The 71,502-nt window shown below is 47.7% G+C and overlaps 1 protein-coding gene across 1 annotated transcript; it reads left to right on the top strand.

Annotated features, from left to right (window-relative positions):
- Positions 1 to 15,414: 15,414 nt before the first annotated feature.
- On the top strand, positions 15,415 to 41,099 carry FAM155B (family with sequence similarity 155 member B). The gene is made up of 3 exons (XM_032393897.1): positions 15,415 to 16,466; positions 39,452 to 39,623; positions 40,010 to 41,099. The coding sequence occupies exons 1-3, from the start codon at positions 15,606 to 15,608 to the stop codon at positions 40,393 to 40,395; spliced, it is 1,419 nt and encodes a 472-aa protein (XP_032249788.1). The 5' UTR covers positions 15,415 to 15,605; the 3' UTR covers positions 40,396 to 41,099.
- The last annotated feature ends 30,403 nt before the right edge of the window (positions 41,100 to 71,502 follow it).

The following is a 71,502-nucleotide window of genomic DNA, read 5'->3' as shown; positions in this document are numbered from 1 at the left end:
AAAAGATTTTATTTACTTATTTGAGAGAGAGAGAGGGAGAGTTTGAGGGAGGAGCAGACTCCCCACAGAGCATGATGTAGGGCTCGACCCCGGGACCCTGGGACCATGACCTGAGCCGAAGGCAGACACCCATCAGACTGAGCCACTCAGGAGCCCCTGAGATAGAGTTCTTATACAAATGAATTTTAACAATACCATCCAGAGGTAGAAAAAATGTAACATACATACATGGATGGACGCACATACACAGACAAGATACAAACAATCTTCGAGCTTCTGTTCTTAGTAATATTTGTGGGAAAGACATTAACAATCTTCTAGCTTTTGCTCTTACTAATATTTGTGGAAAAGACATTAAAAGCCCAATGTCCAAATACCTCCCTTTTTTTGTGAAAAACTTTTCCCTAAAGTTCTCCCTTATTCTTTATTTCAAAGAATTGCTTGGGGCATCTGGGTGGCTAAGTCGGTTAAGTGTCCAACTCTTGATTTCTGCTCAGGTCATGATCTCAGGGTTGTGAAATCGAGCCCAGCATCAGGCTGTATGGAATCTGCTTAAGATTCTTTCTCTCCCTCTCCCTTTGCCCCTCCCACCTCTCTAGCACTCTCTGTCTCTAAAACAAGCAAACAAAACAAAACAAAAGAACGCAAAGAATTGTTCTTAGGTCCTAGAGAAGAAGATGGGGCAGAAAATTTACATCACAAGGCAGAGAGAGAACATTTCCTCCAAAGTGAAAATTTGGTGTATATCTGTCTGTTCTGAGAGGTGCTAGAGTCTGGACGTTCTAGCAGTTTTTCTTTTTCTAGCTCTTTTTCTCTTTTCCTTCTTCAGTTTCAGCCAATTGTAAGCTGTGTTTACATTTAAAGATGTAAGATGTATAATTTCACGGTACAGAAAGAATGCAGAACAATTTTTGTTTGTTTGTTTTCCAGAATTTCAGAGTAATTGTGATTTAAAATTAACCTTCCTTTCTCCTAAGTACAGTACAATTTTGTTACAATAACTTGAGTTTTTACAATATTCACAAACATTTAAGAGGAATAGCGAGGTTTGGGGTTGGTAGATAGGTGGGCCTTGACTTGTTTCTGGAGTTCCATTTCTGGTTTCATAAGATTTGTAAGACAAAGAGTTGTTTTTAATTTCCCAAAGAACTAGATTCCACCCTGAATATTAAGTGATTGGCCTGCCTTTTTAACTAATTTACTTCTTTATATTGGGGAAATTTTTAACTAAAATTAGAATCAAAAGATGTTTGTCTGTATAAAGCATTTTTTAAAAGGCCTTCTAATTCACCCTTGGCTTCTATTAGTCCCTGAATATTGGTCTTTCACAGATCATTTGTAGGAGGGACTAGGAGAAATTTTGGTCCCCTTTTCCTCTGAAAGGAAGGTAGTAAATAAGTCATCAACCTTTTAAATTTGTCTCTGAATTTTGTGGGATCTTTTAAAAGTGGAGGTAAAAGGGCTTATAATTTAAAAGATTTTGCTGCTATACAGGAGACACTAGGAGTCACTAGGCCCAAGGAACTATTTCCACAAATATTTTCTCTTGCTAATCTAAATTCTAAATTCTTTTGCAGTGAGGGATCTCGGATACACCTGCAATGGACATTGCTAATGAATTCCTGGAGCTGGCAGAGCCTGGATTATCAATCCCTGAATGGTAGGAGCAAAGCAAGCCTATTGCCATTCTCAGGCACTTTTGTTAAATTTATTTCCTAGCTTTCAACATTTACGTGAGCAACCTGTATATTTTGAACCTAGAGATTAAGGCTGAGTACTCCTGTAAATCTTATAGGGCAGACGAGGCCAGATTTTAAGCGAGACTTACATTGGATGTGGACATTTATTTCTAAGTCTTAAGCCTAATTTCTGTGATTTTATCTTGTCAAGGGAGTCCCTAAGGTTAGCCATTATACTACTAAGACAACTGAGAGCTCTCTATAAAGAATATTTTCTTTTAAACATAGTCAATTTAAAGGATCCATCGTCTGGCCATTGACAAGTAGGATCTAATAGCGACTCAAACCAATAAGCCTTAGTGGTTTAACCAAAGATGCAAGATGCATTCAAAGAGGGCATAGGTGATACAGCCCCATTATCTAAAAGTTTACTTCCAAAATTAGTCTAACAAAGCAAAGACCTTTATTATACAGATGGTAAGAACGGTGTGGTGGAAACAGTGTTGCCAGTCTCCCACAAAATTGTGAGATGCCTCCAGTCACAGACCCGCTAATCTGTGACACCAGGTAGGCAATACTAGAATGGGACTTTCCAGCACTAATAAGGAACAAAGGTTCCTATGGGTTGGAACCTCTCATGACAAACACCCCTAAGAGCTGGCATGGCTGGACAAAATGAAAGAGAGAAAGGGAGAGAGAGAGAGGGAGAGTCAGAGTCCAATACCCTGTCTGTTTGACCACCAAAGTGCACCCCAGTAAGTGCACCCTCCAATGGTGGAGACCAAAGAGAATATTCTCATTGGTCACAAAGCCAAGCTCTTAGGACACAGAACAAGAATATATGCACATTAAGAGTCCTGGCCAAGCCTTGGGTCTCCTGGAACCACACTGATACCTAAGAGGGATGTGTTGCAGGGTTGGAGATTATGTGTTGTTTTACAGTGTACCTCAATGCACAGAAATTTTCTACAAGTTGGCAGGTGACCTAGTGTCAATCTAACCTGTTCCATGACCAATGTATCCTATCACAGGAGTCTTCTTGAGGTGGCGAGTGCTCTAACAGCTTTTAAGTGCTCAACTCATGCCCACCAATTTTGCGGCTTTGGCTTCCAAGATGTCCCTTAGCAACAGCCTTTACCTCATGTGCACATCACATGACACAGACAAAAGACTACAAAGACCATCTCTGGGAGGAAATGGATCAGTAACCGAAGAGTTCTCTACCAAATTTAATCAAAGAGTCACTAGGCCCAAGGAACTATTTCCACAAATATTTTCTCTTGCTAATCTAAATTTAGAAAGAGAGAAAAGGACTCTCACCATTCTCTCTCTCTCTTTTGGACTTTGCAGATAGAGATTCTGGGAGGCTGACATGGTAAGAAATCTCACCTGCTTCTGGCTATTTGTCAGATGTCCCAAGGATCTCTCAGCTGCAGCAGTGTCCTGGGTGAGCGGTATCCATCAAGTGAAAGGGATCCTGCCAACTATGCCAACTATCAGAGAGGAAGACCTTCCTCTGCTCTATGGTCCTCCTAGCTGGACTTAGAATCAAATTGACAGAAGACAGATTAACAGGAGAAAATCAAATGTCATAAGCGTACATATGGGGAATCCACAAAGATATGAAATTCCCATGAGGAAATAGTTTTAAATTTAAGCAGGAAAGATGAAAATTAGTGGCAAGATTGCCAGTGAATGATGGACCTGAGAGAACTGTGGAAGTGGAAGAACCTCTACCCCTTGGCCATGTTCAATATAGGAAAAATGTTGGGCCTACCAATTACAGACTAAAAGAGAACTTGTTTTAGGAAGGAAGGAAATTAATGAGGTGATTTCAATGGGGCTAGGATCCTACAGTGGTTTCTTCCATGTCTTTTCCGTTTTCCATCCCAGAGGGTATTTGAATCCTCTTTTGCTCAAGCCACCCTATTTATGTACCAAACCCTAAAATCACAAAACCTTGGATGGCAAAAGCTTTAGAGAGAGAAAGAATGGTGAGAGTCCTTTTCTCTCTTTCTAAATTTAGATTAGCAAGAGAAAATATTTGTGGAAATAGTTCCTTGGGCCTAGTGACTCTTTGATTAAATTTGGTAGAGAACTCTTCTAGTCCTCTTGTGGCTATTTATACAGAGGAAGTCATTTAACTTCTACTTAGATACCTGCTTGCAGATTCCTTCACTGAAGGGAATTCACTACCTCTGGAGGCAACTATGAGAGAAAGATCCTCTGTTTCTGCATGTTGTGGTTGTGGTTCATGTTTGGTATTAAAACATAGCTGTGATCTGTTAGACACATGCAGCAGATATGTTAGAGTTAAGGCACCCCCCTGTGACGGGGTGGGGATAGTCTCGCTTGAAATATCTATTTACCCACTCATTCATTTATGCATTCACTCATTCAACAAATCCTGAGTGTTTATATGTTAGTACTATACTTGCTGCTAGAGAAACAGGGAAAAATAAAAACAGATATGGCTTTTGCTCTGACGGAGTTTGGAATGTAGTGGTTGAGACAGTAATAAAACAAAGAATCACACAAATAAGGGTGAAATACAACTGAGATAAATGCTATGAAGAAAGGAAGACAGTTCTATGAGAGATATAACAAAGGAACCTGACCTAGCCTAGAGGGACTGGTCTAGGAAACCTTCCCTGAGGAAGTGATGCTGGAACTGAAGTTAGCCAAATGAAACGGATGAAGGTGGAAAGTGGAGAGAGTGATCTAGGAAGAAGAACAAGCATGTGCAAAGGCCCTGTGGCCAACAAAAAATTGGTATATTTGGAACTGAAAGAAGACCAGTGTGGGTGGACCTTAGAGCATATGGGACAATGTGATGTGAGGCTGGAGATGTAAGTTTGGACGAGACCTTATAGGACCTTGCAGGCCACATTAATGATTCTTTCCTCAAGTGTCATGGGAAATTACTGGAGGGTGTTTATACAAGATGATAACACAATCAGGTTTAACTTTTGAAAACATCACTCTGGTTGCTCTGTAGAAAATCCAGCATGGATGTGTAGAGACCAGTCTGTTGTAATGATAAAATGAGAGATGATAGTAACGTAGACAAAGGTGGTGGCTGACAGTGTCATTGAAAAGATGTGGATGTTACAATGATGTGGATGGAACTGCAGGGTATTATGTTAAGTGAAATAAGTAAATCAGAGAAAAACAATTATCATATGGTTTCACTCATATGTGGAATTTAAGAAACAAAACAGAGGATCATAGGGGAAGGGAGGGAAAAATAAAATAAGATGAAATCAGAGAGGGAGATAAACCATAAGAGACTCTTAACTATAGGATACAAACTGAGGGTTGCTGGAGGAGAGGTGGGTGGAGGGATGGGGTAACTGGGTGATGGGCATTAAGGAGGGCACGTGATGTAATGAGCACAGATGAATAACCGAACTCTACATCTGAAATTAATGATACACTGTATGTTAACTCATTGAATTTAAACAAAATAAGTTAAAAATAAAAAAGAAGAAAAAGAAAAAGAAAGATGCTTCCAACACAGAAAAAAAAGATGTGGATGGACTAAGAAATTTTTGAGAGGTAAAATAGATAGGAGTTAGTGATGGATTAGATATGAGGGAGAAGGGTTGCCAAGAATGACTCCTAGGTCTCTGAACCACATGACTGAATAGCTGGCATGCCATTCGCTGAAAAGAGGAAAACTAGTAGAGGAGGAGATCATAGGTTTGGTCTTGGATGAACTGAATTTGAGTTGTGTTTCAGTCATCTCAGTAGAGACTTAAATATGCAATACATACCATAGGCATGGATGAGATTTCCTAACGAGAGAGTATAGAGTAAGAAGATAAGTCAGCTCTGAGGAACTCAAACATTTAAAAACCAGTGAGGGAGGGTGCCTGGGTGGCTCAGTCGTTAAGCATCTGCCTTCGGCTCAGGTCATGATCCCAGGGTCCTGGGATCGAGCCCCACATCAGGCTCCCTGCTCCACGGGAAGCCTGCTTCTCCCTCCCCCACTCCCCCTGCTTGTGTTCCCTCTCTCGCTGTGTCTCTGTCAAATAAATAAATAAAATCTTTAAAAAAAATAAAAAAATAAAAACCAGTGAGGGAAAATGAGCCCCCAAAAGAAACCAATAAGGAGTTATCAGAAAGGTGGGAGAAAAACAAAGAAAAGAGGCTAATGGAAGAAAGTGTCTCAATAAACAGGAAGCAGTCAACAATGTCAAATGCCACTGAGAAGTCAAGTAAAATTAAGATTGAAAGCACCCTTTGGAGTTAATGGCATTAAGTTCATTGGTGACCTAAATGAAAGCACTTTCAGGGTAATGATGGGGCAGAAGCATGATTGAAGTAGGCCAAGAAGTGAATGCAGATAACTCTTTTGAGAAGTTTATTTGGAAGTCAAGAACAATGAGTGATAACTGGAGGGGAGTGTGGAGTTGAGGGGGGCATTATTTTAAGATGAAAGAGACTGTTTTACTTGCTACTGAGAAGAGTCCAGTTGAGAGAAAGAGGTTGAATACATAGGAGAGAAAAGGGATAATTGATAGTATGAAAAAGTGGGAAGGGATAGGCTACAAAACACCAGTGCAAGGAATGGTCCTCTGAGAAGAAAGGACACCACCTCCACTGTTAGAAGTGGAAAGTCCTACGTAGAATATCATTGAGGTAGTGTAGGAACTGGAGGCCCTGCCTGATGCTTTAATCTTCTTGGTGAAATAAATGATGAGGTGATCTGCTATGACAAAAAGTGAGAGGGTAGACACAGGGGCTGGAGGTTTAAGCAAAGAGCGGAGAAGATTTGAAATAGTCATCCTGAAGAGTCAGAGGTACTAATGAAATTTAGTATGTAGTAGGACTGTGAAGCAGTGTTGAGGGCTCAACTGAGATTGATTATTTATAGTGGAACAGATCCAGTTTGCGACAATGGAGGTAGGTAGCTGAATGGAGTGGAAGAGATGAGGATGTTTAGGAACCAGGAGGTCCAAGTGATGGCTGAATCATCAACATGGGTACTGAAGTCCCCTAGGATAATGGCAGGACTTGCAGTGGGGGGTGGGAAAGCCAGTGAGCGGAAACCAAAGTCTTCATTGAGAAAAAAAAAGGGTGCGTTCATTACTTAGGGCTGCTCTAACAAATTGCCACAAACTGGGTGGCTTAAAGCTACAGAAATTTATTCTCTAATAGTTCTGAAGGCCAGAAGTCCTAAATCAAGGTGTTGGAAGGCTTGGTTCCTTCTAAGGGCTCTGAGGGAGATCTATGCCACACATTTCTCCAAGTTTCTGGTAATTGCTGACAATCCTTGGCATCCCTTGGCTTATCCTGTACCCCTATCACCCCAATCTCTGCCTCTGTCATCACATTGCCATCTTCCCCCTGTGTATGTCTGTGTCCAAATTTCCCTCTTTTTATAAGGACATCAGTCAGGGGCCCACCCTAATCCAGTATTACCGCATCTTAACTTGATTACATCTATAAAGACCTTATTTCCAAATAAAGTCACCTTCACAGGTACTAGTGGTTAAGACTTCAACATATTTTTTTGGGGGGGTCACAATTCAACCCACTACAGAGGATATGACCAGGAGGTCTGTACATGACAGAAATGAGAAGGAGTGAGTTATATATCAAAATGATGTCTGTCTCAAAAAAGCTGTAGTTTTTGCAAGAGGGGAGCAAACAAATGGTCTGGAAGTAAGATCTGGGAGCACGAAAGACACCCACCCCACCTTCTGACCTTAAAATACTGGAAAAGACAACAAGCAGCCTCACATAAGAAGACAGCAGGGGAAATGGAGCCCTCTGGGTAGAACTAGGTTTCTGTTAGGAAAAAGAGGTTGAGAATGATGATTAGGGAGCATCTGGTCAAGAGGGCTCTGGTGGAAGGCTTAGGGAGGTGAAGAAAAACTGGAGGGATGGAGGGAATCAGGAAAAAAGCAAAGCATTATGCGCACCTGGGTGGCTCAGTTGGTTAAGCAACTGCCTTCGGCTCAGGTCATGATCCCAGGGTCCTGGGATCAAGCCCCGCATCTGGCTCCCTGCTCCTTGGGAAGCCTGCTTCTTCCTCTGCCTGCCGCTCCCCCCTGCTTGTGCTCTCTCTCTCTCTCTCTCTCTCTCTCTCTGTGTTAAATAAATAAATAAAATCTTACAAAAAAAGCAGAGCATTATGAGAACCAATGTGAGGGTGGAGGTGAGGCTTACACTTTGGGAGTGGACTTATCACTTTGGGAGATGTGGGGCAGGGTGAATTTAGTCCTGGCATCTTTGAGGAGTTATCAGGCTTTGGGCATGGTGGCCAGAAAACCAGCTCTCTCATCCTGGGTTGCTGCAGCCTCAGGAGCTGTAGACTCTGCATACTATAAGCTTTAGAGTAATGGTGACCCCAGAAGAGGCCATCTCTGTACATTTGAGGCCTAGAGTGGAATGGAGTCTAAGGTGGGATCACTCTGTCAGTTACCCAGGGATGAGGCTGTATTCCTCATACGAGAAATTGGAAATGAGAGGGAAAGCCCAAGGTGGGCTAAGAGGTGGATATTTACTTCTCTTGATCTTGACTGAGAAGGTATTGAAATATCTAAGAGGAATCCCCTGGGTTGTAGGTTTTAAAATAAGGCCCTCTATCTCTCTGCCCTATTTGCCAACTCACCCACTACTGCCAAACAATCAAGCAAGCTGCAAATGCTATCTGGTGCTCAAATCTAGGTGATTACCCAGAATCACTAACGCTCTTCTAAGGTAAGCATGAACTCTTTTGTTCAAATTCTGTGTCAGCCACTTGCTAACTGTGTGACCTTAGACAAGTAACTTAATCAATCTCTCCCTCACTTTCTTCATCTGGAAAATGGAGAAAATAACAGCTCCTACCTCACAGAATTGTTGTCATAGAGGATTAAGTGACTTGATATATGTCAGTGCTTAGAACAGTAGCTGGCACATACTAAGCACTATACAAGCATTTCTATTGTTATTCATTCTCTCTCCCATCCCCCCACTTAATCACTTGACACTACCCTGCTTGCTGTAATCATCTTGACTCTGAACCCTAACTTGAATAACTACTTCTGATCCTTCCCCTATGGGGGTTCTTCCCTGGGTCTCTTTACCTCTAGACCAATTAAGCCTAGGTCCTTCAACTGTTCCTCGTACAATGTGGCTGCTGGTGCACCAGCCTAGTGACCCACTTTTGGACACTTTGTACTTTGTCAATGTATCCCTGTTTAAATGGGTTGTCCAGAATAGAGCACAGTGCTCCAGGTTGGATGTGACAAGTATAGAGAAGGGCAGAACCATCTTTTCTCTTGTTCTAGTTCTATACTTCTATTAATGCAGCCTAAAATCTAATTAGTTCTTTTGGCAGCATCATCACTCTGTTGGCTCATATTGACTTTACAATCAAATCAAGGTCTTTTTCACATGTGCTGTTGTTAAACCAGGCAGGTCTCTTCTATCCTGTGCTAGAGGAACAAACCAGCTGTAGTTGCTGAAAGGAAGTCAAGTCTAGCAATCAGAGCCCAGTGTATGAGGGGTTTAGTATAAAGGAAGGGCAGTCCAGGCAAGCAGCTGGTGGTTGGGGTTCATGGCAGATGCTACCAGTTGCCTACCCAATAAAGATTTCCTTCTTCTTCCTTACTCACAGAATCCCAACTTTGTTCAGAGCAGCAATGTGTCCAGCTAAAAGCAGGGGACTTTCAGGCTTCCTTTGCAGCTGGGAGTGTCCTTATGACACAGTTCTAGTCAAAGAGATGTAGGTAGACGTCACTGGGGAGAGTGTTCCACTCTTAATAAAAAGCCAAATTCTGGGGCAGCTGGGTGGCTCAGTCAGTTAAACGTCTGCCTTTGGCTCAGGTCATGATCTCCAGGTCCTGGGATCGATCCCCAAATCAGTCTCCCCGCTCAGCAGGGAGTCTGCTTCTCCCTCTTCATCTGCCTCTTCCCTGGCTCCGGTGCTCTCTCTGTCTCTCTCTCTCAAATGATGCGGCTGTTTCCCCTTCCTCCTGTCTATTATGAAGACATGAGATCCAGAGCTTTAGCAGGTGTTTTGTGACCAGGAGACAAAAAGCAAACCTACCTTAAGGATGGTAGAGATGAAAAGCCAGTGCCTTGGGACGCCTGGGTGGCTCAGTCGGTTAAGTGTCTGCCTTTGGCTCAGGTCATGATCCCAGGGTCCTGGGATCCCAGGGTCCTGGAATCGAGCCCCACATCGGGCACCTTGCTCAGAGGGGAGCCTGCTTCTCCCTCTACGTGCCACTCCCTCGCTTGTGCTCTCTCATTCTCTCTCTCACAAATAAATAAATAAAATCTTAAAAACAAAACAAAACAAAACAAAAAGCCAGGGCCTTGATGGCATTGTTGAACTGCCATACCAGCCCTGGACCATGTATTCAGGGAATTTTTGGTACACAAGACAAATAATAGCCACTATTGTAGAGCTGTCTATTATTTGCAACCAAAAGCATACCTAAATGACATAGGATTACCATATAGGAAAACTGGGGATCCAAATGGAGAGCTAACACGAGATCAAGAATTTAGACACTTAGAAATACAAGTGGGCAGTTGGGGTCAGAGGAGTCCATCAGTAGGCCATCAGGCCTCAGACACTGGGTGGAGGCTTGGGGTCAGGACTTTCTCCCTAGATGGTGGATGAAAGAACATACTGGGCCTAGGACTTGATAGAGGACTGGTGGTCAGGCAGGGTCTCTGACTGGGGGACTCAGCCACAGGACAAGGAGACAGAAGGCCAGGGATCAAGCTGAGCAATGAGATAGAGGCTCAGTGGAAACCTGAGATAAGACTCAGACTGGTAGCAAAGGGGCTACTTGATGCTGAGTTCCAGTATACAGGATGAGGTTACTTCCATCCTTCCTGTCTTAGGACAGGTGTAGCCTGCAGGAGGGAGGGAAAGTACTCCACCTATATGAAGGGAGGAAGGGGCACAGAGGGTGGGATCCAGGCAGAGCCCGACAAGCTTTAGTTCAAGCTGTGCTTTAGCCATCCTGACACTCTTCTTACAGGTTCTTAGATTCAGCCTTAATTGCAAGCTCTTGTTTCCATCTTTTTCCTATGACCTTTTAAGATCTGAGCTTAACAGAAAGCTCCCTGTTGTAACCATATTGGTCTCTTTAAAAGGCTCCCACTTTTTCTTCTTCCTAATTGTCAGAATTTCACAGTGGAAAACCTTCCCTTCCTCCTTCTACCCCAAGTTGTCTCCCCCCTACCAGGTTTGGGGGCACTCTATCACTCTTGCTGGGCAGTCTGGATCCCATCAGAAGTGACCCACCCTTATCCTCCAGCCTTAGCCTCTGCTAACCTGGAGCAGGTAGAGAAAAAGGGCTGGGAGGAAAGCTGGCCAGGGCCCACCAGTTCTGGGGAGCAGCAGTCCCACTCCCCACCTGGCTATTCTGCTCCAGGGGCCTGATTAGAGGCCAATGCCTTCCTTTCCCCAATCCCAATTTCTTGTGTCCTCTAGAGCGAGAGAATGAGAGCTTGCTCTGACCGCTGGTATGCTACTACTTCTCCTTTGTGTGTGGCAGGTACTGTGTAGGTAAGTTATTATTATATTGTGCTCCTGTGATAAATGGACCTTTGTGAGACACTTTTCGCCCTGTGTGTGCTGGGGGAGGGAGGGAGTCTTGCCTGAGTGACTTCTCACAGAAAGCTCCAGAGGTGCTCAGAGCTGAGAGCCTAGGCCTGGCAGGCTGCTCTTTCATTGGCATTCAAGGGTGTCAATCACTGTGGCCCTGCCAATCAGCTCCGAACCAGGTATCTGTAAGCGATTAGCCTTCTTTGTTAAACAGAACACTGAACCCTCCAAGGGCTAAACAAAGAATGGCTCTGGAAAGACAGTTCCTAGGGAGGCAGGGGCAGTCATGCCAATGTCACTGACTCGAACCCTTTGGTTTCATCTTCCTTCAGGCCCTACTTTATTCCTTGCATCTAGGCCAGCCCTAGGTCCTTTTAATTCTACCTGTCATTTCCCTCCCATGTGTATTTCTTCTCTTTACCCCTACTGCTGCTTTGTTTAGCCCTTAACACCTCTCATATGAACTACTAACCAGTCTCCTAACCAGTTTCCCTGCCTCAAGTCTCCCCCTGCCCCTACCCAATCTCCATCCTGCAGCCAAATGAATCTTCTAAAAATACAAATCTGATTGTGTCACCTCCTGCTGAAAACCTTTCAGCCTCTTCTGTGGCTCTTAGTACCCCTGGGATAAAGTCCAAACTACTTAGCACAACACCCAGGGCCCTTCATGACTAGGCTCCTGCCAAATCCTCAGCCTCATCTTTGGCAGTGCTCCTATTTCACACCTATTCACAATGAACTACTTTGCAGGTTTCTGAACATGCCATTCTTGGCTTTGCTCCTAGGCCGTTACACATGACATTCCCTCTGCCTGGGACATCCTTCACACACCACCTTCTCTCCTATCTGTCTAGCCAATTCTTACTCATCCCTAAGACTTCAACTGAACTCCTTCAGCCCAAGACATATTTTACTCATGCCCATATCTCTGATGCCTAGTACAGCATCTGGAACATAACAGATCTTCAAAAGGTGTTTGCCAAATGAATGAATGAATGCCCCCAACTCATGTGGCTGTGTGCAAAGTTGTCTCTGAGGGAAGCCGACAGAGTTGATCAGTCCTTTCCCTTACGGGAGGAAAACCTCTCCTTCCTCCCACTCATATTTATCCTTATTGCACAGGGTTGCAATTTCTTCTTTAAAATGTCTGCATCCGGGCGCCTGGGTGGCTCAGTCATTAAGCATCTGCCTTCGGCTCAGGTCATGATCCCAGAGTCCTGGGATCGAGCCCCGCATCGGGCTCCCTGCTCGGCGGGAAGCCTGCTTCTCCCTCTCCCACTCCCCCTGCTTGTGTTCCCTCTCTCGCTGTCTCTCTCTCTGTCAAATAAATAAATAAAATCTTAAAAAAATAAATAAATAAAAATAATTTAAAAAAATAATAAAATGTCTGCATCCCAGGGCGCCTGGGTGGCTCAGTCATTAAGCGTCTGCCTTCCGCTCAGGTCATGATCCCAGGGTCCTGGGATCGAGCCCCGCATCGGGCTCCCTGCTCAGTGGGAAGCTTGCTTCTCCCTCTCACGCTCCCCCTGCTTGTGTTCCCTCTCTCGCTGTCTCTCTCTCTGTCAAATAAATAAATAAAATCTTTAAAATGTTTTTAAAAAATTTAAAAAATGTCTGCATCCCTAATTCAACTGTGAGTGTCTCAAGGGTGGAGCCATGCCTACCTAGTCCCCTTCAGTCTCCTACCTAGTCCCCAGCATAGTACTTGGAACATAATGAATGAATAGGCCTCCCAAATGCCTGACAGTTTTGTTCCTTGTCTCATATCCCTCTACTCCCTTCCCCACAAGCTTTCACCACCAATACAGCCAAACTGTCACACTTGTGGCTTCAGAATCACACAGGACTCCTCCTCATCCCTGAAACATTCAACTGCATTCCTCTTAAGTGGAACTCCCTTCCCACCCCCACCCAAATCCTGCTATTTCTTTAAGAACCAGCTCAAATTTTCACTCTTCCAGAAACCGTTCATGCACCCACCCCAGCCCACCCCGAGTAGTGCTAGTGATCCCCACCTATCTCATTTAACCCTTGGTATCCCCTCGTGTTAGGGGAAAACCAAGACTCAGAGGAAGAAAGGACTCTCTCAAGGACACATGCTATGTTCAGTGGTAGAACTATTGCTTGAACCCAAGTCTCCAGCCCATGAATCCTCCCATTAGCCAAATTACCTGCTTTCTTTTCCTCCTGTAGACTACAATTTCCTTTAAGGCAGGACTGTGTCTTCCACTCCTTCATCTTTCCAGGGCTTTCCCGGAGTGTTAAGAGAGCTCTAGAGCCAGACTGCCTGGGTTACTGCCTTGGCTTCATCAGTTACCAGTTCTGTGGCCTTAGGCAACTTCACCACTCTAAACCTCAGCTTCCTCGTATGTAAATGAGGATAACAATAGTGCCTACCTCATAAGATTGTTGTGAAGATTAAATGAAATAATTTCTGTAAGGCACCCAGAGCAGTAACCTAGCACCTAGTATACACTCAGTAAAGGCAATTTTCCTTATTGCTGTTTTTCTTAATATTAACACATTTTTACTGGTGATGGTTGATTAAAAATTTGAATGGGGGAGTTACTGGGAGTGGGAGGGAGTGAGGAAAGGAAGTAGACAACAGGACCACTCTGAGATTTGGTGGAATCCAAACAAGGTTAGTGGCGTGGCAGGAGGTTTGTACGTCTGAGTTCCTAGTGCCATGTGACTCTGTGAGGGCCCCAAGCACATGGTTCCATCCGGGCGGCGCAGCTTCCCTAACTCTCTCTCAGCTATTCTCAGCAGCCTGTAGGGGGAGCCAGGAAGCTAGGAAGGGGGAGAGGCTGCTGTAAATCTTACTAAGGGCAGAAACGACACCCTATCTCTACTACCCATCCGTAGCCCACCGTCTTGCCCCCCCTCCAAGGCGCTCTCCGAGCCCAGTCCTCTGCGGCAGCCGAGCTGGGAGCTGTCCTTCAGCACCAGGGGCCGCCTTGGCCTCGGGCAGGGCAATGAGGGCGGCTGCTGAGTTAGGGACACGGGACTGGTCCGATCCGCAGCCGGCTCCAGCATCGCCTAGTCACGGGGACGGGGGAGGCGACCCAGGGAGGCTGCGAGACGCTAAGGAGAAGCCTCCTGCCTCCTGCCACCAAGAATCACCCTCAGAAGTCCCCTAGCCCTTGGCGGGGGGGAGAGTGAGCGGCCGCCCTGGGGAGGGAGGCGGGCTCCCAGGTGGGCGGGGGAGGGAGAGCGCCGGGGCCTGGGACTCAGCGTGTGGCGTGTGCACGCGGGGAGCGGGCGGATGAACGGAGGCGCTGAAGTGAATGGAGTTGGGGGTGGACTGGAAACATCCCCAAACAGCACAGGCTGCGGCCGGCGGGGGCTGGGGGGGGGGGGGGCGGCGAGTCCTGAGGCGCAGGCGCAGTCGGGGCTCCAGTCCCGCTCCCTCCTCCTCTCAGTGCCTCTTTCTCCGCCCCGCTCCCCCCCAAACACACTCGCACACGGGCTCTCAAGGTGTTCTCCGCACAGCGGAAGATGGCGACAGACTGAGGGGGCATGGCCAGCGGGAGCCACGGGGCCGTGCGGCTCGGCGGCCGCCACAGCGGTGCTAACGGGAGACGGAAGCGAGAGGCGCACTAAGTGAAGCCCCGTGTCGGCGTCCGGCGCCTGTGGCGCCGCCGGGAGCCAGGTGGCCCGCCCGAGCCGGAACTCCGGGAGCAGCAGGCGCGGGGCCGGAGCGGAGCCGGCCCGGGACCGGCCCGGGCGAACGGCCAGAGCGCGAGCGAAGCCCGAAGGGCCGGGCAGCGGGCCGGCCGGCGGGCCTAGGAGGGCGCGAGCGAGGCAGGGAGCGGCGCGGAGCAGGCAGCAGGCGGGCGGGCTGACGGGCGGGCGGGAGCGGCGCGGCGCGGGGCGAGCGAGCGGAGCGCGGTGGCCGGGCCCGCACGGCGGCGCTGAGGGGCGCAGAGGTGCGCCGAGCCGAGACGGCCAGAACAGAGTGCGAGCCGGGCGGCCGCCGGCGCGGAGTGGAGTGGCGCGGAGCCGAGGGCAGCTGAGGGGCCCGACACTATGAGGAGTGCGGCGCCGCCGCCGCAGCCGCCACCGCCCCAGTGCCCCGCACCGCCCCCCGCCGGGACGCCGGGCAGTGCCTAGCGGGCCGGGCGGCGGCGCCCGGGCTGCGAGCGAGGGAGCGCGGGAGGAGCGCGGGGACGGCACGAGAGCACCCCGCGACTCTGGCCTGAGCGGGGCCCCGGGCCGGCCGGCCTGCCTGCCTCACCATGCAGCCCCCGAGGTAGAGCCTGGACGGCGCGGAGGAGCGCGGAGCGGCGCGCAGCCCGCTCGCCCGCCCGTGACGGCCGTCCGGCCTCGCGCCTGCTTGATCCCTCCAGCCCGGACCCCCCTGAAATATGTTCAGGGGCGCTTGGATGTGGCCCGGGAAAGACGCCGCCGCGCTGACTATCTGCTGCTGCTGCTGCTGCTGGGCTCCCAGGCCGAGCGACAAACCTTGCGCTGACTCTGAGCGGGCGCAGCGATGGCGACTGTCCCTGGCGTCCCTGCTCTTCTTCACCGTGCTGCTCGCTGACCATCTGTGGCTGTGCGCGGGGGCCCGGCCCCGGGCCAGGGAGCTGAGCAGCGCCATGCGGCCGCCCTGGGGGACCGGCCGGGAGCGGCAGCCGATGCCTCCTCGCGCGGTGCTGCCCCTGCCGCCGCCGCCGCCCGGCGAGCCCAGCGCGCCCCCGGGCACCTGCGGCCCCCAATACAGCAACCTGACCAAAGCCGCCCCCGCTGCCGGTCCCAGGCCGGATTGCGGTGGCGTCCCAGAGCCCACGGGGCTGGACGCAGCTTGCACCAAATTGCAATCTTTGCAGAGACTTTTTGAACCGACTACCCCAGCCCCCCCACTGCGGCCCCCTGACTCCCCTTCCCGTGCCCCGGCCGAGTTCCCCTCCGCCAAAAAAAACTTGCTCAAAGGCCACTTTCGGAACTTCACTCTCTCCTTTTGCGACACCTACACGGTCTGGGACTTGCTGCTGGGCATGGACCGCCCCGACAGCCTGGACTGCAGCCTGGACACCCTGCTGGGGGACCTGCTGGCCGTGGTGGCCAGCCCGGGCTCCGGGGCCTGGGAGGTGTGTAGCAACTGTATCGAGGCGTACCAGCGGCTCGACCGACATGCTCAGGAAAAATATGACGAGTTCGATCTCGTGCTGCATAAATACTTACAGGCAGAAGAGTACTCAATCCGGTCCTGCACGAAAGGCTGTAAGGTAGGGACTGGCGTCCGCGGGCACAACACCTCCCTCGGCGGCGGCGGGAGCGGTGGCGGTGGGACCCGGAGAGAAAAGAGGTCTGCCTCCCTCTATCCACCTCACCTCCTCCCATCACCCCCACCGTTCACGGTAGGGCACTAGGAGTGCTACCTTGGGACCCTCCCCCAGAGAGGGGTGCCGCAGGGATTCAGGTCAGTTAACCACCCGGCCAACTTCTATTAATCCGGGGTTTGGGCACCTTCGGACTGGGGCTTCCTGGTGCCCCGCCCCCGCATGAGGAGGGAGGGGTCACGGACAAAGGGGTGGAAAGAGGGATCTGGCAACCCCCAAGTCTCCATCCTCAGCCAGCGGTGCCCCCTTCCTTTCCGGAGCCGGCATTGAAAGTCCTGGGACTGACTGGTGCCGGCGGAAGGCCAGAGGGGGAAGGAAAAATATTTGGCAACCTAACCCTCACCCTTTGGCCCCTGCCAGTGGGTGAGAGGAGAGGCATTCCTGCTGATGGGGCACTCGGCTCTATTGACCTTATATGACCTGAGGTGGAGCCCAGGGGTGCCTGTCTTCTTCCAAGGAGGGAAACTGCCAGCCCCTCTTCTCTGATAAAAGGAGTTGGGGGACAGGGCAAAGCGGCTCGTGGGAGGGCCACTGGGGGTTGCTGCATTGCAAAACTCCCAGTGCCTTCCCAGCACACTGGGGTAGCGGTGGAGGGAAAGCTGGCTGTCTGGCTGCCGGGGACAGGCATCCAGAGGAGAGGGGAGGCCACTGCAGAACGGGCCTGCCTAGGGCAGAGCCGGGTATGGAGAAACTTCTTGACCCTCTGCAGGGTCATTCTGGACAATAGGTGCATGGCGGCTGTAAACATTTGGGATGTGGTGCCACTGCTCTGTTTGCTCAGCTTGGCCAGGTGGCCTGCTGTTGGGAGAAAAGAGACTAGCAAGGTCAAAGGGTCAAGTGAGGAGGAGACCAGGTGGGGTGGTGGCCTCCCTCACCCTGGAGCCAGGGGGGCTGAGAGGTGGAGAGGGAGACAGTGACTCCTATCCTAGCTTGTCTCCCTCTGAGGCCTTGGGGAGGGGCAGCAAGTGCCCCTTTCCAACGAACGTGCCCCCTGTGGACTTCTTCAGGGTGCCACGCTCTCGGTGGGCTCCTTAAGGATTTGGGCAGGGGATTGGGGAGGAAAGGGGTAGCTCCTTGCTCCTGACTTCACTTTCTCATTCTCCTTTTTCCTGTTCTCGTAACCTAGCAGTCTCCCTCCCGCCTCCCTCAGCCTCAGCTGACTCACTGCCTCACTCACACTACCAAATGAGATATTCCACTTCTTAAAGGTGTACAGACAGATAGACAAACACACACTGCCATACAGCACCACCACCACCCCAGGCAAAGTCATGCAGAGATAGAGAGAGGTCGTCACACCCACAAACAGTGCCAGTGAGGCAGACACCCTGTCACACACACGCCTATCTCCCTACGATGCCAGAGACACACAGGCAGGCGGAAGAACTGTCACATGAAGAAGGACACATTTTGTCATAGAGAGAGACCCACACACACCCTCGATGTCAGTCACAGATACACACTCAGGGAGAGCAGAGGGGATGTGGTCCACAGCAGAGAGAATAAAGGATGTCTCTTTCTGTGGCCCTCCTTCCAGTCCCGCGGCCCCAGTCATTTTCCTTCCCTTCAGCCACCAGGATGACTGAGAGACCACACCACAACTTGCCCATGGGTTTCTTTTCCCACGTTGTAGTTGGCTCCAAGCTCTGTCTGGTCCCACACTAAATAATAACCCCCCGTATTAATTATTTTCACCAAGTACTTTGATGGAGGAGAAAGACAACTGATGTCTTGAATGCAGGAGGCCTCATCACCTCTACCACTTGTTAGCAGTGTGACCTTGGGCGCGTCACTTCACTTCCCTAAGCTTCCATTTCCTCATTTCTAACACGGGACCCATAATCCTTGCTCTGCCCACATCCTGAGGCTTCTGTGAGACTTCAGTGGGAAGAGATAGCTGATAGCGTTTTGCAGTAATAATATGACACCGGACATTGACGTTATGCTTAGGGTCTTAACCTCTCTCACAGATCTTTCGAGATCACAACTGCCCAGGGAGGATGGCAATACCAGCACCGTTATCCCCATTTTACAGATGAGGAAACTGAGGTGCAGGGAGGGGGATCAAGCCGTTTGCCCTGAGGCCGCTTAGCCGACAAGCAGGAGTGCCAGGCCTCCAGCCTGCATGTTCTGCCGAGGAGCGGAGGCATGCTTTTGTCATAGCCTCCCATCAAGTCCCCCCTGGCCAGGGCCCTCCCTGCTCTCCTTTGTCTCCTTGCCACTGTCGCTGTCGCTCTCTTGCTCTCCCTCTCAAGTCAACTCCGCCTGCTCTCTTGCTGCCCGTGCTGGGAGGAGGCCGGTGCCTGCCTCCTCCTGGGGGGTCTCCCTCTCCTCTCCAGCGCTCACTCCCTCAGCTGAGGCCTAGGCCCACAGGACTCTGGATCCCAGCCGTATTATGGGCACCGAGGGACAAGGCAGCCCTGCTCTGCTCCTACCTGCAGCCCCTCCCCCTTCACCCCACCACTCCACCTCTATCCCAGTCCTTTTTGCCCATTCCCATGCCTGCCCCCAGGCTCCAAGCCCTCTCCTGTCTAGCCTCTCCCCCAGATGGGATCACTTGCAGATGACGCCTCATCCTCAAAGCTTCTCCCGGGTGGAGAGCCCATAGCCCAGGCCAGGATGAGGAGGCTTCCTCTGACTTCTGGAAACCAAGCTTGGAGGCTCTGCTCCAGGCCCAGGTGACCCCCATCCCTGGGGCCCTGTCCTGAGTGTCTCAGTCAGATCGGTCCTGGGCAGCTCCAGAAACCCTGTTCTCTCCCTTGGCAGTGCCGCCCCTGTTTTGGGCCATGCAGGGCCCCACGAATCCTACCTGTCCTCACTGCTGCTTGTGACACCTCCCAATTTAGTACCAGCTGCAACATTTCCTTAATGTGTGACTGACTTCCTCTCACACGGCAGGGGATGTTAACTTAGGCAGGCCCATGCCCATCCCCACCCTGGCCTCTCCCACCCCCAGGCCAGAGCTCCACCCGGGCCCGGGCCCCGACAGCCCCGAAACCCTCACCTCCCCTTCCCCTTGGCCCTCCTTCCCAGCCCTGCCCGACAGCCACCTCACCCTCCCCCCCAACACACACACAGCCCTCCATCCTCCCAGCCCTGCTGTGCCCCTGCCTGGTTCCCATCCCCTCTTCCCCCACCTCTGCCCCTCTTTGACTCAAAATTTAGGACAGTGTGACTACGGGGAGTGGTGGAAATGAAAACAAAACCCTGGCTTCTTCTCTCATAGTTCTGATCCAAGAAGGGCTAGAAGCCCAAGAGAAGGACAGTTCACTCTCTTACCGGCCATAGGGCCACAGAAGTAAAGGTTGGTGCCAAGGAAGGATGTGACAGTTCTACTCTGCTCTGGACAGGCCCGAACCCACCTGGCAGACTGTGCGTTCCATTCTGGCTCTCACACTGAGCAGGTGGGGAGGAGGCTGGAACCCAGGTTCTCCTGGACAGAGCTGAAGGAGCTGTTTCGCCTGGAGAAGAGGAGACTCAGGAGGATGTGGTCTCTGACTTCAAACCCCAGAAGAGTTGTCATGGTGCAGAAGAAGCATGTCCTGCTGAGCCCCATATGGACTTCGTAGTTCGAAAGTCCTGGGGTCAGACCCAGCTCTTTTATCTATTCCGCACCCCCCCCCCATGTGACCTTGAGCTAGAGACTTCAACTCCCTGAGCCTCACTTTTCTCATCTGTAAACTGGAGCTAATTCATCATAACAGCCCTGTGAGGTCATTAATAATGACAAGTCTGCACAGTACCTAGGCCTGGCACATCGGAGTGGCTCAGTTAGCAGCTTTTTTCCTTCCAAAGAGGGAACAGACTACCCTAGGAGGAAGTGAGCTCCCGATCCCGGCCAACGGCTGGCCTGACTCAGGCAGCCCCTTGGAGGAAATGCCGTGGAGACAACTCTAACTACAGGTTATGGGAGGAGTTGGACAGGTGACCTCTGAGGTCTGTTTCAGCGCAGGGTTTAGGCCCGAGAGCCGAGCCTGCTCCCTGAACGGTGGCATTGGATGGGAAGGGCTGGCGGGGGGGCCTGACACCTCCACACAGAGGAGGGGGGACTGCCGGAGCCAGCGCCTCACCTTCCGCCCGTACCCGCTGGGGCCTTGCTCTGCCTCCACTCCGGCTAGCAGCTGTTTCTGCCTCACTGCCTTCCTTTCTCCTCCCACCTGCCACAGCTTTCCTGCCAAGCTGGACTCCTGGGCTAACACTGATGCTGAGAGCAGGGAGCTCAGGTCACTGGGCAGAGGGCACATGCTCTAAGTTGGCAGTGGTGCCTGTTGTCACCCAAGCTCGCAGGCCGGGAGTAGAGGCCCACAGTCGGCCTCCCCGACCCAGGGTTCTCATGGTCAAAGAGGGTGCCCTGGTCCATGCTGGGGCTGGGGCGGGGGTGGGGGTTGGGAGGAAGGGGGAGGCAGTCAAGACGTGGCCTCCTGGGAACCATGGCAAAGTCTCCCCTGGGGAGGAGCCTCTAAATCCACAGAAGCTCATTGCCCAAGAATGTGAGCATTGGGCTTCTGGGAAGAGACGGGGACAGAGAAGAGGCAATGTGTATAGGTCAGCCAAGGATACGGTGGATTAAACGTGGGAGGGGGAAAGTGACCTCATGCTGCCCACACCTCTCCAGACTACCTCACCCCCATCCTGACCCACCCCCACCCCCCATAGTCTTCCCAAATTTTAGCCCACACCCAGCACCCCCATCCACATTCCAGTGGCCCCACAACCTTTGTGATCTCTTAGAAGATCGCCCTAGACCCTTCCCAAACCACACCCCACACCTCACTTGCTAATGCTCACCCCTACACTCCTCCAACCCCCCACTTCTCCCAACAGTTACCTCCAGCCCCTCACCCCATCTCCCATCCCACCCCGCTCCCCTCATCACCCATCTCTACCACACACCCCTCCCAACTTTTACCCCATGCCTTTCCCTTCTTCTGGCCTCCCGCCCAATAACCTCTGTGCCCCCTCACCCCTTGCATCTCTCACACCCCATTCACACTTCACCTCCCTTATCCCCGTGCCTTCTCCTGCCTCCCCTTCCGTCTTCTGGTCCCCTCTTCTGTCCCTTCCCTCCCTCCCTCTCTCCCTTTCGGCTTTTGTGTCCTCCCTGCCTTCTCCCCTCCCTGCTCAGGGTGGACATGTGTATGTGTGCATGCACACACACTTAGACACAGACACACACTCGCATAGACACACAGTCTTCTTCATGGCTACTTCCCATCCTTCCCACATGCTGGTGCCTGACTACTATAGTCACCATAGCAACGGGAACCTCCAGGAAGGATACACTGGTATCTCCTGAAGGTGGGGGTGGGGGGAGCTAGGTGGAGGAAGGGAGCCCAGCAGCCTCCCACCTAGTCTTATGGTCTGGCTGGAAGAGTCTGCTGAACACAGTGGAGGCAGTGTGGGGGCGGGGGGAGGGGTGAGGAAAGGGAAGACAGTGGGCGGGGCTGAGAATAAAGGAGGGTCAGAGATCTCTGAACACCTCCCAAGCCCAAGAGGGCGCTTCTAAGTCCTATGGGTGCGTGTCGCCTCCTCCCCAGGCACTGGTACCTCATGGAAAGGGCACCCCCGCCCCTTCGTGTGTAGGTGGGGATGTAGGAGGACATCTCAGGCTCAAGGGTGGGAGTTTGCCCTAGAAAATCTTCTCCCTTGGGGCAGTTCTTTTGTGTTCCCACCCTCTGAGGCTGTTTACCTGCTATGTGGCCATGCAGACCGGCCATCAAACCTACCCCCCACCACCGCCTTAGCTCATGTCTCAGCCGCGGGCAGATTGCAGCTGCAGGTGTTTGCTGGAAAGCCAGGGGCAGCTTCCGAGGGGTCTAGACAAATACGGGCTTCCAGGAGCACCTTTGTCTGATGCTGACCTGGGAGGTCTCCGGGAAATGGGTATGTTGTGCTCCTGTGGTTACAGGCACTTAGACCAGAGTGTGTGCGGGTGGCCAGGGATGCTGGATCAGACTTTTCTCCCTAGGCATAAGAGGAGGTTCAGAAAAGCCTGAATTTTTGACACCTTGAGCCAGGTAGGTGCTTAGAGGGGAGTGCAAGGGCACAGGCGGGGTGCAGCTGGCCCTGGGGAGGGAAGGAGTTACTACAGAGTGACAGGGGCTGCCAGGACCAAAGCTCCTGCTCAAATGGATCCTGGAGAAGGGAGCTGGAACCTGGGCCACAGGTCTCTGGGCTAGAAGGCTAGGCAGACTGGCGCCCAAGAAGAAAGGGGTGAAAAAGGGAAAGGGGGAAAGAAAACTGCAAGCTTTTGAGTGCCTGCGAGACTACAGGGACTTTCTATGTGTCCATAGACTCATTTAAATCCAATCATCCCAGCAGGCAGGAACTATCATTATCCCCACTTTGCAAATGAGACAGCTGAGGCTCAGTGAGGGCCAGTGACCCACCCATGCCACGTAGCCAAAAGGTGGGGGGACTGGGATACAAAATCAGGTCTGTCTGCTCTCTCCCCAGAGCACACATGCACAAAGGAAATGTTAATGATCTCCTCCAGCTGTCGGAAGCAATGCCCAGCTGGCGACCGAGAGACTGGGCTGCAAGGCCACCCTGACCTCAGAGGAGGTCCAGCAAGGCCTCCTGGCAGCTTGGGGCCCCCTGGAGTGGCTCAGGTGCAAAGTGGGGTGACCCACCAACAGCCTCTTTGTTCAGCACCCCGGTCTCTTGTCCTTGAGACCCAGTGACAGTCACCAGTATCCTCTTGGGACAGTGACAGAGGATGGGTACCAGGAAGGGACATGTTTGCTGCCTCCTTTGTCTGCAGGCTCTACACAAGAGGTGGGAGGAGCCGGGCTCCCCCTGCCTGGAGGGAAAGAACTGTTCTATTTGAGGCCTCATCCGCTGGAAAGACCAACCAGTGCAGGAGGGGAGGAGGTCCTCCTAGGCAGGCCTAGTGCAGGCCTGAGCCCCACCCAGCACCTGCTGGGAGAGCTGGTAGTGGAAACAGTGAGATCTTGTCACCCCAGAGCCTGCTGACGCCTGGGCTGAGCTTTGGACACCCACTTCCCACGCCACTGTTTTGGTGAGCTCTGGCCTGGGATGGCTAGGCTTCTCTTGGGAGTAGAAGGAAGTGCCAACTCACCAAGTTCTGCCTGCCTGCCGAGGGACAGGGCATGGTGGTAGGCGTTACCATTATTTCCTATAAGTTTATTGGATTATTTGGATAGCCTGGCGACCTGGCAGATCTGTGAAAGGCGAACATATCTGCTTAGTGTTCAACTCAACTAGAACTTCCAACCGAGCCAATCCTCCAGAACTGTAGACACAGAATCTTTTTAAAAACACCCTTTTTTCCAATTACAAAAAAAAAAAAAAAATGGTCTTTGAGAAATTCTGGAAAATAGAAGTATAACAGGTAAAAGATCCCAGAGACACTCTTAATGTGTCTTTTTGTGGCATATATAAATATACATCTACATATGTCACAAAAAGGCATATCTTTTTTTTAAATTTTATTTATTTCAGAAGGAGAAAAAGAGAGAGAGTGAGAGTGGGGAAAAGGCAGAGGGAGAGGGAGAGAGAGAATCCCGAGCAGACTCCCTGCTGAGTGTGGAGCCAGACACGGGGCTCCATCCCAGGACCCTGAGACCACGACCTGAGCTGAAATCAAGAGTCGGACACTTAACCGACTGAGCAATCCAGGCGCCCCTATATATATCTTTCTAGTTTTTTCATTATAGTAAAATAAACATAACATGAAATTTGCCATTTTAACAACTTTTCAGTGTATGGTTCAATGGCATGAAATACCCTTGCAATGTTGTATAATCATCACCACCATCCATTTCTAAGAGGTTTTTATTCTCCTAAGCAGAAACTCTGTACCCATTAAACGATAACTCTGCATTCCTCCCTCCCCCGGCCCCTGGTAACTTCTATCCTACATTCTCTCTCTATGAATTTGACTCGTCTAGGAACCTCATCTCCGTGGAATCATGCACTACTTGTCCTTTTGTGTCTGGCTTATTTCATTTAAAGTCATGTTCTCAAGGTTCATCCATGTTGTAGCCTGTATCAACACTTCATTCTTTTTTATGGTCGAATAGTTATTTTATTGTCTGGATATACCATATTTTGTTTATCCATTCATCTCTATGGACACTTGGGTTATTTCCACCTTGGGGCAATTACGAATAAAGCTGCTCTGGACATTCATGGACAAGTTTTTGTGTGGACATATGATTTCATTTCCTTTCACCTTTTGTCTATTGTGAGTGATGTCGTTACGGACTTTGGGATACAAGTATCGGTTTGAATCCTTGCTTTCAATTGTTTGAGGTACATACCTAGATGCGGACTTGCTGGATCACTTGGTAATTCTACGTTTAACTTTTTGAGGAACCACCACGCTGTTTTCCACGGCAGCTGTACCATTCTACATTCTTATCAGCCATGTGCAAGTGTTCTTAGTTTCTCCACATCCTTCCCAACACTTAACTATTTTCCATGTTGATAAGAGCCACCCTAAAAGATATGACTATCTATCTTTACATACTTGAAATCATACAGTTTTTTTTTACCCTGCTCTTTTTCAGTTATTGTTAAAGTTATACCGAGTCTCTTTCCATGTAATTAAATATTCAAAAACATCAGTCTTGAGGAGTGTACAGTATTCTATCACATGAATATTGTGCAATTTATTTAAGTAGTCCCCTATGTGAGATATTTACTTTACTTCCAACTTCTACTATTATAGTTAATGCTGTGATGAATATCTTTGTTCATAAATCTGTCAGATCTATGATTCCTTTTTTTAATAAATGTTATCTCAATCATATTTTTCTTATTTCTCTACTTTGCCGAGTTCCTCAAACCACAAAATAATGCACGCTCATTGCACCAAAATCTAACAATACAGAGGTTTACAAAGAAAACATTAATAATCCTCCCAATGCCACTGCCCTGAGGTCGCTGATGTTAACAATTTGGTGTGCATCCTTCCGCCCCTCTCTCTGAGCTTACATAAACATTTGCACACACAATGACTTTTTCTTTCCTTTGTTTTGCATACAAATGGGAGCATAAACATTAATTCCGCAGGATGAACATTTGGGACTCGTCTAACAGATTCAAAGAGTATTAACCTCTTCAAGGCTCTTGACATACAAATTTCTTTCTTACCAAATTTCTTTCCACAAGGATTATTCTAGTGTATACCTTCACCAAAAGCGTGGGACTAATTTACCACCCTTTCCCAGCATTGAGTACCACATTTTTAAAACTTTTCTAATTTGGGGTTGAAAAATGGTATAGCATTGACTTTTAATTTGCGTTCCTTAGGTCAAAAATTTGTTTTTCTTGTTTATAGGCCCTTTGTATTGCCCGTTTTGTGAATTGTCTGTTTGTGTCTTGTGGTTTTTATTGATTTTTATGTACTCTTTCATAGGTATTAATGACTTTAACCTTTTTCTGATCACATTTGTGGCAGTTATTTTTCTCATTTGTTATTTCAATCTTAGAGCTGAAAGGAAGGAATGAGAAAGAAAAGAACTATCCCAGACCCTCCTTAATTCTTACGTCTGCCTTGTGAAGTGCAAAAAATATTTATCCCCATTTTACATAGGAGAAGAGAGGTTCAGAGAGGTTAAGTAACTAGCTCAGGGTCATTCAGCTAGTAAGAGTTGGAGCTGGGATTTGAATCCAGGTCAAATCCAGGGATTTGATTGCCAGAAGGCAGTGGTACTACCCAATCTATGCCAGTGCAATTGAACTATAGGTAAAGCTTTGTGCTAGTTGCTTTACAGACATAATTTATAGAGAGGTGAGGATAGGTGCCTTTATTATCTCCATTTTGCAGGTGAGGAAAATGGAGATCAGGGAATTTAAGTCACTTGCCTGAGGTCTCATAACTGGTAAGAGCAGACCTGGGATTTGACCACAGGGTGGAGTTTAAAGATGTTTGACCCTGTCACACATGCTGCCTCCCTAGGGACCACCTTCTTGGATCCACATTGAGGCCCAGAGAGGGAGAATCCTCTGCTCCTAGCCACCTAGCAAATTAGTGGCTGAGTCCCCGCCTCCTTACGGGTGACTTGTCCAAGTTCACAAAGCTAGCCTCTGGCAGGGCCAGAATCGGAACCCTGCTCTAGCTGACTCTCCATCTGACTCGAGCAAAGGCTTGGCAACGCAGACATTTCTCGGGCATGCTGGATAGGAGCCGTTAGGTAGAGTGCCCTGAGGCCTTTCTGAAGGAATGGACTCTTGCACTGGAGTCTTCCAGGGCAAGGCATTTCCAGAAGCCCCTAAATGATAGGACCCGGAACAGGAGAGCTAGTGTCCAAAGGCAAGAAAGCCTTTCCACAGGGAGACAACTGCCCTCCCTTCGCCAGTTGCCAAAGATTAAAGCAGAAATAGCGAGTCTTTAGCTCTGGGTAGGAAGCTGGTGGGTTTGGAGGAAACAAAGCTGTAGTTGCCTCTTTTCGACATCTCCATCTCCCAGGGTGTGTGTCTGTGTGTGTGTAGAGGAAAGTGGGAAGGGAGTGCTTTGACGGGAGAGTGGAAATGGTCATGTGTAGTCCCTAATACCCAAAGGTTCTTCTCCCCACATCCCCTTACAAAGAAAACCTTACTCATATAAGAAATGGGCTGAATACACTGATGGTAGAAAACCACTCTCCCATCTAGTCCTAGAAATCTCTCCCCAACTTACCTGAATTGAAAGTCCATCAAAAAGATTTGTTTGAGTAATGAGCTAAATCCTTCAGTGGTAACAGTGAAATGGAGAGACCAGCCAAGGGGCAATACGCGTATAAGAGCTTGGGCACTGAAGTCCAGGTAAATCTGGTTTTGAAATCTGTCTTCTCCATAAAATAGTTGTTGAGACCTTGAACATGTTCTTTCACTCTCTTGGAACCTCACTGTCTTCACATTTGAAATTAAGAAATAGGGTCATTCATTGTGATGCTTAAATGACATACAACATGCTAACCTCTTAAGACTATAGTACCTATGGGGGGAGAAAAAGACTACAGTACCTGTGGGATGGAAATTGCTCACGAAATGGTAGCCGTCATTATTATTACTGGCTCTGTGGCCTTGGGCAAGTTATGTCAACTCTCTGGTCCTTCCTGTTGTCATCCACAAATATGGCTCCACCTCAGGGGGTGGTTACGAGGATTCAATGAGTTAATAAATGTCAGTTGCTTAGAACAGAGGCTGGCATATAGCAAGTACTTAGTAAATGGCAGCCAGTATTCTCACCTTAATTAGATGTGCTTCATCGAAGTGACTGTTGAATACCCAATTGAGATTGACAACACTGGGATGGACTGCTTAGGAGAAGGGAAAGGTAATTTGGGAGCAGGCGGTGAAGTGTCTGGCGTGGGAGTGGGAGGTTGGGAGCCAGAAGGCAACTGGAGAGATTCTAGTGAGTGAGGGCACAAAGACATGCTTAGGTGGGGGAAGAAAGAGGCAGAGATGGAAGGACTCCAAAGCCTTGATTCACCTCATCCCTAGAGACCAAGCACGGCTGACAGATCCTTTTATCAGGTCTCTGTTCTCCCCGGCCTCTCATCTGTCTATCAAGGTACTGCATTTGGGGAAGGAGGTAAGGCAGGGTCAGGGAGCTGGTTTCACAATGATCCCTGTGGAAGGCTAGAGATTGCTTTCTGGGCCTGGGCCCAGGGCTAGCAGTGTGTGGCAGACAGCTGTGTCTGGGAGGGGGCAGTGGAATTTTATGCTGCACATGTCTGAGTGCAGCTCAAAGGAAGCTATGTCTGTCACTGTCATGCTGGCATCATTCCTGTGGTGGCCTGCACAGCCATTGGGCACAGCAGCCCCCAAAGCTCCTGTCCTCTCATGTTAGGTCCTCTCTTTGGCTATAGGACCACTCATTAGTTCTGTTGGCCTGTTAAGCTGACCTGGCCCAAGCCCATGGCCCAGGCAGTGGTGATGGAGTAGATGATCCAGGACTGGGCAGTGCAGGGCCTGGGGCTTTGGGGCTGAGTCTGGTGAGTTTGGTCAGATTAAGTCTTAGACATTCTGTTTTATTGTTTTTGAGGGTCATGGATGCAGGTAAATTTATCTTTTTGTTTCATTTTCATTTTATCAAAGTATTACATATCCATAATTTTAAGAAACCTGTGTAAGCTACATATGTACACTCGCTCTTCAGAATCAAACACTTGAAATTCTCTTATGTTTTTCTTCTGATATTTATCTCCACATTTCTAATGGTATGCCAATACTGCTATTTCTTGACTTGTCTGTTTTAAATATCAGTGTGTGTGTATGTGTGTGAATTATATATATAATACATATATATAATTTAATGGCTTTCAAATGATAAATATAGATCTCAATGCTTATAATTAAAACAGAAGCCTTCTGCTCAACCCCTGAGCCTCACTCTTCAGAGTTAAATATTTCCAAATCTCTTTGCTGTTTCTTCTGATATTTACCCCCGCATTTCAAAATGGCATGCCAATACTACAGTTTCTTGAGTTTTTTGTTTTAAATATCTATTGACTTTATTTTATTAGAGGAGGATTTAGCTCTCTTACTACCAGCAGCACCATATGTGCACACACACTTCCCCTCCCTTCATACATCCAATATTGGCATATCACAATTTCTGATTTTAACAGTATTCCATTTTTACATTCTTAGGACTATAAATATTGTTCACAGCTGAGTCATGTAGAATACTGGATTACATTTCCTTCCTTGGTCAACTTGTTTTCCTGGAGTTAATATTTGCCCCTTTTTTGCTTAGTTCTCTATGACTTTCTGCTAATACATCTCAATTTCCCCATCGGAGCTATAAAATTCATGCAAATACATTGACATTACATAACCCATTACTTCTATCTTTTTCTTGCAGTTCTCCACCTTACTCCAATCTGGGCTAGTTGTTGGAGGCTTCATTTTCAAGTGCTCAGATTTCAAGTACTTAGCGAGCACGTTTTGTGTATACCTAGCTCCATGTGAAACACTAGACACTAAGGCCGGTGCACAGATAAGTAAGATACAATCCCTGTCCTCAGGGAGCCTACAGTCTCAAGGATTTAATTTATACAGATGTCTTACCAGAAGGCTTGGGATCCTTGCAGGGACTTTGATCTAGGCTGTGCCTTTGATCCCACACTCCAGGCAGACCTTATCTCTTTCCATCTCTCTCCGTTGAATTACCAGAAGAATACCACACAGTCCCCAAGAGAGCAAATGTGGTCTTAGGCTGCATTAACAGAAACAGAGCTTCCAGGTCAGGAGGGCTGATACTTCTACTTGACTGTGTTGATCAACTCTGTTTGGGAATTGGGTTCTGTTGCAAGGGACACAGAAAAATAGGAACTCATCTGAATATGAACAACCGGGATACAAGAGAGAACTGGAAACCACATCCTATGAAATAATTGGAAAAAAAAAAAACAAAAACAAAAACTGGGAATGTTTGGCTCCATAGAAGAGTAGCCTACACATTGCTACCTCCATTTTTCTTCTTTAACATTGGCTTTTAAATTGGCTACAGTCTGGTTTCTGCCCCCACTGCTCCACTGAAACCGTTCTCACCATGATGAGACTGCCAGCATGTTTCTAAGTCCTCATTTGCTGACCACTCCTCTTCTTGGAAACTCTCTCCTCCCCCAGTTTAGAGATTGCTACTCTTGTCTGTTCTGCTCTGATCTTTTAGGCCACTCCCTGATCTTCATCAGATTCCCTTCCTCCACCTTTCCCTTAAATGTTAGTGTTTTCCAGGGGTCCACTGTTGGTCCTTTTCTCTTTGTGTTCGCTCTCCCTAGGCAATATCATCCACTTCCTTGGCTTCTGCTCTTGCTTTATCAGTCAGGTGAGCTAGGTTATGCTGCGGCAACACACAACTCCTAATCATCTGAAGCTTAACACAACAAACAGTTAATTTTTGCTCACAAAACATGTCCAAAACAGGTCAGCAGGGAGCATCTGTTCACGATAGTCACCAAGAGACCCAGGCTAGTGGAGGGTCCGTTTCAACACTTCTTCCACAGGCAGCAGCAGAGGGAAGAGAATGTGCCACATCATATACCAACTCTTAAAGCTTCTCCCGAAAAGTGATCCACATCACTTCAATTCACATTTCATTGGCCAAAGTAAGTCATAGGGTCATGCCTAACTTCAAAGGGTAGGGGAAGGTATAGTCCTACCATGTTTCTAATGATTAACCCTTATCCCTTGGTGGGATTTATCTCTGGCCCAGACCTTCCTTCTGAGCTCAGACCATTATGTCCAACTGCCTCCTTGACATTTCTACCTAGCTAACCCACATATACTTTAAAGTCAATATGGTCAAAAACTGAATTCATCTTTTTTGCCCCCAATTCTACTCTTCCTCCTGATTTCCCTTCCTTAATGAACGAAACTACTATTCATCCTGCCACCCAAGCCAGAAACCTGGTAGTCATCCTGGACCCCTCCCTCTCTCTCATTCCCTACCTCCATAAGTTATCCTATTGATTCTACCTCCTTGACGCCTCTTCTCACATCTGCCTCTTCTCTCCATTTCTTAATTGTGCAGCTACTGCCTTAGTTGAGGTCCCCATCATCTCTCACTCAGATTATTGCAATAGTTTCCTAACTAGTCACCCTACCTGCAGTCTTGATGCCTATACTCCATCGTCCACACTTTAAGACATAGCCTGAAAAGTTAGCCACAAAAGTGATAAGTGGTCTTTTAAAAAGCAATTATTTAAAACCCATTAAAGGTTTTCAGTTGCCTATAAGATGAAGCCCACCTCCTCCTCAACATCCCGAGCATATCATAACATGGGTATGGCCTTCCTCTGCAGCCTCACCTCCCATTACACCCCCGTTTGCAACCTCTAACTAAGCTAAACTACCTACAGCGTCTGAACCCAGCACTATTTCACACCTCCAGGCCTTTATACCTGCTGATTCCTTTGCTTGAAGTACACTTACTCCTGCCCTATTCCACCTAGTGAACTTCTACTAATTTTTTTCCAAGTCCCAACTCAAGCCTCCTCCACATGGAGATGTTTTCCTATCCTCAGCCTTCAAAACACAGTTGATCACTCCTCCCTCTATGCTAGCACTGTACCAAGGACATACCATTTAGCACAGTGACTTATAATGATTGATTCACATGGTTGTCCTTCTTCTTGAAGCTAGCGACCTTATCTTACTCATCTTTATCATATGTATCCCCTCATCACAGTGCCAGACACTCAGAAGGTGTTCAGAAAGTGATCACTTCATGAACAAATGAATGGGAAGACCTGACTCAGGGAAGTTTACAAATAACTGCAGGGCTATCCAGGGGGACAGGAAGCTGACTGTAGATCTAGTAGGAGCCATGACTAAAAAGCCACAGAGAGGCATTATCTCACCTCAAAAGAAGGAAGAACTTCTTTAACTGCTAGAGTTGTCTGAAGAGATGGGCTACTCTAGGAGAGAGTAAGTGCCCTGAGACAATAGCGCTTGGCAGTGATGTTGGAGTGGAAATTCCAACAGCAGAAAGGGAAGTGGAGTGATGACTTTCACAGTCCTTTCCATTCTGGAGCGGTCATGAACCTGCCTCCTCTGCTCATCTGATTGATACGGATCATCTATGCTCCTTAAGAGCCACCCCTGCATTAGGAATACCACTTTTCCACTGACCAGACTGCCCCTGGCCAAGCCAGGCCCCCCCAGCCATTGGTCTTTAAGCAGATGGCCTGGGAAGTTTCGAGGTGCGAGGTCCCTCTGGAACTGCACTGGCTTTAAGTTCTTACCCACCTCTCCAGCCATCTCCCCTGCCTTTCCTTCAGGCCAGGCCAGGCCACTTGGACCCATGACTGCTTATTCTCTGAAGCAGGAAAGCTGTTGCTTATTTTTATAGCCACTTAAGCAAAGCCATATCATCCACCTGGATTTGCCCTGTAATGCCCCTAATCCCAGTCTGACTCTGCCAATCCCAATGAACTACGGCTGTCTCCAGAGTTATGTCCATGATCTCCTTTCCCTGAACTGGAGACCGACTTTGACCTTACCCTGTTCTGATCCAATTCTTTGAAAGCCCAGAATCAGGAATAGGAGCATGTGGCTCTTTTCAGACCCTGCCCAAGGAGGTACCTCACAACCTCACAAAATTCTAGGTGTGCTGATGGATGTGGTGCAAAGAGGCATACGTGTTTTAATCCTGGCTTTGTAGCTGAATTCTTGCATGCCTCTGACTTGGCTAAACCAATCCCTTTTTCTGGGCCTCGGTTTCCTCCTAGGTAAAATATGGAGGTGGGGTGGTTACTTGTGTGCTGTGGACAGTGGGTTTCATCCCCAGGTCCAGCCCAGATTGTTGTTCTGCCTCCACAGGCTCTGCAGCTGCAGCTCCTGGCCAAGGGTCCCAGGAGAACACTAAGAAAACAAGCAGCCATAAAGAGAAGGTCTGTAGGGAGGATTTGGATGGGGAAACAGGCCCTAGGGACATTAGCAAGTTGGAATCCGAGAAGGAAACTGCCGACTTTCTGGTTGGCAAGAACAGAAGCTCTCCTCTCTGGATGGTTTTCCAGCTCTTAAACCAAGGAGTCCAGGATGGCCTCCTCTTTCTAAACCCTCTGGCCCTGATTCTTGGCTTTGGGCGCTGTGTGTGTACATACTCACTTGTGTGGATTCACACAGCATCCTGGGGGCCAGGAGAAGTCAGACACTTCTTTCCAAAGGAGTGTAGGGATGAGGATGCCCTGGCCAGGGCTGCAAACCAGGAAGCAGGAAGGTAAGGCTTTCTAAGTTCTCCTGGTCCTCCCTAAACTGGCAGCTGCAGAGCCCAGGAGGGTTTGGGATCCCCCTTATCTTTCCCGCTCCCATTTCAAGAGTAGCTTAGCGGCCCAGTTGGGAGGAGGGGTGGGATAGCCTTCCCAGCTTCCTTTTTGGGTTAATTGGTGTTCCCTCTACTTACTCCCTGCTTCCTTCCCCTCCTAGTTCCCATAGCAACTTGGCTGCAGCAGCCAGAACTTGATTGAACCCAGCGGTAGCCTGACTGAGGTGGGAAAGGGGGTTCTGTAGGAAAAGGAGGCACTGCCAGGTCAAGTCTTCCAACCCCACCCATCCTCTGCCACTACCTGGAGGGTCCAGGATGGTTAAGCTTAGAGGACAGCACATGATGAAGGCTTTTCTGCCAAGGCTGGAGTTTGAAGAGCCTGAAAGCCCAGAGCCAGCCTGGTTCTCAGCTAACCTCCCCTGTGCATGCCTTTGTGTGCCCTGCCCCTGAGTGTGGAATTCAGAGTCATTGGTAGGATTGTCCAGTAAGAAGAACCATGGAGTTGGAGCCAAGAAACCCGGTTTCAGGTTTCTCCCTCTGCCATTATTTTATGTGACTATAGACAAGTCATTCCCCCTTTTCTGGGCCTCATCTATAAAATGCAAGTAGAGGTGCTAAGCTGATAGTTCTCTGCCTATTATAATTACCTAGGGCGTTTTGAAAAACTACGTATGTGTGGGTCCCACCCACAAGGAATCTGACTTTGTTGGTCTGGAGTGCATTTTTTAAAGACTCTCTCAGCAATTCTAATATGCAGCCAGAGTTGAGAGACTAGAGCAAGAGATCTCCAAGGGTCTCCCAATGGACTGTTGTCTGGTTCTGAGACATTTCTTCCTTTTCCTTACATGCCCCACCTCCAGCAAGCCCCACAGCTTCCCTAACCCTGGCTCTCCTGGCTCTTCCCCATCGTTATGGATGAGTATTCAGGCCGCCCCCTGTGACTGCCCAAACAACCCGGTGCCCTCTGGCTCAGTCCTCACACTGATCGGTCGGGGCAAGCTACTTAGGCCGGATAAGGGAGAAGGGCTGCAGAGACTGACAGGCTTGCTGCCCAGATGGTAGCCCTGAGAGACAGACTTTTCACTTGAGAAGGACCCCAGGCCACCGCTGAAGCAGGTGAGCCAGCAGTGGCCTCAGCTGGCCCTCTGTGAGGCCAGGAAATTGGATTACCTCTCACCCCTTTTTCGCTTTTCCTCCATTCCCCTCATTAACTCGTTGCCTGTTCCTGCCTAACCACCCACAGGCCTGGTGTCCTCCTCAGGCAATCTGCTCACCCACTTGTTGTCATGGTGACCCAGGCTAGGGGGTATGGGGCTTGAGGGAGGGTCTTCTACTTAAGGGGAAAGGCCACATTCCTACTGTCAGGCCACCCCTCTCCCAACCCCTGCCTCCCTCTCTCCCTCCCTCTCTCCCAGAGCATACAGATGAGTGCCCAGCCACCATAGGCTGTTATTAGGCCAATCACAGTTGCCTGGGAGGAGGGCTGCAACTCCAATTGGGCCTTCTCTCATAGGAGCAAGAATATTGAACTGGAAGAGCCCAGGGAGAATCCTACAGGGACCTCTGAACCCAGTCGGTGGAAGAGGGAGGGATTCCACACACTTTGGGGTGAGGATTGAGGAGGACCCTGGGTCCAGGCTGCTGAGATTGGAGCAATGGCTGTGGACAGAGCCTCACCTTGGCACTCTGGGTTCCAAAAGATGGAGGGGGTTCTCTGAGGCACTGGGCGCCTTAGCTCTAGGCATCTCCTTTTCTTTCTTGCCTTGCTTTTATTTCTTCTACCTTCCTTCTGTTCTCTTATCCATCATCTCATCCCTGCTTTTTTATATCCTCATCTTCCTCACCCACTTTAATTCCCCTGCTCACTCTTACCCTCATCTTTGTGACTTCCTCTTTCTTGCCCCTCGTCTTCACAAACCCTCTCTTACTCCCTCTGATGTCCCTACCCTTTTATCCCCCAGCTCTTCCTTACTCTTCATCTTCTCTCACCCTCACTGCATCCCTTTACCTCCCTTACCCTCCATCTCTTATTCCTCTGCTCTTTCTCTTCAGGTCTACCGCCATCACCACCATTTCTTACCCTCCAACTCCCTCCTCTTTCTCACTCTCTCTTTCTTACACACTCCTCCCTTGTACACTCTTACCCCACTGCCACTCTCTTCTACCCCTTAGCCCCCCTCTTGCCTGTCCACCTCTCTCTTACCCTGCCTCTTACCTTCACTTGATCTCTTACACCCTCCTTTCATTCTCTTCTCATTCCTTTGCACATACATTTTATCCCAGTAATTTCACTTTTCAGGGCTTGTATAAGTAAAATTTAACACAGGTGTGCAAGAGACATGTGTATGAAGATATTCACCAAAGCATTGTTTATAATAGTGAGAACTTGGAAATAACTTAAATGTCCATCCACAGATTGGTTCTCTTCTAATTCCATTCATACAAAACTCTCTGTTCTTTTAGCACGCCATGAATTTACTTACCTCCACACTTCCACGTAAGCTGTTGCCTCAGCCTGGAATGCCCTTTGGTCTCATCTCTACCCATCCCGTCTAAAATCCTACCTTGAGTTCTAGCTCAACTATTATCTTCTCGCTTAAATCTTCCCCAGCTTTTCTATTTGCTTCCCTTCAATGGCCAGTGGTTTACCTCTCCTACATTATAGATCATACGCCATAGATTCAAATTAGATGCATCTAACTATGAAACTGGCATTTCTTTGAGAGTAGGGACATGTCCTCATTTACTTGTCCTGTTCACTAAATCAGCAGACATTTTTTATGTTATATTGTGCCGAGTACACAATGGTCAATAAGACAAACCATGTCTGCTCTCATGCATCGCACATTTTAGTGAGGTTGACTGAGGATGCAAACAAAGTCATACTTGTGGTGAAGAAACACTTAAGAAAAAGAGGGAGTAATGAGAAGGCATCCTCTAAATGAGAAGGCATCCTCTAACTAGAGGGGTCAGGGAGACCATCTCTGAGGAGGTGACATTTGAACTGAGGCCTGAAAGACGAGAAGGACCTAGCCATGCTAAAAAGTGGGGGGAGAGCATTCCAAGGCAAGAGGACAGTATGAGCCAAGGTCCTGTGGTAGGAAGAAGTAGGGTATGTTCAAGGAAAAGAAAGAAAACCTATGTGTGTACATGTGGAGTATGATGAGCTTGAAGGGAGAGATAGGAAATGAGTTTGGAGAGACAGATGGGAGTCAAGTTATGCAAGGGCTTGAAGTCCGTGGTCAAAAGTTTGGATTTTATTCTAAATGCATTGAAGGGGTTGAAGCAAGGGAGTAATATGATCTGGTGGTGTTTTGAGATCACTCTTACTCCTGTGTGAACAGTGGATTGGAAAGATGAAGAGTAGAGGTGGGGAAGCCAAAGAGGAGACTCTTGTATAGGTGACAGATAATAGTGGCCTGCAGAAAGTTTGGAAGTAGAGGAAGAATTGTCATGCCTCTCTGATGGACTGCATGTGGGGATGCACAGAAAGAGAGGAGTGAAGGCTGACCCCTAGGTTTCTGGCTTAATACTTGGGTAGTTGGCCATGGCACTTCATTGAAATGGTCGAAACTTGGAAGTGAGGGCAGGTTTGGAGTAAAAAAAAAATGAAGAACTTCATTGTAAGATTTAGAGCATGTTAAATGTGAGATTCCAGTGAGATATCAAAGCACCAGGCAACACTTTGTTCTTCAGGGGGTTGATTTGCACTACAACCCACTACCACCCACCAGCACCACCCGTCACCACCCCCTGCTTTGGAAAAGCCTGCTGTGGGGATACATTGTGAAAGTTCTCGTCCACGGTGAAGTTATTCGTAAGAAGCTCTGTCCATGTTGTTCACAGTGTGATTGAAAGGCTTCCAGCAGCACAATGACCAGGGCTCTTGTTCAAAATGCAGATTCCTAAGCCCACCTCAGTCCTCTTGAAGCTGAACTGGAGGGAGCTAATCTGCCTATTTAACAAGCACCCCAGGGGATTCTGAGGCCCATTGAAATCTAAGAACCTTTGCTGTGAGAAGCAACAAGGTGTCCCTGAAGATATGAGGAGGATGTGGGCAGGGCTAACCTCATAGGCGAGAGTTGCCTGGGCATCCTGTTAAAATGCATGCGCTGACACGGCAGGTCTGGGGCAGGGCCTGGGATTCTGCGCTTCTCACAAGCTCCTAGGTGATGCTGATGCTGCTGGTCCAGGTCCACACTTTCAGTAGCAAAGAGCTAGATCAGTGGTTCTCAATGGGGGATGATTCTGACCTCCCCCCAACCCCGGGACATTTGACAATGGCCAGAGACATTTTTTGGTTATCACAAAAATGGGAGGGGGATATGACTGGCAACTACTGGGCAGAGTCAAGAAATGTCACTTAATATCCTATAGTGCACAGGACAGTTCCCACTACAAAGAAGTATCCAGTCCATGGGTATTTACCGAAAGAAAATAAAAACACTAATTCATTCAAAAAGATATATGCACCCCTATGTTTATAGCAGCATTATGTACAATAGCCAAGATATGGAAGCAACCCAAGTGTCTATTGCTAGATAAATGGATAAAGAAGATATGGTGTGTGTGTGTGTGTGTGTGTGTGTGTTTGTGTGTGTGTGTGTAATGGAATATAAAAGAATGAAAATAAAAGTCATAAAAAAATGGGATTGTGCCATTTGAGACAACATGGATGGACCTAGAGGGTATTGTGCAAACTGAAATAAGTCAGACTGAGAAAGACAAATACATATGAGTTCACTTATATGTGGAATCTAAAAAGCAAAACAAATGAATAAGAAACAAAAAGCAAAATCAGACCTAGAAATACAGGGAACAAAGTTGCCAGAGGGGAGGGGATGGAGGGATGGGTAAAATGAGTGAAGGGGACTGGGAAGTACAGGCTTCCAGTCATGGGACGGATAAGTCACAGGAGTAAAAGGCACAACACAGGGATTAAAGTCAATGGTATTATAATAGTGTTGTATGGGGACAGATGGTAGCTATGCTTGTGGGGATTATAGCATAGAGTTGTTGAATCACTATGTTGTACACCTGAAGCCAATGTAACATTGTATGTCAACTATACTTCAATTTAATTAATTAGTTGATTTAAAAAAAATTTAAGGTTTTATTTATTTGAGAGAGAGAGAGAACTCGAGCAGGAAGGAAGGGCAGAGGGAGAGGGAGAAGCAGGCTCTCCGCTGAGCAGGGAGCCAAACATGGGGCTCGATCCCAGGACCCCAGGATCATGACCTGAGCTGCAGGTGGGTGCTTAACCAACTGAGCCACCCAGGCGCCCCTTTAAAAATTAAAAAAAAAGAATTATCCAGTCCAAAATGTCAGCAGTGTTACTGGGGAGAAAGTCTGGGCTTGATGATAGCCAAAGAGTATAGAGCAGGGAACCTCAGCTAGGACCCAGTGCCTGGTAGGAGTGGGCGAGATGAGGAACAGGAAGTATACTGTAAAGTGAAACTGCAAAGGAACATTTCCAAATGAAACGTGCTATCTGCCCCACACCAGGGCTGAAGCCAACAGGACAGAGCTTGGGTTAAATAGAGCTTGAAAACACATGTGGTGCCTGGTAAGGCAGATTCCTGTTTTCATTAAAACTAACCCCTCACATTTGTGTTGCACTTCAGAGTTTACAAAATATTTTCTCATGTGTCTTATTATCTGATCCACATAACACCCTAAGGAGGAAGGGCAAGGATTATTTTTTCCATCGCTTTCTTGAAGTTAGAAATCTTACACCATTGGCTGAAGAAGCATTTGTGGAATTGAACAGAACTGAAATCTACCTCATTATAAGTGACTCCAGGCAAGTCAGGATACCTCCTTGGGCCAACTAAACTAGTAGGGTTGGATGGGATGATCCGTAAGACCCCTTCCAGCTCTGACATAGGAGTAATTTTGTGATTTTACCAATGGGGGAAAAAAATGTAAGTCTTGGAGGACTGCAGATTAGGGGCCTTGGGACTTTGGGCTATGAGATGGGAGATTTTCCAGTAGGATGTAGAGGTCTTGACCCACACACTTCTTCTCCCCCGCCCCCTGGATCCTGGCGTTGGGTGGGTGGGCAAGTACACCCCCTCCTTCACCCCTCTCTTTTGAGGTAGGAAGGGGCTGGTGCCTGGGCTGACGCTCTTTCCTCTCCCCACAGGCGGTCTACAAGGCCTGGCTGTGCTCCGAATACTTCAGCGTGACCCAGCGGGAATGCCAGCGCTGGGTGCCCTGCAAGCAGTACTGCCTGGAGGTGCAGACCCGGTGCCCCTTTATACTCCCTGACAATGAGGAAATGGTGTACGGAGGGCTTCCGGGCTTTATCTGTACAGGTAAAGGCAGAGCACTGCGGAGGAGGGAGGAGGCTGGGGGCCCAGGGCAGGCACCAGCCTGGGGGTGTGGGAGCAGGGAGGACAACAGGGAAGTCAGATTAGAAGCAGGTTAGTGCCTTGAAGAGTGGGCAGCGAGGTCCCCAGTTTGGCACAGGGCCGAGTGGAAGAGGGGCAAAGAGCACAGGGGCCATCTCTATCCGCCACATGCCCAAGAAACTGTCTGGAATCCCTGGGAGAGAAGTATCCAGAAAGGGAAGGCGCTAAGGGGCAGGGGGAAAGGAGACTGGGCCAAGGATACCAGAGCAGCCGCAGCTTTGAAAATCTCCTCTCTAGGAAAGCCATCTGTCCCCTTAGCACCCCACCGCACCTTCCTTATCCATTGGCAGGGTTGCTGGATACTTCGCCAAAGCGACCGGAAACCAAGTGCTGTGACGTGCAGTGGGTCTCCTGTGAGTCGGAGAAGAAGAAGTTCAAGGAGACTGAGGCCCCCAAAACCCACCACCAGCAATTCCACCACTCCTATTTCCACCACTACCACCAACAGTACCACCACTACCACCCCCGCCATGACCCCCCAGGCCACATCAGCCACAAGCCCTCCCTGCTGCCGGTCTCTGGGGGCTCCCGCCTCAGCCCCAGCAGGATCCGGCTCTATGTCCTTGTTCTCATGCTCCTCCATACCATGGTGTCCTTCTCCAGCAGCCAGGGTGGTGGAGGACTGGGGCTGGAGGCACTGCCTGCCCTAGATGAGGGCCTGACTCGGGAAGAGTGACAGCAGGGAGGGAGGACAGACCTCCACCACACACTGACATCAGCTCCAGCCCCCCAGGTGGAGGGGGAGGGGCTCCTCCCGTGGGAGGTATAGGACCAGGTGGGGGGCGGGGGGACATGGGGGGCCACACATCACCCCCAACCTACCCCCACCCCAAAATCAGCTCCAACAGAACGGCCAGAGGGCCCCAGGGAGCTGCAAAACTCATCTGGGACAAAACGGCAGGAGCAGCAGGTGCCCCCCCTCAGGTCCCCATCTATGGGGCTTAGCAAAAAAAAGGGGGGGGAGTGGGGGCTGGAAGTACCCACTCCTGCTGAGAGCCCTGACCCTAGGGAAGGAGGCTGCTCACCCAGCCTTGGCCCTGCAGGGAATGTTGGGGGGCACAGAGGGGAGAAGCTCTTTCCCCCCTCCGCATTCCTTTTGTTGCCACGATCCTTAATTCCCTCCTGCCCATACCCCTACAGGCAATGGCAGACGGTGCAGTTGCCCTCCTCCCACTCAGCACACCTTGCCCCATGTGGGGCCACCACAGGCAAGTGCCAGGCTGGGAGATGAGGAGCGCACAGTCGTGGCTAGGTCGGGGCCCCAGTTAAGCTGTGCCCCACCACCCTAAGCAATGAGGGGGTAGTAATGGGGTACAGAATGAGTGGTGAGAGAGAGTGGAGATAGGGAAGAGGGAGAAGAGAGGAGAGGAGAGGAGAGGAGAGCAGAGGAGAGGAGGAGAGGGGAGGGGAGGGGAGGGGAGGGAAAGGGAGGGGAGTGGAGAGATGTGGGCAGAGAGCTTAGAGAGATGGCTGAATCCTCTATAGTCACCTGGCTTGGGGAGGATGGATGATCAGTGTCAAGGCAGGCTCGAGGACAGCTCCCCAAATCAGAAAGGGTTGCATAAAGAGTCCTGTGGGGAAAGAGCACCGGAACTTGGTTGCTGGGCCTCGAAACAGAAGGCTGATAGCACATGGTCAGACTGCCACTGTCTGAAGGGCCATTATCTTACAGAAGGTGCACATACTCCCAAGGGCCACTCTTGCCCTGGAGATCTTGGCCTTGAGGCCAAAGATGTTTCCATTTCCGATCTCCATGGGGAGGAGGGACTTAAGCCCAGTGGGTCAGGCCTGGCCTGGGTCCCCATACACCCTCATTCTGTCCTAGCCCAGGCCTCCATGAAGGAGAACCTGGTGGCATCACCCCAGGGCTCTCCAGAGATGAGCCTCCCCCGTCCCCATCCTGTCCCCATCCCCAGCCTACCAAAGAGTATTCGTCCTGTCCCATCCCTGACCCTGTGGGTTACTATCTCAATTGTGGAACAATCAGACTCTTCCTCACCCTGTAGCGGGTCCCCTGATCCAGCCACCCCTGCCCCTTCCTGGAGAAGGTCCAGAGACAGGCAAGAGGACCCACTGAATAAAGAGAATGTTCTGGTGTCTCTTGGCTGAGACACTGGAACTGCTTCGTCAGGCCCAAGGGCTAGACAAGAAAAGAGGCCTCGAGAGCCTCTTGGGGGCTGTTAGCCTTGTGCTGATCTCCTGGGAGTGGGAGGCCATGTTGCCTGGGACATCCACAAGCCAATAGGAGCAGACAAGAAAGGCAGCCAGAACTGTGTTCCTGGGGCAGGCCGAGGGGCTTTCGGTGCCAGAAGGGCCTGTGTCCTAGGCTGCGATGCCAGTGAGTAAGGGGATGGGGAGGGGACAGCCGGAAGTGGTTGGCAGGGGAGAGATGGGAGACCTCCCCAGGAGAGAGGGAATCATTCAAGGACCTCCACTGGGTCCCAAATAGGCTCCATGGGACTGGGGAGTCCTTCCCTGCCAGTTTTCTCATTTGTCATGGCCTGTTTCCCTCCCCCGATCCCCGTGCCCTTGCCCACACACTCCCCTGTTTGGCCCACAGCACTTCGGGCCTAGCCACATGCCCCATCCCTAGAGTGCTCTTTTCAGCTGGGGAGGGGAAGAGGTGCTGGCTCCTTTCCAGAGTCACTTCTGTAGATGTGAGAGACCCTAGGTCCTGCCTTCCAACTCCTGCAGCCTCAGGAGGAGAAAAGGGACTGGGGAGTAAAGGGGGACCTTAGGGTCCCAAAGAATGGACCCTTGGAGACTCCCATCCTCTCTTCCCCGTCACCAAGTGCCCAGGAGACCCCTGGCTCAGACCAGCCCAGGGCCTTGCCCAGTGGCAGGGGAAAGGGGCACCTCACTCCACCTCGAAGTCATTTGACTGTCCCTGTCCACCTCACCACCCAGGTCGTCCACCACCCCTCCGGCTGCCCCCTGCACTCCGTCACAAGCAGCAGAGCGGGGCAGCTTTCTTATGCCATTTTCTACACTGTGCTTCATGAGTAGACCTTTCTTGCACTAGTTCCTATGACTGAGTCTCCAAGCTGGATTCCTAGCAGTCCCCCGTCCCTTCTGCCCTCACCTGGCTATGATTCCGTTGTTCCCCTCCCCCCTGCCTCTGTGTTCCGGTGAGAGTCTCTGTATGTGTACTGCTTTCTGTTTTGTTGCATTGTGGGGCAGAGGCCTCTCTGCTCTTGTTTAACCCCATAAAGAAATAAATGGTAAGACTTGATGATAACCCTCCCTTCATGGTTTTGTTCTGTGGCATCAAGCCCTGCGAGAGAAAGGAAAAAGTCTAGGGCTTGTGGAAGGGGCGGGACCAGAGGACACTGACCCTGCGGGAGGGCCCCCCCCCCTTGTTGGCTCAAGTCTCAGAAAAAAAAAAAAAGCAAACTCTGCAGGAGGCCATTCAGACAAGGAGTCACAAAATCAACCTTCTGCAATGATCAGATGGATAAGGGTGAGTGTGCGAGGTGGGCCAGGCTGAGGTGAAGGGCAGACTCCAAGGTCGTGAGTGGTGACAAGTGCAGGGTGCGTACAGTCTGGAGGGGGCAGCTCAAGCCCAGGGTTGTCTTGTGGGAATGTGGGCCCACGGATGCCAGATCTTGGCTTTTTTCTTCGCGAAGCCCCCTCGCTTCTAAATGTTGGCTCAGGTCTGCAGAAAGCAAACCTCTGTGGGGGCTGAACACATCTGCAGTCCCCACAGGGCCTGGGGATCTCCAGATTCCCACAGCTGCTGCAGCCTTGGGTTGTAGTCTACCAGTCTTGTGTGTCTCCCCCGCTGCTTCCCTAGGGGCCCGTGTACCCAGCACAGAAGTGAAAGGCACCCAGGAAGAACTGCCGGAAGGGCGACAGACAGAGCCCTCTGCCACCACCAGCTTTTCACATAAACAGGGCAAGGGAGGGCATGTGTTAGGGGGGAATCTGGTATCCTCACCCAGCTTCTGAATTCCTTTGCCAAGAAAGCACAAGTCCCCCCAACACCCCCCAAAGCAGCAGAACAGGGAGGTTAGGACATCGCCCCTGGAGCCAGAGCGTGTGAGCGCAAAATCTAGCACCGCCGTCTCCTGCTTGTCCGGCTTTGCATGAGTCCCTTGACTTCTTTGAGCCGTGGTGACCTCATCTGTCAAAAGCGTTATGGTGCGAATTACATGGCGAACCTAAAGCACTTTGCACAACAGCTGCCATGGAAGGAGCTGCACAAGTATTGATCATTATTATTATCACTGCTCAGGCTTTTTTCTCTGTCCTTCACCTCCACTTAAAGATTTTATTTCTTTATTAATCTATTTATGTATTTGAGAGAGAGAGAGAGAGAGAATGGCAGGGAGGAGCAGAGGGAGAGGGACAAGCAGACTCCGCTCTGAGCGCAGAGCCCCACATGGCACTCGAGCCTGAGATCACGACCTGAGCCGAAATCAAGAGTCGGAGGCTTAACCGACTGAGCCACCCAGATGCCCCTTCACCCCCTACTTAAAATGGTCACCAAGTTTTGTCAATTCTACCTCTGTCACGTGTCAACTCCTTCCCCTCCTTTCCACCCCCCTCCCACTCCACCACTCACAGGCCTGCAGTAGCTCTCGCCTGAACTACTGCAATGGCCTACCAACTCATCTCAGAAAAAAAGTTGTTCAATCCCTCCAACTCCAGCCCACCCTCCCCCAGCACAGGGCGCTGAGGCACTTAGGAGGCACTCCAGAAATATTTCATGAAAGAACTGTCGCCATGCAGCACACATCTAATCTTCCCAAAGCAAACAGATTACACCTGTGATCCAAACATCAGCTGGCTCCACGTTGCCTGTACAATCAAGAGTAAATTTCTGAGCATGACTTTCAAGGCTCTGCATATTCTGATCCTATCCCACCAGTCTGATCTTCCACCGGAGGCTATCCCACACTCAAGTCCCAACCACATTTCCCTGCTGGCTGTTCACTGAATGAGCTCTGTGCCTTCTCATCTCCTACCCTTTGCTCACGTTGTTTCTCCTTTTTTTTTTTTCTTTTTTCTAAGATTTTATTTATTTGAGAGAGAGAGAGCACGAGAAGGGGGAGGGTCAGAGGGAGAAGCAGACTCCCCACAGAGCAGGGAGCCTGATGCAGCACTCAATCCTGGGACTCCAGGATCATAACCTGAGCCGAAGGCAGACGCCTAACCGACTGAGCCACCCAGGCACCCCTACATTGTTTCTTCTGCCTGGAATGCCTTCTCTCCACCTCTACCTATCACTGCCTCACCCAGTTTTCACAGTCCAGCTCAAATGGCCCCCTTTGCTATGAAGACTTCCACACTCCCCCTCTCCCAAGCCGAGAGTGATCTGTACTTCTAGAACACTTTGCAGGTGTTGCACCTTATTCGTGGTACTTATTACATCCTGCCTCTATTCAACACAGTCATTCATTCACTGAAACATACCTATCGAGCAATGCCTATATATGTCAGGCACTGTGCTCAATGTTGGGACTACAGCAGTAAAAGACCCACACATGATAGATCCACAAGATAACATGATGTTCTGTGTTCGGCAACCGTGATATGCTTACTCTAACATTCGAGTTTTTCTCTCACCACATGTCAACAAGGAGAGCCAGGCTCTCTTGGCATTGGGCATAGGGAAAAAAGGTGAGGGGCTAGAGGAGGCTACACACCCACAGTGCTAAGGGAGTAAAAGACACCATAGCCATGCCAAGGAAGTACGGGCATACTTCAGAGATATTGTGTTGTTCAGTTCCAGACCAGCACAATAAAAGTGAGTCAAATGAATGTTTTGGTTTCCCAGTGTGTATAAAAGTTATGTTTACACTATGCTGTAGTGTATTAAGTGTACCGTAGCATTACATCTAAAAAAATGTATATCCCAGGACGACTGGGTGGTTCAGTCGGTTAAGCGTCTGCCTTCAGCTCAGGTCATGATCCCAGGGTCCTGGGATCGAGCCCCGCATCGCATCGGGCTCCTTGCTCAGCGGGGAGCCTGCTTCTCCCTCTGCCTCTGCCTCTCCCCCTGCTTGTACTCTCTCCCTCTCTGACAAATGAATAAATAAAATCTTTAAAAAATGTACATACCTTAATTTAAAAATACTTTATTGCTAAAAAATTGCTAACCATCCTCTGAGCTTTCAGGGAGTTGTAATTACTGATCACAGATCACCATAACAAATACCGTAATAGTGAAAAAGTTCGAAATCTTGTGAGAATTACCAAATTGTCACATAGAGACATGAAGTGATCAAACGCTGTTGCAAAAACGGCGCCGACAGACTTGTTCCACTCAGGGTTGCCACAAAACTTCTGTTTGTTAAAAGACAAAACAAAACAAAACAACCCCACAGTCTCTGCAAAGCGTGATAAAGTGAAGCGTGATAAAACAAGGTATGTGTGTAGCCTGACCAGCCCCATTTTGCCCTTCGACTCCTGGAGACTGCCCTGTAGCTGCCCCCCTGAGCTACCCCTTTGCCCTGGGCCCAGAGCCTGGTGCTCTCCCTTCAGGCTAACCGCACACAGCCTCAGTCCCTTCTGCCTCAGCATATGCAAGGAGGTGTGCGGGCCGTAGTTCAACAGAATGACCTGGGAAGCTCTTGCTCTGCCCCCTACCCAGCAGAGATTCAGATTTAGTTAGTCTGGGTTGGGGTCCCAGCTTCAGTATTGTTTCACAAACTCCACAAGAGGTTCTAATGCACATGTGCAGCCAGGCTTCCCAATCACGGGATGAAGAGGAGGCGGGGGCTCCATGAAGTCCTTGTCCTTTGAGGATAAGTGGTGCTAGAAAAAGGCCACTTACAATGAACCCACTTGAAGTAGGGACCAACACTTCACAGTAGAGTGGGGGGAAAGGGCAAAAGGGTTTGACTGGGACTTTCTTGAGAAAAAAGATGGAAAATGGGGACAATATTTTTGATTTTTTGAAACGTGTAAATACTTGCAAATATGCACTCCTTCTTAGAATGAACAAAGAATGACTCAAGCATTGAGGGATAACATAATTTCCTGACCAAAGTGCATGGGAACACAATAGTGCCTCTTGCCGCACCATCATAAACAGTTTTGTTTTGTTTTTCCAAAATTAGAGAGCTTCTTCAATTATCCCAAGGACCTCTTATAATCCTTTGAGAGTTGAATCATTTGCTTTGAAGCCTTGATCCTGTCATTATCCAGGTCAATGTTCTCTTCTGCCAGTGGTAACTGGTCTATCTCTGCCAAAGCACCATTTATCAAGGACTTCATATGATATTGGTGATGGTCTTCGACATCACTTTCACTGACTTCAGGAAACCCTGAATCTTCTTCAAGACCTGCAGTTTCACTCTGAAATTTCTATGCATCGTGTAATGCTAGCAATTAACAAGAGGCTGAAAAGACCTTAGCATAATGGGTACAGAGAAACAGAATGAGGGTGTATTTTGAAATGGGGGAAGAAATTTATATAGGACTCAAAATTGTGAATATTTTTTGCCATGACGATTTTGCCTTTCATCAAGTCCCTTTGCTTTTTTGAGTTTTCAATCTGCTTATCTCTAAAACGAAGGAATGGGATTAGATGTTATAAAGATTAAATAAATTCATTTAAGTGAAGTCATATATGTGAAAGTTCCTAGCACAGAGGAGGGATTCATAATTCCTACTTTCCTTCCCTCTCAGAACAGTTTTAGAAGACACTGGGGGACACAGAAGGGAAAAGGGAGAAGTGCATCAGAGGAGCTAGAAAGAAGACCCACCCCAGGCCCAAGTTTCTGTCTCACTGCCATTCTCTGTTGTCACATCCTCTGTGGAGGGTCACAGATCTATTCACTAAGCAGTGAGCACCTCTTAGACCAACTGCTTTACGGGTGTAAGGTGGGAATTCGATGATCACTCAGTCAGGGAATCTGCCCTCAAGAAGCTCCTGGGTTGGTCAGGAGGAAAAAACATGAACAGAAATCGCTCAAATTATGAGATTCTGACCATTTCTCCCACCTCCATTGTCACCACCTGGACCAGGCCACCATCTCTCTCTCTCATCGCTCTCTCCTGGGCCACTGCAGTGGCCTCCTAACTGGTCTCCCTGCTTCCCAATCTTGTCCCCCTGCCACAGTCCACCCAGAGCTATCTTTGAAAAATGCAAATCAGATCTTGCCTCTCCCCTGCTAAAACCCACCCCGTTAGCTTCCCATCTCAGTAGGAATAGAATCCAGACTCCTCATCTTGGCCCAAGGGGCCTTACCTGGCCTGTCATCAATTTCACCCAGTACACTCCTTTCACCATCCTCCAGCAACCCTGCCTTATTTCTTTTCCTCTCATATACAGAGCTTGTTCCTGTCTCGAGAACTTTGTACTTGGCCTTCCTCAGTCTGAACTGTTCTTCCCTCAGAATTTTGCAAGGCTGACTGACTCCTCTTCACTCTCCTTCGGAGATCATCAGATCTCAGCTCACATGGCACTTTCGGACAAAGGCCTTTGCTGACTACTGTAGATACGGTAGTCCCTTCTTGTTCCAGACACTCTCATGCCACCCTGCCTTTTATATGGTCTGGTGCTGATAACTATGTGAAACGATCTTCTTACACATTGGCTTTCTTGTTTATTGCCTCGCTCTTCGTTTGGATGTAACCTCTGAGCTGACAAGCATCTTGTCTTGTCTGTTCCTTGTTCCCCCAGTGCCTTAGTAAAGGTTCACGAAGTCAATGGATGTGGATGCCATGAGTGATTCATTTGGGCGGGAGTGAGTGGTGGTAGGATGTGCGGAGAAGGCAAGAGATGAAGCTTGAAAGACAGCCTGAGGTCAAAAAACATAGAAGACCTGGAAGGTCAAGCTGGGGAATGAGGGCTTTATACTGAGACCCCTTGGGAGCCATGGAAGAGTTTTGATTTCAAGAGGAATATCATCGGCTGACCTAGAGTAAGATTCATCTAGTGCTGCGTGCCAGATGGAATGGTGGGCGAAGTGAATGGAGGGTCTGGCTTAAGAGCCCATCGACTCCTGTGTAACCCACCCTCACACTCGCTTGCCTCCAGGCCCTCCTCTGGGGCCCCGTTCCACTCAGCTGCCCCCTCTCTTTGGGGCCACTCAAGAGCCCTGACTGCCGTTCCCCGCCACCGGCCGCTGGGTGGCGCTGTGGCTCCTCCTACCCGAGCTGGAGGCGCCGGGGAGGCGGAGACGCAGCCGAACCGGGCCTGGCGCGGGGGTCCGTCGGCGCCTGCCGAGCGGGCTCTCCCCAGTCCGCCTCTTTCTCCCACTTCCGCACTTCCCGGGTACAGGCCCGTCGCCGCCCCCGCCCCTGCCCCCCACTCCGGTCCCCCGCCGTTGCCTGGTTTCCTCTGCCTCTGGAGGTCTTTGGCTTTCCGACCCGCCAGGCCAAAGTGGGGCCGAAGCGGGGGGCCAGGGCGGGGTACGGGAGCGGCTGCGGCCGGGTGGCGCCCTCCCTTTGCAGCCCATTCAGACTTCGATCCTCCCTGGCCCCTGGGATGAGACGGAGCTTCCACCACAGCCGCCACCCTTAGCCGCCCCGCCGCCCACCCCAGCCAGGCCTGAACTAAAGGGAGGTCAGGGCTGCTAGGGCAGCCTTTTGATGAAAAGGGGCTACAGTCATTAAGGGGCCAATTTACTGTTTATGTTAATAGCCTTGCCTTTCCTCTCAGCCCCTGGTGCAAGAATGCAGTTCTCTGGGCCTCCTCCTTTGGTCCCTTCCACTCCCCTACTATATGACCCAGATATCCTGTATCTCTGTCTGTGTGTTTGTTCTACATCCTCAACAGATCCCTTCATCCTCATTAACCCCCAAGTGGCCTCCAGCCTCCCAGCCTCTTGCCCTTGCAGCCCAGATTTCCTTGCATTGAGCCAGGAGCCTCCTGGAGCAGTGGCCTGGCATCCTGCCCCTGTAATGGTTCCTGTTGCTTGGAAAATTTGAAAGCTGGCGTTCGAGACCCTCCACACTCTGACCTCACTATTTTGGCCTGGCCTCAACTCAAATCCAGAGTAAAAGGCCTCCCCCTGGTAGGCTGCCCTGAGTAGAAAAGGAGCTAGAACAGAAACTGAGCACAGTGGGAGGCTCTGTGGGACTCTGCACAGGACTGCATAGGCATCTATGTGAATAGTGTTTACTCACCATCACACTGTCACAACACTGGAGAAATACAGAGAACAGAGTGCCTGCGTCCCCTGGAGCAGAGGAACACATCCATGTTTATTCTTTCACCCTCTCCCTTTGTTTCCCCTGTCCCCTAGATCCTTTCTGCTCTCCACCCATCTCCCGGTCTCCCTGTTCCTCTTTCCAGTCATGTTGTCCACTCCCCTGTGGCCCTCCTGCTGGTACATGAGGCTTTTTCTCAACAAGGACACACTGTCCTTTCACAAAGTGGTTGATGACATAAAAACCAGGTTTCTCCCTAATGTTGTCTTGCTTTCAGCCTGGTTTTTTTTTTTTTTTTCCTTGAGGAGCCTAACCTGCACAGGTGTCAAACTATAGGTAGCTCTTTATGAGCAAAGGTTTGAGACTCCTATATTCAATTTAGCCCGTTGAACGCAACACACAAACATGTAAATTACCATGGAAAAGTGGACGAGTGAAGCAGGAAAATTGGCAAAGTTAGATTCATTGGCAAAGAAAGCACACCTGGTAAATTTCAGGCTGCCCGGCACCCTTGGACTCCAGGAACCATGGCCAAAGTTAGGTATGTCTCGTTCATGGTCTTAGAAGCGGCCTGGTGGACGAAAGAGCTTGGGAGCAAAACCATAACCCTGAGGAGGGTGGGGTAAGAAGAGACAACTCATCTTTCTTGACTGCATCTCGGGGTAGCTTCTTCAGGGAAATGACAGCTTCCTATCCCCCAGACAAGCTCTACTGCTAAGAAAATCCTCCTCCATTTGTAGTGCACATGTACACGCAGTGTCATGCTGCTCCTCACAATACTCCTGTGTGGTAGGAATTATTAGTTTGGGTTTACAGATGAAGGAGCTGAGGATCAGAAAGGCCAAACGACACCCTGCCCCCAGCAAAATAAAAACCATTACTAAAAAACGCAGAGCACGGGCACCTGGGTGGCTCAGTTGGTTAAGCGACTGCCTTCGGCTCAGGTCATGATCCTGGAGTCCCCGGATCGAGTCCCGCATCGGGCCCCCTGCTCAGTGCGGAGTCTGCTTCTCCCCCTAACCCTCCCCCCTCTTGTGCTCTCTCTCTCTCAGTCGTTCTCTCAAATAAATAAATAAAATCTTTAAAAAAAAATGCAGAGCAAAAGGCCAAGCCTGGAAGCCAAGAATTCTAACTCCAAAACCAACGCCAGCACCTTTTCACCCCCAGTTCTATGATTTGTAGAGGACCCAAAGCTAGGCCAACTGGCCCTAGCCCCGTACCCTCACTCTGTCCTCAAGAGCAATTGAGAACACAGGCCGTGTGACCGGAGCAGAGAAAATGACTTTCACCCAGCTCCTGGGCTGTGTGGACCCCTGGCCTGGGTCTGAACGATGGCAGGGGGACTCAGTCAGTGTCGAGGTTTGAAAGACCAGGTGAGCAACAGCCAGCCTCGTGCTGGATACCCTCTAAAGCTGAGGTTTCCAACTGGAGACTTCCAGAGACACTTTGGCTTGGTAGTGTTGGTCTGTGCAGTGCTTAAATTTGACTTAGGTTTCCTCAATGAGAGACGGAAGGCGAGTGTTCAATAAAAGTTCAAGAGAATAGTCATTAAGGACATGGCCTAAGTTCACTTCCTGACCCTGCTATTTGTTCTGCGTGACTCTGGGAAAGTGCTCTAAACTCTCTGTGCCTCACTTTGCCCATTTGTAAAATGGAGAGAAACAATAGTACTCGACCTCATAGAGGTACAGTGAATATTGAGTTATGATATCTAAAGCACTTAGACCAGTACCTGCCACACAGTAAGTGCTCTATGGGTGTTTGCAATTACTATTACTATCATTGTATATGAATTGGGATGAATTCACACAAAATCTGTATTTCTAGCTTCTTAAAAATTCAAAAGACATGGGGCGCCTGGGTTGCTCAGTCGGTTAAGCATCTGCCTTCGGCTCAGGTCATGATCTCAGGGTCCTGGGATCAAGGCCCGCATCAGGCTCCCTGCTCGGCTGGGAGCCTGCTTCTCCCTCTCCCTCTGCCCTTCCTTCCCGCTCTTGCTCTCTCTCTCAAATAAATAAATACATTTAAAAAAAATTCAGAAGACCTGACAGTACTGGGCCCTCATTGTCAGCTAGAACTGACTCCGCCCTCTTTAGGTGGAATGTGCTTTCTCCTGGTCAGCCCCACCCCCACGATTCCCCATCTGGTTTATAAGACTGAAGCTAGGTGTCAGTTGCCATTTATTGTTTTACATGCAGCTTGTTTCATGGACTTCCATTGTCTGCCTCGTGTCTAAAACCAGTCTGTCATTTGGCCACTGCTTAAATGGTTCAAGGGGCAAATATCACCAAATAGGAATTGTTAGCCAAGGGGACATTGTTAACCAATGGGGGTTAAACTCCTACCAGGCCTTTGCCCACCTTCTTCTTAATGTCCCAAAATAGTACTTAGTTGCACCAGCTTGAAGGTCAAGGAAAGCAGCAAAGTGGTAAAAGAAGGCAGTTAGGCTTCTAAAGCATTCCAGAGTGTTCCCTCCTGAAGCTTCACAGTTGGGCTTAAAATCTGGCTCAAGGACTCTGTAGTAAGATATGCCCACACCTTGGCCAAATTATGTATGTTCAAGAATAGTTATGGGTGCCTGGATGGCTCAATCGGTTAAGCATCTGCCTTCAGCTCAGGTTATGATCCCAGGGTCCTGGGATCGAGTCCCTCATCGGGCTCCTTGCTCGGCAGGAAGCCTGCTTCTCCCTCTGCTTCTCCCTCTGCCCCTCCCCCTGCTCATGCTCTCTCTCTCTCAAATAAATAAAATCTCAAAAAAATAGTTATTGCAGCATTGTGTATAACAGAAATGATTAGAAGGAACCCAAATGTCATCAATAAAAGATGGGTTAAATAAATTTTGTTTACACATACAATGAAATACTATGCAGTCATTAAAAAGAACATGAAGAGCATTGTGTACAGAATACTTCCATTTCTGTGGGAGGTGAACCGAAAACAGAAACACATACACACATGCACAAACATTATTTGTTGTATTTGTATAGATATCTCTGGAAGGATATATAAATGTAGTACAGGCATAACATATCTGTGGAAGGATATATGTATAAAGAAATTGGTGATCATGGTTGTCTCTGGGAAAAGATATCATGTGACTAGGGAAGGAAAGAGACATACTTTTTTTCCCACTACATACCTTTGTGTTCCTTTGGAACTTTGCACCATGAAACTAATTAAAAATTTTTATTTTAAGAAATTCTGCAGCAGATACAAAAGGAAAAAAATGAACAACAATCAATCAAAACGAACTCCAGAGTCTCTCAAGGGACAACCTAAAATCACCTGCCAGTCAAGGACAACTGCACGGGAAACCGCACGGCACCTGTAGTTCCCAAACCCTTGCTTAGTAAGCTGCTTTGCGAAGTCATTTCCACAGTCAGCATTCCATGTCCAAGTGTACTCAGCTCAGTTTCACTCTGCTCCTTCTTGCCCAGGCCACCTCCTCTACTATGGCCAGCTTGGCTTTGCTCAACCTCTAAAAAATCCTGGTTTGGGCTGCCTCTTTGGCACCCAGAAGTGAAACCTTCCAGAGATTGCACCTGAAGTGAAAAGGAGCTTGGCAGGAGTGATGCACCCAAAGACCAGGACTTAAGCCCTCCTTCTCCAAAAGTGCTCCTCTCAGTCATCTGGGAGGGAGCTCTGAAGAGAGCAGAGCCCTTGTGTCTGAGTAGGGCACCCTCCCAACCAAGGCCCACCTCTGTAACCTGACCAAAGGTCCCCAATTCAATCCAACAGACTTTTTTTGGAAAATTTGTGCAAAGCCCTGGGTCAGGCATCAAGGTTCCAAGGTACTGGGGACACAAGATAAAGGATACAGAGTGTCCACCTTCTAGGGATACACAGTCTAGATTTTGAAAAAGTCTGAGTTGGAAGGAATATGGGGAGATAACTGAGGTGATAGCTTTCACTCAGAGTTCTGTGGGGGCCCTTGGGCTTTACAGAGGAACTTTAGGGGTTCTGCAAACATTGGAGATGCTGGCAGATTTCAGACAGCAACCAAGAGCTGTGACTATTCATTTCAAATGATTTGATCAAAAGAGCCCCATAATTCTCATTGATTTACTTTATAATAAAGTAAAAGACATAAATTTGAACTTAATAAATACATTTCTATTAACAAAGCAATTGCTTTTAACTGCTTTATACAGTAGGGTTCTGTTTAAGATTTTATCAAAAGGCAGAGGGTTCAACAGTTTCAGAAGGTTCTCCTTATTTGACAGAGGAGGAAACAGACCCAGAGAAAGAACAGGACTTGTCCAAGGTCACACAGCCTAATGGAAGTAGAGGCTGGTCCGGAAGCAGGGCCCATTGCCAACCAGTACTAGGCCATGCCCACTCTACCTCTTAAGTATTGATACAAATTCTAAATGAAGAATTGAGTTGGGTTAAGAGCATCCATCCCTGTGGGATCTTAACAGGGCTGGAACAGATATCCCAGGACACTTTGGAGCTCAACCAGCCCAGCAAACCATTATTTTCTCCATCATATGACCCTCTTATAGGGCCTGAGCTTTCAACAGGCTTCAGGTCTAGGCCTTCTTTCTGTCAGAGGCACCACCCTTCTGGTTGCTCTGTTCTCTGGGACTTCCTGGGATTCCCTCAAGCCAGGGCCTGGGCTAGGAAAGCCAGAATTTATTACTTGCTCAACATAGCTTGACTCCCCAAAGCTGGATCTGAGCTCTGAGCCTCTTGCCTGTCCTTCCTGGGGGCTCACCCCCCTTGCCTTGTTCCCACTCATTTCGCCCCCTCCTTCCAGGTGTTCACTTGCTTCAACACTCACTTGCTGGCAGACATTCTTGTGGGCCCTTCCCCTTAGTCACCACTCCCCCTGAAACCACTATTGCTGCCTCAGACCTCCTGCCTTTTATCTTGCCCCAGAAGCTGAGTGAGCCCTCCAGTCCCTTAATTGTTCGGGTTGCTCTTTTCTGAACTCACTCCAATTGAGCCCCATAAATTGAAGATAATTGGACTGTCTCGCTCAGCTTATGAGCCCCTGGGGCAGTGTCTTCTTGGTCTGGCACAGCCCTGCCCAGAAAGGGGGGAGGGAGGAGGGAGAGGGGCACAGAGAAGGCCAGCCTAGGAGTCTGGCTCAGACCCCTGGGGAGAAGGCACAGGGTCACAGTACAGACATTCTTCCACTGGCTAAGTTTTGCAGCCTTGATCCCTGCTGCTTGCCTTAGTGCTCACAGGTCAGCTGTGTGAGGGGCCAATCTTTCTCCACCAACAATGCTGGCAGCAATTATCTGGTATATTTTTTTTCAAATAGTGTCAAGAAAGTTCTAAGATTTTCGATAAAAGACCCTCGTTTGGGGGCACCTCAGTGAGTCACCAGTGAAGAGCTAGAGGCTTATGGGGGGAAACTGAGACTGAGGAGAATCCTAGGTAACTTGTCCCTTGGTGTACATGTTCCATTCCACACAATAACATCTTCCCAAAGAAGTTTATGCTGCCACCCATCTTGGGTACTGCTAAGAAGGTTGAGTTGGCCACATCCTACGTATCCAGAGATATGGGGGATAATTGTTGCTCTAAGGGATGGTTAGAGCAAGGAGTGAGGAGCTCAAGTAATAATATTTTGCTCCAGACTCAGGATTTCCTCTTTGCTCACCATCTTATGATGTCCCATTGCCCTGGTGGTGCAGTGGGCCAGGACACATCCTGGGGCAGTTCTTTGGCCATTCTTCTTGGGCATGGGAGATGCTCTCTCCCCACTACCACTAAGGTCATGCTCCACAGGCTCACCCCCTTCTACTTCCCGATATGTCAAAAGCTCCCATCATTGTCCATCAATACTCCTGAAGGCGTCGGAGCCCACCATCATACCCTCAAGGGCTGGCGTGGAGCCTGGCATAGAGTAAATGAATGAATTAATACATGCAAAAATTATGATCTGAATTCTTCCATGCTTTAGACCTCTATAGAATCTATCCCCTTCCTTCCCTTGTGGGTGTAACATCATAGCATTCCCTCATGGGAAGTGACAAAGGGAGGTCATATTGTCAGTACTCTTGCCTCCAGTTGGGACTGCATTCAAATGTTCCTAAGCAGAAGGTTTTTTAAGATTTCCATGAAATGAGGCTGAAAGGAATGCAGCTGGGCTATAGTTGATTGAAAGAGCATTCAAACTTGGAATCAGAAGACCTGTTGTTAGATCTGCTCTTGCACTCACTAGCTAGAACCTAAACAGCAAGAGAGGAAAGGAGGCTAGAAAATAGACAAAGCTTTGTATGGCACCCCAGAGAGCGTTTGGACATCCGTTCATTCAACAAAACTTTACTGTACCTACTATGTCCCAGGTATTATTCTAAAGGCTTTTCATCACTCTGGCCACTACATGAAGCAATCATGGAGGAGCAAGACTCCAGACAGGGAGACAAGATAGGAGGCAGTAGCATCACTAGACATGGTGAAGGATAAGGACCTGAAAGAAAGCAGTAGCAATGGACAGAAGGAGCCATACTGGAGAGCTATTTAGGAAGTAGAATTGATAGAACTTGATGATGTTCATCTAGATAACTACACTCTAGACAACTACACCCAGGTTTCTGTTGTGACAGATGGAGTGAATAATGATGTAACTAATAAAAGATGAAAATCACTGGGCTCTAGTTTCATAGTTTGATAGAAGAAGATTCAGGAAGATATTGAGCTTGTTTTGGGGCATGCAAAATTTGAGGAGGAGAAGGAGAGATCCAATAGATGGTCTAGAGTTCAGCCAAAAGACTTGATTGGACTGAGAGTTTGGGGAATCCTCAGTATGAAGCTATCTAGGGAGAAGGCATATAGAAAGAAGTGATGAGGGCTAAGGACAGGATTTCCAAATCTGCCAACTTTTACAATACACATAAAAGCCAATGAGAACTGAAAAAAAGCAGTCAGTCAGAGAGGTAAGAGGTGAGCCATGGTAGGGGAGAATCATGAGAGCCAAGGTAAGTTTTCAAAAGGCAGAAGTGGTTAGCACAGATAGTGTAGAAAAGCGTTCTAATAAAAGAAATATCTGGAAATGTCCCTATGGATTTTGTCCTGACTATTGTCCATGTAGTTAATGGAGTGGCAGGAGCCTAGTAACTGGTCTGAGGAATAACTGAGAGGTGAGGAAATGGACAATGAATTAGACCACTTTTCAAGAAGCTTAGCTGAGATCAAACAAATTAAGATGGTACTGAAGGAAAATACAAGCTTGAAAAAATTTTTAGATGAGAGAGACTTGGTGTGTGTGTGTGTGTGTGTGTGTGTATGTGTGTGTGTGTGTAGAAACCAGCAGAGGTTGACAATTGAATAATGAAGGAGGCATGACGATAGGATCCAGAACACATAAAGGAGGGGTTTGAGAATGTAGGGTAGTTTGCTTACTTTCGAGTGCCATTTCAGAAGCATACATTGGAATCAAGGCTACCACACTGCTCAGCTCCCGTGGTACCATTCATATTGGGAATGATGGGGCTGGTGAAGAAGAAAGTTCAGAGAAGTATGGGAGTGAGAGAATAAGGGAATGTGATCATATGAGACTTCTGTGCTCCTCCTCACTCTTCTTGCTTTAGGTTTTCCTTTGGCTTCATGAAGGACTAATTGTTGTGGGTTTTTTTAGTATTTAAAAAATATATTTATTGTACACTTTTTATGACCTGATCATTGTGGTAGTTTTTTATTTAAATTCAGTTAATTAACATATAATGTATTATTTGTTTCAGGGGTACAGGTCTGTGATTCATCAGTCTTATATAATACCCAGTGCTCATTACAACACATACCCTCCCCAATGTCCATCACCCAATTACCCCATCCCTCCACCCTTCTCCTCTCCAGCAACCCTGTTTGTTTCCTATGATTAAGAGTCTCTTATGTTTTGTTTCCCTCTCTGGTTTCATCTTGTTTCATTTTTTCCTCTCTTCCCCTATGATCCTCTGCCTTGTTTCTTAAATTCCACATATCATTGAGATCATATGATAATTTTCTTTCTCTGATTGACTTATTTTGCTTAGCATAATACCCTCTAGTTCCATCCACATTATTGCAAATGACAAGATTTCATTCTTTTTGATGGATGCATAATATTCCATTGTATATATCTCATGAAGGACTAATTAAACAGGTTTTGGATCCCACTCATTTCAGGTGCGTCTCTCTTCTAATGGCTTCCCCCTTACATTTCTCAATTCATCTTTTCTTTTAAATTTTTCTCATGTTTCTTAGCCATTTGCTTCTCACAATTTTCGGGTAGGTTCCAGCTTGAAAGAACACCATTGTGAATTAATTTCACCATGTCACCTTCCATTCAGAAGTCAGAGAGTGAACCCAATCCCTCTATGGTAGTGGTCTGTCTGCAGTTTCAAAAAGGCTGTCGGGGTCTTTTACCAGAAGGCTCCAGTTGGGCATACTCTTCTTCAAACCTGATTTTTTTTGGGCAGAAGAGATGTGGTGGAAGTCTCTGAGAGATGTGCAAAAGGACAAAAGGAATCCCATGGCTAAAAAAAAGTCACAACTAAAAGAAATTTTACCTCTGGGCTTCCAACACTGCTTATTAGCTGAATGTCAGTGACAGAACATGGACTCTGGTGAAGGTTAGAAAATAGATTACAAGAGAGAATGGGCATTGCCCACATTAATTGGGCCTACAACCTTCTGCTCTGAGTTGGTTAATCCAAGCTCTATTTTAAAAGAAAGGACTCACGTAATAGTGCCCTTCCTCCACCCCATGCTTCACCTCACCACCAAAGCTATTTAGTTCAGATGAGGGCACCCAGCCCTAACTATGGGAAGGAATGGCCAAATCGTATTTTCCTTGGGGCTTGGCATACACAATGCACTTTACCTACCCTTGGCATGTACACATGCACCCATAACTACCCTCAGCTCCCTATGGAGCTTTCCAAATGAGCCAATCCTCACTTGGACAAGACCCTAGGGCTAGGCAGAGTTTCTCAAACCCAAGGGAGGAAAAGCTGGGTGTGAATAGATGCTCCCAACATGTAATAGAATTCTAGGATGACAACCCCAATGATCCACACACCCTTATATAATTGCCTCCCTCTAAGTGTGGGTGGGACCATTAAATATGATGGGCTATCAATCCCATAATTATGCTACTATATGGGAAAAGGGGTGTTTCAGATGTAATGAAGGTCCATAGTCAGTTGATTTTGGGTAAATCAAAAGGATGATTATCCTGGATGGGCCTGACTTAATTGGGTAATCCCTTAAAAGAGACAAGAAATATTTTCAACACTTGATGTTGCTGTGTTTAGGCATTCATAAGCAAAAAAAACAAAACAAAACTTGACTTAAACTTTGTACCTTATATAAGAATTAACTCAAAGTGGGTCATAGATTTCAATATAAAATGTAAAACTATAAAAATTTTAGAAGAAAACAGGAGAAAATCTTTGGGACCTATGAATTAGTGAAGAGATCTTAGATTTGACATGAAAAGCATGATCCATAAAAGAATTAATAAATTTGACTACATCAAAATTAAAGATGTTTTCTATGAAAGACCTTGTTTTTTTTTTTAAAGATTTTATTTATTTATTTGAGAGAGAGAATGAGATAGAGAGAGAGAGCATGAGAGGGGGGAGGGTCAGAGAGAGAAGCAGACTCCCTGCTGAGCAGGGAGCCCGACGTGGGACTCGATCCCAGGACTCCAGGATCATGACCTGAGCCGAAGGCAGTCACTTAACCAACTGAGCCACCCAGGCGCCCTATGAAAGACCTTGTTAAGAGGAAGAAAAGACAAGCTGCTCCAGACAGGGAGAAAATATTTGCAACCACGTATCTGACAATGCACAGGTATCTAGAACGTATAAAGAACTCTCAGAACTCAACAGTAAAAAAAAGAAAAGAAAGAAAAAAGAAACCCAATTAGAAAAGAAGCCAAATTTATGAAGAGACATTTCACTGAAGAGAATATACAAACAGTAAGTAAGCACATGAGAAGATGTACAACATCATTAGCCATTAGGGAATTGCTAATTAAAACTACCTATTCAAAAGGCTAAACAAACAAAACATAGTGACAACAGCAAATGCTGGTGAAGATTTGAGAAACTGAATTGCTCATACGTTGCTGGTAAGAATGTGAGATATTACAGCCACTCTGGAAAAGACTATGGCAGTTTCTTTAAAAACTATGCATATAGGGCACCTGGGTGGCTCAGTCAGTTAAGTGTCTGCCTTTGGCTCAGGTCATGATCCCAGTCTGCTTCTCCCTCTGCCCCTTCCCCTGCCCATGTGCTCTCTATCTCTCTCACACACACAAAATTAAGTAAGTAAAAAAAATCAAAACCTTTAAAAAATTTAAAAAATAAAAACTATGCATATATTCACCATAAAACTGAGCTATTGCACTCTTGTACACTTAACCCAGAAAAAAATGGAAACTCATGTTGACAGAAAAATCTGCACATGATTGTTCATAACAGTTTTATTTGTAAGAGCCAGAACTGAAAACAATCAAAATGTCCCTCACAACATGAATGGTTAAATCAACTGTGGTACATCTGTACCATAGACTACCACTCAACAATAAAAAAAAAGGGGCAGAACGAACTATTGATATACGCAACAGCTTGGATGGATCTCAAGGGCATTATGCTAAATAAAAAACAAACAAACACAAACAAAAAAGCCAGTCTCAAAAAGTCACATACTGTGTGTTATATAGCATTGTCAAATGACAAGATTACAGAGTTGGAGAGCAGATTAACAGTTGCCAGGGGTTAGAGATGGTGGGAGGGAAAGAGGTAGATGTGACTATAAAGAAGTAGCACAAGGGAGACCTTTGAAGTGATGAAACAGTTCTGAATCTTGACAGCTGTGGTGGTTACACAAATCTATATATGTAATAAAATGGCATAGAACTATATGCACACATTGCACCAGTGTCATTTGGCTGGAGTGGATATTGTACTATAATTATATAAGATGTAACCATTGGGGAACACTGCATAAAAGATATGTGGGACTTTTCTCTGCTATTTTTACAACTTCCTGTTATTCTATAATTATTTCAAAATAAAAAGTTAGAAATGAGGGAGGAAAGGATGGAGGGAGGAAAGACGGGGTGGAGGGAAAGAGGAAGCCTCAGCAGATGCTGTCTTTTTGGCCTTGTAGAAGCAAACAACCATGTTGTGAACTGCCTTTGGAAAGGGTTGTGTGGCAAGGACCTCAGGGTTGGCAGCCTCTAGGAGCTGAGAGTAATCCCTGGCCAACAGCCAGAAAAAAAAAAAAGAAAGAAACTTAATCTCTACAATGGCAAGAAACTAAATTCTGCCAACAGCCAGTGAGCTCAGTAGAGAACTCCAAGTTTCAGATGAGATTGCAGCCCTGTGAACACCTTGATTTCAACCTAGTGAAATCCTGAGCAGAGAATCCAGCTAAACTGTGCCCAGACTTCTGATGCATGAAAACCATGAGATAACAAATTTATGTTGTTTTAAGCCACTACATTTGTAGTAACTTGTTACACAGCAATATATAACTAAGCCACAGCCCCAAGAGTGAGATGCCATTGAACAACTGGGATCTTTGTTTCCAGGGGCCACAGTTGGGACCCATACACTGTGACAGAAGAAACCAGCTACATCGGTGGGGAGGAGCCAGGCTCCGAGTTGAAACAGATGCTCATGGTCTTCCCCCAAAAATATGGTTTTTCAGTTCAGAGTCTTGAACTGCCTCCAAACCAACCCAGCTCTGCTGGCTGCTTGACCCAGCAGTCGGCTGTCACATCCCAAATATGCTGTTCACAATCACAAATGAATTGCACATTGATGGCACTATGCACTTGCCTTGCTTCCTGCTTCAGATTTTCAGCTGTAACTAATTCCTTTTGCAGCCTTCCTGGCCCTGCCTAGAGAGGTGGCCTCGCACCCAGGGTCCCAGTTGGTCCAGCAGCCCTATCCAGTTCACAGGCAACTATCTTAGGCCAGCCTGAGTCACAGAGACTGGCCCTTTCCCCCATCCTTCTAGTCCCCAGACCTGAGCCAGCAGAACACCCAAGCTGGCTCTCAGTGAATGCCAGAAAAGTCAAAGACATAGAGTAGGACTGTACATGTGGGCTGGGAGCTTTCTTTTGATCTTGCTTTCTGCTGCTGTATTTCCTGGTCACTGTCTTGGTCTACTCAGGCTGCCACAACAAAATACCACAGACTGTACAGTTTAAACAACAGAATTTATTTCCTCACAGTTCTGAAGGCTAGGAAGGCCAAGATCAAGGTGCCAGCTAATTTGATTCCTGGAAAAGACTGTCTTTCTGGCTTGTAGATGGCTGCTTTCTCATTACTGTCCTATTATGGCAGAGAGAGAGAGAGAGTGCAAAATGAAAGAGAGAGAGAGAGAGAGCACAAGCTCTGGGGCCACCTCCTCTTCTTAGTAGTACAGCAGCCTATGGGATTAGGGCCCCACACTTATGACTTCATTTAACCTTTATTACCTCTACACAGGCCCTATCTCCAAATATAGTTGCATTGGTGGTTAGGGCTTCATCATGTGAATTTTGGGGAGACACAAACATTTAGCCCATAACAGTCACCTTCCACTGTGCTGCCAGCATTCACAAATACTGTTCCAGTATCCAGTACAGGTGGACAGGGCTGGGGAGAAGTGGAGACAAGAGCCATTCAGTCACGCCCTCATAGGTTTGACCATCCTTACTTCCAGTATTGGAAGGTGTTACGGTATAGTAGCAAGAGCATGGACTTTGGGGTTAAGCACCTGTTTCCTCTTACTGGTTGCGAGACCTTGGAAGAGTCATTTAAACTCTCTGAGCCTATCATCTGATAATGAAGATTAGAATGCATATTCTTCATAGGTGTTGTTAGAATTAAAGGAAATAATGCATGTAATAGCACCTATTAGCACCTAGTGGGTATTCAATAAACATTAGTGCTATTTCCCACTGGATCATCTCTCAGCCCATTCCCTCTACCATCCACCTTCACCAGATCCAATGCATGCTCTGGCTACTACACACACTGATCTCCTTTGTTCTGGGTAGAAGATAGCAATTTTCAACATCCCTGAATTGGAGGCTGTGGTAGGTAGAATTTCTAAGAATGGCCCCAGGAGTCCATATTTTTATTCCAAGAACCTGTAAATGTGATAAGATATTGCTTGCATGGTTGTGTTATATTATATGGTCCAGTTGACCTTTAAAAAGGGAGTCAATGGAATATTATTTAGCCTTAAAAGGAGGGGAATTCTGACACATGCTACAACATGGGATAAACCTTGAGGACATTATGCTAAGTGAAAGAAGCCAGTCACACACACACATACACACACAAAAACAAATATTGTGTGATTTCATTTATATGAAGTACTTAGAGAAGTCAAATTCTCAGAGACAGAAACTTAAGATGGTGGTTTCCAGGGGCTGGGCGGGGGGGGAAGAAATAAGGAGTCATTTTTTAATGGATATAGAGTTTCAGTTTGGAATGATAAATAAGTTTTGTAGATCAATAGAGGTGATGGTTGTACAACAATAGAAATGTACTCAATGACACTGAATTGTACACTTAAAAATGGTTAAAACAGTACATTTTATGTTATGTATATTTCACCACAATTTTTTTTAAAAAGGAGATTTTCTGGATGGGCCTAGTCTAATTACATGACCCCTTAAAAGCAGAGGACTTTCTCCATCTGGTGGCAGAAGAGGAAGGAAGAAGGGGAAAACAAAGTCAACACACTGTCTCTGGTTTGAAGATGGAGTGGGGCAGATGAGAAAAATGCAGGTGACCTCTCTCAAAGCAGTGAGCAGCCCCCAGGTGACAGCCTACAAAGAAATGGGGCGGGCCTTAGACCTACAGCCACAAAGAAGTGCATTCTGACAACATAAATCAGTGCGGAAGTGGATTCTTACTCCCGGCCTCCAGATAAGAGCTCAGGCCAGTTGAAACCTTGATCTTGATCTTGTAAGACTCTGAGCAGAGAACCCAGTGGAGCCCGACCAAACTTCCAGACCTACAGAACTGTGAGCTAATAAATAGGTATTGTTTTAAGCTGCTAAGTTTGTATATGTGTATGGCAGCCATAGAAACCTAATATAGAGGCTTTGGGATTTTAGTCATATGAAGAGGCTCCATTCCAGGCCCTAGAAGTTTGTTGCTGTAAACTTTATTCATCTAGATATTTATGCATGCACTTTTCTACATATTTGTTGAGTGCCTCCTATGTGCCAGACACTGCTAGGCCTTGAGTATATAGCAGTGAGCACAGACAGGCAAGAGCACAGATGGAACTTCCAGTCTAGCCCAGGGGCAGTATTCTCTCCCTGGGCCAAATCTGGAAGCAAGCATTCTGCCCTGTTATCAGATCCCATTGGGCCCTCCCAGCACCTGCATGCGGGTGCCATTCCCAAATGATTGTGATGGGAGTGGCAGAAAAGGGCATTGACCAAAATACACAGGCTGGGAAAATCTCTCTGAGGCCCAGAGCTTGGGCACTTCAATTCTGTTCCATACCATGCAGACATTCCTCAGGGATGCTTGTGGGGGTTGGACGGGGATCTCAGCATCTTGGGACAAACTGAGGCCCAAACAACTTAAATTGAAGGTTCTACTTAGGCTTCTGAGAGAGTAAGAGTGGGAAGGGGAGAGAAGAAGTGAGTATTATCTTGGGCCATTTTCAAGGTTCATAGCGGGTATTAGGAAAGGAGGCCCAGAGAGGGAGGCACATGGTGGTAAATGTGCTTGAGGAGTATTGGGGAAATGGCTGGGAGCAGTGAAATACTGGCAAGGGATGGCAGGAGTGCACTAGGGAGATGGGCAAGAGCCCAGGCTTGAGAAGCAAAAAGACTTGGAGTGGGATTCCAGGTGGAGAAGCCAAGGAGAAAGGGGCAACAGTGGAGAGGCCCAGGTCTGGCCAAGCTCAGGGCTTCTTTCAGCAACTGAGAGGCTGGGTGGGGCCTGGGCTTTGGACACCCAATCCCTTTTCCAGGCCCTCCTGGGCAAAGCTGGGGCCTAAGTTTTGGGGGAAATGCCAGGGGTGGGGCTGGGGACAGCTCAGCTCTCCAGCCCCTTAGCAGCCCTTCCAGACTCATTGGTAATCTGTTTATGTGTTTATTTACAAGACTGGTTTCTGCTTCAGTGAGGGGGAGCTTGGTTCTCTGCCCTCAGGCCCCCAGTTCTGAGCTAAATTCCCCTGCAGGGCAAGCTGCCTGCTCCCTGTCCCATTTGGCTGACTTTCTCCTGCCTTCTCTGTTCCTTTGGCCCCTGACTGGTGGACAAGGAAGTTTTAGGGAGCTGGTCCTCTGGGACTGGCTAGGGCCCTGGTTCCCTACAAGCCCCAGACATCTGGGGTGGGGGCAGGTTGGGTCTGGGCAAGAACTCAGACTCCAGAAGAACCCTGAGAAAATCACACTGAAATCCTGCCCAGGGAAATTTGTAGTTGTCCAACAAGAGCTTCACTTTAATACATGTGGTATTTTTGTGTGTGCGCTTATTCAGACTGTAGCAGCTGCAGAGGGAGAGGCCTGTGAGGGGGGCAATGAGACTGGAGTGGGGTGACAGGGTAGAGAGAAGGTAAAGACTGGGTTGCCACCAAAGGCCAGAGCCTAGTGTAAGGTGAAGGGGAGAGGTACAAGTAGTTGGGGTGTAAGAGAAGAAATCGTCAGGAAATGCAGGACTGTGTGTGAAGGGAGGGAGGCAGGGGAGGTGCAGTGGCAGCCAAAGGGTGGGATGAAGGCCTGATTGGGGTGGCACATCAGGTGGAGCAGAGGAGGGAGGACGCGAGAGAGCAACCCTTTTACTGCTGATGAATATTGTCTATTACTATAACTCAGCATGTGAAGTATTTTTCTGGAGAGATAAAATTCTAGAAGGTCATTCCCAAGGATAGGAGAGGGGCACCTGAATGAATCATCAGAGAAACCCTGGGGAAGTAGGTGGAGTTCATAACCTGAATTGGGAAAAGCCTGATGATTCACTGGGCTCAAGACCTCTCAATCTTCTCTCCTCTACCAACAGTCTGAGAACTGGAGGGGTTCCTCAGACAAGACACTGGATCTCAGTGAATGCTATAATAGGGGGAGGGGAGTGAGTTTTGAAACAGGAAGAGAAAGGGAGTATGCTACTGACCTTTGAAAGGACCTGATCTGAATTGTAGAACTAGAAAGGACCTCATGATCATATGATCCAACCTTTTTATTTTACATTTAAGGAACTGGAGCTCGGAGAAGAAAAGTGATTTGGCCAAGGTCACAAAGTTGTGTTAGTGAACTAGAGAGATGTACAGGCTTCAGAAAGAGGCCATATAGGCTACCTTAGCTTCAGGTATTAGCCTAGATAGGGTCTGCAAATACTTGGTTCCACCAAACTTACTGCAAATACATAGTGCCACTTAACCACTCTTGCACCTGTTGTGAACATTGCTAATTAGTCTTTGCACCCCAACTTCAGTGCTGACTCTACCTGAAAGTCCTTAACTGAGTACTTTAGGCAATGGATCAACATTGACATAGAAAGGAAAGCAATTTTTAATCTCAGGACTAGAACAACAGCTGTGTGTCACAAAAGGCTAGAGTGATCCTAATGTCTAATCAGGTAGATATCATTATCTAAGGCTCTTTTGGTTGCAAGCAACAAAAGGAAGAGTTGCCCTCAGGAAGGGCAGGAACAAGGATGGCTCTGTAGAAGTCTGTGACCCTTCCTCATTAGAGCACTGCCACCTGCGGAACTCAGCTCCAATGACTGGTTCCCAGGCTTTGTGTCTCTCACTACCAGTTTTAAATTTCCCAGAGTGAAGTTGATTGGACAACTTGGAACAGATTTTTAAACCTTGGAACAATAAGTGATGGAGGGAGGACAGGGTCATATAACATAGGGCCAACTTGACCACTGGGTCTGGGAATTGGGGCATTCCCAGAGATGCTTTCAGCTGCAATTAATAGAAAATACATCAAAAAGTGATTTAAGCTATAAGGGAAACTTATTGTCAATACAATGTCCAGGGATATGGAGTTCTGGGATTGGTTAATTCATCATCAAGGACACAGCATATTTCCATCTGTTAGCAAAAGGAGTGGGGAAACAGCTATCGGGTAGACAATAAGCAGTGACTGTCACAGGGCTGTTGTTGTGAACCAAACCACCACTCTCAGAGGTGTCTACCCCTGATATGCTTCAGTAAAACCAAAAGGGACCAAGAGAAACAGGCTGGGGTGAAGGTGAAGATGGGCTTTTCAGAGACCAGAGCCAAAAAGGCTCTGTAAAAGGAGTTACAGAAACACCTGTGAGGCCTCCTGAAATTCAAGAAAGGCCTCTCTAGGGCTAGATGAGGAAGTGCTTTCATCACTTTTGGGACCAGGAACCAGGGTATTTCTCTCTGGGGACCAGGAAAGCTACTCAGGACAAGTACAGACTTTCCCAGGACCAGGAGGCAATCTGGAAATGTTCCCCATATCATCCCCAAAGCTAAATTAATAAAGCAGGTTCTGGAAAAGACGGAGAATCACACCAAACCTAATGGTGGCACCAACCCAAACTTTCCAGGCAATGAGTCTGAGTAGTGTGGTTGAGCATCCAACTGAGACAGGAATGAGGCCAAGAATAGGAATGGAGATTGAGTGCCCTATAAACTGTGCCAACCAAGCCCATCAGTGGAAAGATCTGAGTTCCATTAGGAAAAGGAATCAATCTTCTGTAAACTCATTTATTTCTAGGGTTTTGTAATTTAAAAAAAATTGTTGTGTTCCCCACAGCTGCTGAGAAAAGTTCATTTTGAAAACCCCCATCTTGTCTCAGATCAATTCAAGCAAAAAGGCATTTGGCCACAGATGAATCATAACAGCTAGGAAGATTATCAAGCTCTTAAAGGGGAGGAATGGAGGTGGCTGTGATGGGCCACTTGAAGTCTTGAGATGAGAAGATGAATTCGAGGTAGATCAAGAGGTGGCATTTCTCTGAAGTTTAAAGGTCCTTCCTGGACTTATCCCTCATGGAAAGGGGATAGCAATGACTGTGGTCTGTAGATAGGACATTATATGAGGGCTCTGAGCCTGAAGGCAAGATGAAGCTGGTGAAGATTCAGGTTGGAGCCCTTTTAAGGAAAGACTACCCCTAGGGAGGTTCAATTCTTTTCTTTCTCTCAATTTTCCCTCTGCTTTGACTATATGCTTTGACATGTTACCAAATCTCAGAGAGTCCTAATTTCCTCATTTTTTTAAGATGGAGATACCAGGTAGGGCTGCTGTAAGGATTAAATTAGATAATATATGAAGTGTTTAACATTCTTGGCCCTGAGCAGGTGTCAAAGAGTCAATAAAGTCAATAAAGCTTACCTTTTGTCCTCCTTACTTCAGTGTGTGTGTGTGTGTGTGTGTGTGTGTCTTTGGGCCAGACACTGGACACTCTGTTAGGAGCTGGGTATTCAGAGATGAAATTATACAGTCCCTCCCCTCAAGTATCTTGTGGTCTAGGAGATAGTTAAGGACAGGTCATTTATAATAAAGTCTCTAGTAAAGATACACACATATAGGCTCATTAGGAATATGAGGTACGTGAGACCAAAGTCTACCTGAGGAATTCACAGAGGAAGTGGCATTTAATCTGGGCTCTGAAGGATGAGTAGAAATGTGCTCACTGTACAAGCATGGGGATAGTCTTCAAGGCAGAGAAAACAGCACGTGCAAAACACAGAGGTATGAGAGAGCATACCTAACTTAGTATTCCTGGAGCATTACATGTTACCATAGGTAACAAAGAAGGTAAATTTTTCTATTAAGTTTTTAATTTTAATTCCAGTATAGTTAACATACAGTGTTATATTAGTTTCAGGTGTACAATATAGTGATTAAACAATTTCATACATCACCCGGTGCTCATCACAAGTACACTCCTTAATCCCTTCCCAATCCCTATTTCACCCATCCCCCCATCCACCTCCCCTCTGGTAACCATCAGTTGACTCTATAGTGAAGAGTCTGTTTCTTTGTTTGTCTCTCAAAGAAGGTAAATTTAATTCTATAGTCCAGAGCATCTTACTAAAGAATTTTGAGCAGGAAAGTCGCTTATCACATTAGCAGTAATATTTAGGATGATTTCGAGGGATAGTTAAATTAGAAGTTAGATGAAAAATTATTACTGGGGACAAAATGGGACTGGCAAATGGAGATGAAGAAGAGGAGATGAATTGGAGAGTTATTGAGAAGACAGAAGCTTTAGAACTTGGTGATGAATTAGATGTGAAGATGAGAAAGGAAAGGAGTCTCGTATTTGTCTGGTATATGGGCAACTGGATAGATTAGGGTGACATGCACTAGGATAGGCAACACAGGAGGAAGAGGGACTACAGTAAGGGGGAGGAAAGAGATAATGAGTTCCATTCTGAAATGTTAGGTTGAAGAGCCTGTGGCATGTCCAGGCAGAGATGTGCAGGAGAGAAACCTGAGCTGGAAATGGAAATTTAGAAAATACCAGCAATAGTTATGAGGAGAAGAGGAACAACATTAAAAAAGTGGACAGACGCCCTTTGAAAGACAGACTGATAGTTCTTTAAAAGGCTAAATATAGAGTTACCATTTGACCCAGCAATTCTGCTCCTAGCTATCTACTCAAGAGAAATGGAATATGTTCATGTAAAACTTGTACATGAGTGTTCATAGCAGTACTATTCATAGTAGCCAAAAGTTGAAAACAATTTAGATGTCTCTCACTGGATGAATGGATAACCAAATTGTGGCATATTCATACAATAGAATATTAATCAGCCAAAAAAAAAGGAATGAAGTACTGACACATGCTACACTATGGATGCTAAGAAGTTAGATGCAATTATGCTAGACACAAAAAGCCACATATTGCATAATTCTATTTATATACGAAATGTCTAGAATAGGCAAATACAGAGAGACAGAAAATAGATTAGTGGTTGCCTAAGGCTGGTGAGGATTGAGAAATTAGGGGCTGATGGCTAAAGGTGTATGGGGTTTCTTTTTGTGATAATGAAATGTCCTGGAATTAGCGCTGAAAGTTGCACAACTTGGTATATACACTAAAAGCCACTGAATTGTGTACTCAGATGGGTGAGTTGTATGGTATATGAACTATATCTCAATCTGTTGCTATTTTTTTTTAAAAGATGAGCACAGAAAGAAAGGCCCTCAGAAGAAATTGTAAAAAAAAAAAAAAAAAAAGTCCAAGAGGTAGGATAACCCAGAGCAAGTGCCAGGACAGATACATGGAAAATCAGAGCAGGTCAAAAGAACGTTCCAAAACAAGGGTCAAATGCCATGGACAAACCATGCAAGATCACAACCATCTTTTTTCTTCCCTCCTCTTTTTTTCTCCCATCTGGATAAAGAGATGTCTCCACTATGGTCGCTAGAAGGCAGGAGGGTCAGGGCCCTCTCATACTCAGACATTAGGACCTATACTTATGCAAAAGCCTAGGAGTGTATGAACAGAACAGAAACTTGTTTAGACAAAGGCAATGATCATATGAGAGGAAAGGACAAGATCCTTACTAATGAGAAATATTAGGATAGTCATCCAGTCTCTGCAGGTGACCACTTTTTTTCCTGGAGGAAATATGACTTTTGTCAGCTGCTGTCCCACAAAACTAAATGTCAGTGGGGTATGGTATGATGAGGTAGAATGGCCCTTGAATACTTTACTTTGGCAAAGTCATCATCAAAGAGCACTGAATAAGTCATTTTCTATGCACGACTCTACATAAAGAGTTTTAACTAAGTGGATCTTTTGCCTTCAATTCTTCCTTGAAAAGAGCTTACAATCCAAATCAATGAAGGATATGTGTACACTGGACCATGAGTTCCATCACTGAAAAGATCACTTGTGGGGCGCCTGTGTGGCTCAGTCAGTTAAGCATCCAACTCTTGATTTCAGCTCGGGTCATGATCTCAGGGTCATGAGATCGAGCCCTGCATCAGGCTCCACACTCAGTGTGGAGTCTGCCCCTCTCCTTCTGCTTCTCTCTCTCTCTGTCTCCCTCTCTCTCTCTCAAATAAATAAATAAAATCTCTAAAAAAGAAAAGATCACTTGTCATTCATTTCCATACGTCCAGCATCCCACAGGGGACCTGACATAATATAGATGTTCCTTAACTGACCAATTCACTGAATAGATAAATGAAGCAAATGGACATATATTGACAAAAGAGCAACATGTGTAAAAGTTGGGAGATAGGAGAAATTAAATTCCTACCGTAGAGGGGTAAGGAAGTGAGGGAAGATAATGAAAGCTCCAGCTGCAGTTGAGGAGAGCCTAGTTGCCTTGCCAGTCAGACTACGCAGGAACAATTCCCAAGTGAAGCTGACCTAATCTGAGACAGCAGGGAGAAATGGACCTGAGGGGAAGCAGAGAGGCATGCCAAGTCCACAAGCACTCCAGTTCCAACTTTTGAAAACATTGTGCCCAACAAATAAAACTACAGGCCTAAGGGCCATACTTTGTAACCTTTGGGAAGGCTTATTAAGAGGAGGTGGCAGTCAGAAATGTTTGAATGAAGGAAGCAAGCAAGCTCATAAGTTGCTGGGAGTGTGCATTCCAGGGTCGAGTTGGGGCAGATTGCTCAGGGAAAGGAGAATTTGAGTTAGGGAGACTGAGAGGCCAGCCAAGTGAGAAAGAAGAGACTGAAAAAAATGAGGTTAGCTGGAGCTACTGGATAGGAGACAAAGTCCCAGTTAAGAACAATGAAAAGCCACCCCGTGAGAAAGAGGCA

This window comes from Phoca vitulina, unplaced genomic scaffold, assembly GCF_004348235.1.
Source record: "Phoca vitulina isolate PV1807 unplaced genomic scaffold, GSC_HSeal_1.0 scaffold77, whole genome shotgun sequence".
NCBI classification, from domain to species: domain Eukaryota; kingdom Metazoa; phylum Chordata; class Mammalia; order Carnivora; family Phocidae; genus Phoca; species Phoca vitulina.
This window is presented reverse-complemented; position numbering and strand designations above follow the sequence as displayed.

Excerpts from the sequence above, each read along its gene's own strand:
- FAM155B (XM_032393897.1), top strand. The coding sequence starts at position 15,606 with ATGTTCAGGGGCGCTTGGATGTGGCCCGGGAAAGACGCCGCCGCGCTG. Across the intron at positions 16,467-39,451 it reads CCTGCACGAAAGGCTGTAAG|GCGGTCTACAAGGCCTGGCT; the intron begins GTAGGGACTGGC and ends CTCTCCCCACAG. Across the intron at positions 39,624-40,009 it reads TCCGGGCTTTATCTGTACAG|GGTTGCTGGATACTTCGCCA; the intron begins GTAAAGGCAGAG and ends ATCCATTGGCAG.